The following is a 69,015-nucleotide window of genomic DNA, read 5'->3' on the forward strand; positions in this document are numbered from 1 at the left end:
AAAAGAATTTCGACTCGTTACCATTCAACATTGGCTAATTCAAATACTATGCTGGTGTTTCCGAGAATGGCAAGCGCCACACCGGTCAGGTGTTGAGAAGTGGACTTAGAGGTCGCGGAAAGCAAACTCATCGCACTACGGCTGCGTTGTAGCCCAAAAGCTTTTTCTGAGTGAAAATCAAAGCAAGATGATTGGGAACTCAACGGGGTTCCAAATCCTATATAAATATATGTATTTGTTGATAGGTGTCAATTCCCTATTTTGTTGACACCAGTCTCCATATCGTTATCGGGAATAATTGTTTGATAGGTGTCAATTCTCTATTTTGTTGACACAGTCCCCATACCGTTATCGGGAATAATTGTTTGATAGGTGTCAATTCCCTATTTTGTTGACACAGTCCCCATATCGTTATCGGGAATAATTGTTTGATAGGTGTCATTTCCCTATTTTGTTGACAGTCTCCATATCGTTATCGGGAATAATTGTTTGATAGTGTCAATTCCCTATTTTGTCGACACAGTCTCTATATCGTTATCGGGAATAATTGTTTGATAGGTGTCATTTCCCTATTTTTGTTGACACAGTCTCTATATCGTTATCGGGAAAAATTGTTTGATAGGTGTCAATTCCCTATTTTGTTGACACAGTCCCCCATATCGTTATCGGGAATAATTGTTTGATAGGTGTCAATTTCCTATTTTGTTGACACAGTCCCCATATCGTTATCGGGAATAATTGTTTGGATAGGTGTCATTTCCCTATTTTGTTGACACAGTCTCTATATCGTTATCGGAATAATTGTTTGATAGGTGTCAATTCCCTATTTTGTTGACACAGTCCCCCATATCGTTATCGGGAATAATTGTTTGATAGGTGTCAATTCCCTATTTTGTTGACACAGTCTCTATATCGTTATCGGGAATAATTGTTTGATTGGTGTCAATTCCCTATTTTGTTGACACAGTCTCCATATCGTTATCGAGAATAATTGTTTTGATAGGTGTCAATTCCCTATTTTGTTGACACAGTCCCCATATCGTTATCGGGAATAATTGTTTTGATAGGTGTCATTTCCCTATTTTGTTGACACAGTCTCTATATCGTTATCGGGAATAATTGTTTGATAGGTGTCAATTCCCTATTTTGTTGACCAGTCTCCATATCGTTATCGGGAATAATTGTTTGATAGGTGTCAATTCCCTATTTTGTTGACACAGTCTCCATATCGTTATCGGGAATAATTGTTTGATAGGTGTCAATTCCCTATTTTGTCGACACAGTCTCCATATCGTTATCGGGAATAATTGTTTGATAGGTGTCAATTCCCTATTTTGTTGACACAGTCTCCATATCGTTATCGGGAATAATTGTTTGATAGGTGTCAATTCCCTATTTTGTCGACACAGTCTCCATGTCGTTATCGGGAATAATTGTTTCATGAAGTTGCATATATAATAACAACATGAATTTTATTGATTTTGGTTGCTTTGATTGATATGATTAATTCCACTTATTGATGAGGTGAATGGACGGTTGGATGGATGGTATATTCAAGGGGTGTTTCATATAAAGCTGCAGGCAGTTTATATGTAGGTAAACCTGAGTGCACGGTGAAAACCACCAGCCTTTGGCAAAACACTGAGACGCTTTCTGCGTGTGATCCACTGAGTTTCACGATGTATAAACATGCATGCTATACTATTTGAAGTGGTCTTCAGCAAATTTTTCTGAAGGCCATATAAAAGATTTGTTTTTAATTTTTTTTATTGGAATTCTCAATTACATTTCACTTAATACCACCATCCGCCAACCACCTAAACACCTTACATGTACGAGTGTTGTACCACTTGAGCATCCGGAACACACTGAGATTATATGTAAACACTGTATTTATTTATTTATTTATAGATTTATTATTTATTTATTTATTTTTTGATGGATGGTACTTTACGGCGTACTACAGAGTATTCACATATATGACGGCGGCCAGCATTATTGTGAAGGGAACCGAACAGAGGCCGGGGGAAACCACAGTCATTCTCAGGTCACTGGTAGACCTTCCCACGTATCTGACAAACCTTGACATCAAGCTATACACGAGTCAAGCTCACGATTTCGTTGACTCAGGGCCTAATAGTGGTACCGACCACAATACTATAACAACCTGAGCCATCGATGCCCTTTCTTCTCCTAGAAGTGAGAATGTCGTTTATAAATAGGTGATATGGGATTTGGATGTCACAAACGTTTCTGCAAAGTGGCCATCGTTTTAACTTTTCTCTGCTGCATTGCAATACAGGATTAACTATAATTCACACTGAAAATGACAATAAAAACACCTTAAACCCCAAAACTACTGCGACGTAACTTTCAGATTTTAATGACATGATTATACACGTGACGGAGAACATGTCATGCGCTTGGATTACTCACTGTTGTTTTCTTTTTATTTAGACAAAATGTCGGTTTTCCTGGTTTTGATTTATATGATCGCTACAGCAGGAGGTAGGTTGTCAAGCTAGCATTTACTTCTACCAACATTTTAGATGTCATAATAATATATTTGTATGTACATGTAACATTTGGGTTGTGAAAGGCAAATGTTCTCCCCAAGTATTGTCAATAGTCCAGAACCTCGCTTATTGTTTAAATAGACCATATTTACACTAAAAAATCACATTCTAGCCGTTACTGAAATGCATTAAGCATTAAGATATTTATTTATTCGTTTAATATTTTTTTTGGAATTATTTAAATGATGTTTACACTCTACCCAATAATACCGTATTCACAGGAAAAACGACCAGTACAGAAAACCCCGGAAACACACGACCGTCCACAAGTTTGCTTTAAGTATGGCGATGAAATAAATAGTATAAAAGTATCATTATAGTCATATCAATGGGAAACGTATGCTCTAGCACATAACATAGCAATGACAAATGTTTTCTTATTTGTACCATTGTAGACTTGTATGAAGGTGTCTTGGCTGCCTCAATTTCCAATGCCGCCCTTCGTGCAGTGTTGCAGGAATCAACCGAAATGCTTTTGACTTTAGAAACGACAGAACCTGTCCTGTCATCTGATAGGTTAAGTTTTACTGCTGGTTCAGCGCCCTCTGTTTTTCCATCGTTTTCCATTAACCCCTACGAGGGGCTAAACCCCACATCTTCAAGCCCTTACGTATTCGCTTACAAATCCTTAACGGCTGCTGAAGAATGGACGCTGACAACCAAAGAGACAAACGTAGAAATTACAGCTTCGTTGACGTCGATACATGCACATGGCACGACTACAACAGGTAGTCAGCTTGCAGCCACAGAGGCGATTTTGACGTCAACTCTCAGCAATGTACTAATCACTACTGGTCGAATATCGAACCCATTTACCCTGGCTCAAAAGAGGTTAACACCGATTGTGACTGATATACAGAGCTTAACCAGTAAAACACTGAGTCCATTTAGAGCTGTCCAAGAGACGCTGATGCCGACTGTGACCCATATACCGAACAGTAGGAGTCAGTCATTGGGTCAATTTGCTGTTGAACAAGGAACGTCGACACCGATTGTAGCCCATTTACATAACAATGCGAGTCAAACAAACGAAACAAACAACCAGTCATTGGCCACAGATCACATGACAACGATACTACCTTCAAGCCAGATGTCTAATATTACCAGCGAAGTAAACAACCAGTCATTGGTCCCAGAGCTCATGACGGCACTACCTTCTATCCAGATGTCTATAATTACCAGCGAAGAAAACAAACAGTCATTGGTCACAGAGCTCATGACGACGCTACCTTCAAGCCAGATGTCTAATATTGCTAGCGAAGTGAACAACCAGTCATTGGTCCCAGAGCTCATGCCGACGCTGCCTTCAAGCCAGATGTCTAATATTACCAGCGAAGTGAACAACCAGTCATTGGTCACAGAGCTCATGACGACGGTACCTTCAAGCCAGATGTCTAATATTACTAGCGAACTGAACAACCAGTCATTGGTCACAGAGCCCATGACGACGCTACCTTCTATCCAGATGTCTATAATTACCAGCGAAGTGAACAACCAGTCATTGGTCACAGAGCTCATGACGACGTTACTTTCAAGCCAGATGTCTAATATTACCAGCGAAGTGAACAACCAGTCATTGGTCACAGAGCTCATGACGACGCTGCCTTCAAGCCAGATGTCTAATATTACTAGTGAAATAAACAGCAAGATATTGGCCACAGAGTCCATGACGACACTTCCTTCTAGCCAGATGTCTAATATTACCAGCGAATTAAACAGCCAGTCATTGGTAACAGAGCCCATGATGACACTACCGTCTAGGCAGATGTCTAACATTACCACCGACATAAACAGCCAGATATTGGTCACAGAACCCCTACCGACCACGTCTTTTGCAGATCCCATGACGACTCAGCCCTACAACCAAATATCTAATACTGCCAACCAAACAGAATCAGAAGAAATGGTGACATCACATGTCAAACATATGTCAAAACTCTCCATAGAAACGCCATACAGTCTACAGCCTACCTGGAATTCACACCAAGCAGCATCTGCACCACTGACAGTGTGGACCACCAATGGACAGCATATGACGGACACGGTTTTAACTACTTATACAGGCAAGTTCAATATGTATAATGTTAATTTGGAAGAAATGCTGTTACCGATCTAACAAAGGCAATCATGTTAAGGGAATATATAGTTTCAAAGTGTAATAAGTATCAACAGATACAGTCAATTATATCATACAGTGCTTAACTAAATATTTTAAGAGTTTGAAAAACTGGAATTGAATACAGTTTTATAAATGGGCTTTCTGCACGATACTACCTATGCCAACGTACTATGTCCGCCACATTGCATTTTTTTATATTTACCTACATGTAAAATTTTGTCTGCGAAAAGCCAATACAATTGCGAATTCGTTGACAGTTTCAGTGCCAAATGCGAGAACTTTCATCCAGTCAACGACATCATTACATGAAGTCTCAACTCCTCTTGGGACACTGTATACGCTGACCACATCGCCTCCCTCACCGACACCAGCTTACCCAAGACTTTCAACTAGTACTCTGGGTTAAGTTCAAAATCAAGTACACTTGGCTGTAAAATGACTGTGTGGTGTGCTAACATACGTGAATCAACTGACAGCCTTTCAAAACTAACCTTCAGTCGCCAAACTTTGCCTTGGTTATGAAACGAAATCCATGTAATGTTGTACATGTGTCCATTGAAACACGTCGTATTGTTTAAGTTGATGTTTTTGAAGTTCCAAAATAGCGTGATTTATCTTCATTTTGGGAGGGGATGGGGGGTCGATTATTCCCTAGCAAAGAACGAAAACGATCCAAAACCACATGCACCCAATTTCCTTGCTTTGTGTCTCAGAATCGGACCGCTGAATAAAACGTTCGATTTAGAATCGCTTTTCATAAAAGTACCAAAAAGAAATATATTATTGGAACGGAAGTTGTTGAATGGCTATAATGCTTCATGTGGCTATATTTGGTTAGTTATTTGTTTTTTTCTGACTGTTTTGCTATTCAAAACCACAAGTAATCAGTTTCTCTGCTTTGTGCCCCTTTCAGAAAATGCGTGCCCTTGGAAACCTTCAATTCCACGTTAGAGTTGTTTATTATAAAGGTAGCATAATAATATTGTGAGAGGTGGGGAGGGGAGCAAATTTTAATATGGTAAACGCATTTACCAACGCTTTTCTGGACATTGTGGGATATTTAGTAAATTTTTTTGTTTACATATTTAATTATTGGTTTATGTAATTGAGGAAACTAGGCAGAAGCCGGGGGAAGCTCACGACAGCCCGCAGGTTGCTGCAGGAACGGTCACGCCGGTGGTTTACGCCGGTCGCTCCGGTTTCTTCCACCTCATCGTACAAGTAAGAAATCATTCATTTGTAAGGATATATTCATTGGAATGTATTTATCTTGACAGTGCCAAACCTGAATACATCGTTTATCACCAAACTGCACACATTCGCCCAAAACGACTCGACACCCGTTCATGCGTTGACGTCGCCCTCCACGGATACACCAGCTACCACCAGGCCATCAACTACCACAACGGGTGAGTTCAGAACCTAGTATCGTCGACACTTGGCTTTAAAATGGCTGAATATCGTGAAACAAAGCATGAGTATAGTGTGCTGTCATTGGTAACAAGAATATATGCCATTTATGCTCCAAAAAAAAATTAATAATATTAACACTGATAACTGTTTTTCTGCCTTGATCGCTTCTGATAAGGCACGAAAATTCAAATATTCAAAATTTATAAACGTTTTATAAAACCTAGCCTGCCAGGTGCAACAGGTGCTGAACTTGATGTAAACAACAGAGGAACGTTATAAAATATAGTTACATAATACTCTGATCTATCCATTCATTTTCCTTCGTGGAAAAAATGATAAAAGTCATAAATATTAAATTACTGGCTGTTATAAGACAAAACTGATAGTGTTTATGCATGCACTAAAAAGAACAATTTAAGTCCGCTTTCAATAAAATGCATAACTTATAACAATCTTAAACAATCAGAATTGCTTGGAAAATAATCAGAATAAAATCATCGCGATTTCACGCGCATTTTGGGCACATCAACGCAAAAAACAAGCTAAGAAGAAGAGGAGGAGGAGTTTAGGAGGACAAAACCTGGAGGAGGAAGAGGGACAGACGCGTGAATTCAGATCCCGAATCCGGATGAAAAAAACCAACAACTGTTGCTATGAAAGGTAACTGTATGTGTGTCATTGCTCATGTGTGAGTTGGTCAAGATCTGGAGGTCTTGGCGCTCAACTTTTTTATTTTTATAAATGCTGAAAGTTAATGGATTTCTACACATTGTTTCTTCACAGGGAGTTTTAAAGTCTGATTTGTTATTCATGGAAACACAGAAACTTCAGCTTTTTTTCCTTCCTAGAGAGCTTGAACTACAATACTAAATTTGGACAAGGGAGGTAACACAGCTCTTGTCGGATTGTTGTCTTTGGATGTGAGTTCTGTCTTGACACTGCTTGTGGGGTCCAGACTTGCCTATCATGGTATACTGGTGTGAGTGAGTTCCTAGCCTAAAACTCACAAATTTGTCATAACCTTAAGTTATGCAGTGTTGACTTTGTGATATTGTTCATGGGAAATAGCATGAATATAATTTTACTTAAGATAGGTCACAAATAAAGCGGAGCTAACAGATAATAAATCCAGGCATTCTGTTGACACGGTGAAAACTTAATACCTTAATCTATTCTTATTCTCAACACTCATTAATAGTGTGTATACCGATATAATCTGTATGCGTTTATTTTATTTAAACATATTTAAATAAGTTTAAAATAGGTTTATGAACTATTTATTTAATTTTTTTAGAATTTTGAGTACGACGTACTCAAGAATATTTCACTTATACCACGGCACCCGGTATTATGGTGAGAGGAAATCGGCCAGAGCCCTGGAGAAACCCATGACCACCCGCAGGTTGGCATCAGACATACCCACGTACGGAGAGAGAGGAACCCAGGATGAGCTGGATTTGAACGCATAACGACCAGTTTACGAAATACTACTTTTACATGTACATGTATCTGCTACTTTCGAAGCTGTCCTTAGGTGCGCTTCATGTTACTGTAGGCGCAATTCTCGTGAATTTTTCTACTTTCTTAAAACAGAAAACTTTCCATTTAACATACGCTAAAATCAAAACATATCGTGTCGCTGCTTACGTTAGTTACCCTACAAAATACTTTTATGACTTCAAATTTCTGCAAACTGTGTTACTGTTTATTTTTACGTTTTCTTTTAAGAAAACTTTATGCACGTAAGTATTCACGCATGCCTTTTTATTATGGGATTTAATTGACCTCAAGTGTGTACGGGTGACAACTTTGTTGGCCAATTTTGAAGCATATATGTTTTACCTTTACAAACATAAAAGGATCCAGACATAAACGAGCATTACCAATTAATTATATTTTTTTTATTTATTTATTGTTTACTGTTGATTTATGGAATTATTATTATTGTTCATATTTTTGTTTTTTAGTTGTTATCCTTATTATGATTATTATGATGTTGTGATTTATTGATTTATCCATTGATTTATTGATTTGTTGATTTTTTTCTGGCGTACATTAATTGGTAATTTTTACATTTTTTTTCACATATTGTATCACAGCGAACGCATTTTTTAGAGGCTCCTTGGTCATCGCGCATTATAATAGTTGATGGTGTAACTGTGTTTAATGTAGATAAATGTCGTTACACGATACTACCCGAGTAGATTAGCCAGTTTTCAGCCGTGCCAAGCGCAATCTTGACGACGTAGGTAGTCACGTTCTGACCCCTCCCCATTCCTCATACGAGAAGTGACGGAAATCACCGAATGCAAGGGAGTGTCCGTAAAGCTCACAGCGCGGACCCTCACCACATCGGTATGTTCCCTCACGGAAATTGTCGATGTCGCAAGGCGTAGAATGTATCAAAGTTGTCTACACCTTCGCCGTGTACTTTGGTCGGATAGTCGATACACAACTTCATATTCAAGGTCGAGTGTCGTCTAAGGTGTAATTCACAAAGCGATTTCAGGATTTAGTATAAATGTTAGCAGGCCTTGTGCTTTACCGACTGGAATGCTATGTTAGTGCACAATGTATTGCATAAATGCGTTATGCATGTGTTATATTTTAATTACTATAGTCTTTTTCTGTTAGCCAGTCATACTCGCTACCTAAAATACCTTTAATCAGTGACACATAACAACCCAAGCTCTCCACATTGATATGTTTGAAGGTCTGTCAGCAACCTGCGGATGGGCGTGGGTTTCACCCCGGCTCTGCCTGATTTCCTCCCACCATAATGCTGGCCGCCGTCGTATAAGTGAAATATTCTTGAGTACGGCGTAAAACCAAGTACCAATCAAATAAATAAATCAATCAAATAAGCATTCGATGTCACCTAAGTAGCCTTGTCCACAGTTCAACGCCCGCCAATGACCATTTGTCTTCTACCAATTAATCCAACGTATTCCTACATAGGTAATTTGCAACCGGCACACCGGTTCCTCGGTCTGTAGAACTAACTGTTTCAGCGTACAGCAAACCTGCAGTTCTTTAGCATGACCTTAACAACACGTCGGTGGATTAATCCAATGCTCTTACCAATGTGTCAAATAAACTCGTTGAACAAATGCTGAAATCGATCAGAATAGTGGTCTAATTTATAACAATGCTAAATGTCAAACAAACTGAAATGTTTACGTTTATATGTGCAAAAAAGGCAAAGGTAAGGGACTCATATTCGTAGTGTAAAGATATAACGCTGCGTTCAATATATGTTGCATTCAAAGTGCATCTAAGATACGTATTTTTATTGTTGACAAATTATTAACTATGACATGTTATGATTTGAAAGTCATTTCATTTATTTCATTATAATATTCATGACGTCTTTCCACCATCACTTTGTATCAATCCGTCATAATTTCTCACTTTATATACTTTCTTGGATCATCGGATCATTGCGAAATGGCTTTGCGATTATTGGCCTGGAACGTTCACTTCGGTTGAGTTCTATTAGACCAATGTCTGTTTTCACACCTTGGTTCAGTATAAAATGTCAATTGTTTAATACGCGACAGAGATACCCCTTCCCACCGTAATGTTGGCCGTCGTCAAGTAAGTTAAGTATGCTTTAGTACTGCGTAAAGCAATAATCAAGTAAATAAGTAAATAAATATGTTGATACCTGTATTAAGTCAATAATCGCAGGTGCTCCCAGCAAACATCACTGTTTACATAAAATCAAATTTTATTTGCTTGAATAACTACAGCGTAAAATTGTCAAACATTTATATCATTGATCGCTACCGGAGAAGGGTTGAATTGGAAGTTGGGTGAGAGAACTTCAGTTTGGCTTGTACTTGAAGTTACACAAGAATCCGATTTGTCACAAGACAGATGATATGACTAGTTTAAATATGATTGAGACCAGGCTAATGTGCTCATGTCTGAAGCAACACCTTGGTCACAATCGCCTGGACAACGTAAAAATTAAGCTGATACACACCCAAGATATGCCCGGACAACCAGGGAATGCGACACAGAAGTGCAGAGGGTGTGTGTGTTTAAAGTCACAGGTACATGAGATAACGGCCAAACTGTTACTTTCCGCTTTGAATGAGACCCTGTTGTCATTTAACATTGGGAGTGGCAGTGAGTGTAGAAGGATATATTTGGCGTCATCACAGCGGAGTCTTCGTGACGTGTGATTTCGTTATCGTTTGGTTTATAAGCATAATAAGGTGAACATTTGCTTTATGTTCAAGAGACCTTTGCGGATAATCTTGGATTAGGGTCTTTACCAGATCTGGTAAAATATATTTAATCTTTTTGTCCTGTGTGCTTTAATAGGAGGACCTACATGTATTTATAGATATCCGATGAATGTATATAATTCAGTGGATGCAGATATCCAGTGACACAACATTTGATTTCTGTTTGAGTCGTACAGGAAAATCTGCGTAAATTACACCTGCAGTAATTTTGATATACAATAGTTCCGATAACTAAAGATATTACAGAGCCCTTTCCAAATCCAGCGTATATTGTGGGGGGTGATTAAAAGCGGTACAAACCAATCGTTTGTAAGGATTTAAAGCTTGGATTGATGGAGTATAACGTCTTATGATATTGCCACTAAATACTCAAGAGCAGTCGAAAAAACCTCGAACTCTGACATCCCAACAGCATTGCTGTTACATTCGAAGAACAGGTAAGTTACTTTTCTGTAATGTTGGACTGTTTTTATTTCGCCCTGATTCGTATATGTAGAAGATGTTTTCGTTTTTAAAAGCCAACTAATACTGCATACGGCACAATAGAACAGAAGAAATACTCTACTCATTTGCATTTTGCTGGAACCTCGCCGGTATAATATTCAGCAATATAGTTACCTCTATCACACACATTACTGAAAAATATCCAATGTTCAATAGCCATTTCAATACTCAATGGTGACGAAGGTTAGTTAGTTTGCAGTGAGAAACAAAATGTTTTCATTCCTTTTGTAGAATGGTCGTCTCGGTGAAGTTTACTTCCGTTTGGATCATCGTTTTTTTAGCATGCATTGATGAAGGTATGTTCACAGCGCAGTTGTGTCTAATTGAGATATGTTATGACCGTCATTGAAATTGTTATAAAAACACAAAAGCACGAGTAAGAACTGGACTAGAACGTACAGCTACCACATTAGTTTGAGATTCGTGGGTCCTTTCGCCGCGCTGTGTCAGTTGAAGGAATCCAAACTGTACGGTAAACGGTGTGGAGACTGTCAGCTTCTCACAAGAGCGAATTAGTGGTTACCTGGTCCAGCCAGGTTGCCTATGTGGCCCGTTTCACAAAAAGTGAAAAGGCTAAGCTAAGACGGATAACTCCGCTAGCCACGTAAAACTTTTGTCAAGCCCGTTTTGATAAAGAAAATATTGGGCTGTCGTCTAAATTTTTTTACCCTAAATGTTAAAAGTTGGCCCAAAACTCATTAGTCACGTCCAATAGTGGACAGAAGGAAAGAAATATGGCTTTATAGTGCTATCAGTCCCAGTTTTAAAAGGTTATCTTTTGACTGGAGAAAAATAGGAAAGCAACCAGCTTCTGTTAGGAAATGAAAGTCTTCTTAAAGTGTAAGGGTACCACTATCTGAGGGTAAAGGTGGGAAACAACTGGCCTGTTTCAGCGATAGGCATTTCGGATCAGCGATAGGCCTTACACAAGATCAAAGAAACACGAAAACGCTTGACTAAGTCCAATACATATATTTGAACAAAACAGACAAATAACACAACCGATAATAATATACAAAACAATACAAATTTATATAGTATCTTACAGAGTCCAAATCTATAAGGAATATCCCGGCTTCCACAGCCAGTCAGTCCACGTAAATTTAGAATTCACATTTAAGAGGAATTTCTAAATTTACGATGACAGTCTTATAAGTGGTTTATTCCCTAAATTCCTGTGAATGTGTAACTTCTCGTGGGCGGATGGGTTGACAGTCGCGTCCGTGATGCCGAATTGTCGATGTATGTTTCTCTCCTCGGAAATATACACACAGTCACTTTCAAGGTAAACTGGGATGAAACGTACTTAATGGCACAAAGAGACAATGACCTATACACGCTCCAAAATGACGTCTCCAAAAAATAATAAGTGGCGAGTAATAAAGTGCTCTGTACAGAAAATGGAGTACAAATGACTAACGTCGAATGCCGTGAAAGGCGAAATCGCCAAACCCAGACTGTACACGCTATTTACAATAACATTAAACTAATAAACATCGAAGTCTCGAGAACGTTCGATTGAATCACAGTGCAGGCTATAATGTAAACAAAAGAGGCAAATGAAGGTGAGATATATATTTAACTCAGGAAGAATAAAATACATAATACAATGTTTAAAGACGGCGTTCGTAACTAAAGCTCACAAATCACCAAAACGAATGTGTTGTCGTTGTTCTTTGTCTTCCTCTGTATGTTGTGATAGTTAAACCTATTTGCTTACAAACTTTGTCAAAATTGGAAATTGAGAAGAAATTCATTTAATTTGGATTTAATTTGCCTATACTGTGAAGCCAGTTAAGCAGAGTGTTTTAGCAGAGCATTTCAGCAGGGCGTCCTCATAGCCGGCTATGGTAACACTTAGAGAGTTTCTCTTGTGTTAAACGGCCCAGTGTATTTTTTGTCGTAACCTGCTCACCGTAGTCGGCTAGATAATCTGTAATGTATGGACAGACCATAGACGACTAACGAAGTTGTGTAAAACGAGCCTCTAGCTGTATTTCATGAATAATCATCGGAATGGAACACTGAAATCAATGCGCAGTTTTATACCAGTAAGAATTTTCATACACTGTATTGAATATAAATTCAAAAAATTAAAAAAGCACGTTATCTGAGTGATGTTAAAATGTAGGCCTATCCTTTTATTGCAACAGATTATTTTGTTAAATATAACACACATATTCTATTAATTTTACATGACGATCCTATTAGATTTGCAATATATTCTGTTGAATATGATAAAATACTGTGTTGTAATAACAGATTGCATTCTAGCATTACTCAGGCAACGAGCTTTCTGTTAAAATAACTAAAGGTTTAAATATTCATTCAATGTGTTAGTATACATGTCAAAACACGGTATACCTCTTATGGCGTCGTTAAACAAAATGAAATGATCCAGGTCATCTCTGTTGCATACTCATGGCAACGCCGCTTGTGCAAGCTATCCGCTCACGGTACAGGTCGACGGAAGTGTCAAGGCTTAGCATCAAAGCCGCTTATATCCTTGCATCCCATTCACATGTATATTTTATGCTGGCAGGTCACTCATTTATGCGATGCACTTCTGTTTGATTGGTCTGGTATATAGTACATGTATGAAAGCTCAACTAATAAACTGCTGGCTTTGTACGTGTATATATACTGGCTTTTTAGCATATTATTACGCACTGGATGCCACGTGATCGCACATGGTAGTCTTCTGATTCTGATGTATTTTTTGAATGGTGTTTTAGGCCGTACTCAAGAATATTTCACTTATACGACGGCGACGAGCAATATGCCCATTGCTTTTTTCTTATATACATTAACTGAAATGGAATCTGGTCACCGTTATGAATGGTATTCAAAATAGCGACAGCTTTAAGTCTTCCACGTTATATAACTGATCTGATATTTTAAACAGTACTGATTTTTAAACTTTGAAAATATCTTCTACAGTAGTTTGCAGTGGTACAACATCTAATCCACCCTCGACTTCGACAAGCAAATCAGCGTCATCCACAGTTCACCCTAGTACTACAGTCAGTGCAACAACAACAACAACAGAACCTCCTGTACTGCTTGGTCAGAAATGTACGGGTGTTAGAAAATGTGCCGATCCTCGAGCTGTGTGTCGACCACATCGATGTGACGGGATGGTTTGTCAGTGTGATGTCGGATACATAACCAATGCTCAGCTGAACATTTGTGAGAAAGGTTTGTTATTTTTTTTTTTTTTTTTTTTGCTTTTTTTTATTATTGAAGAAATCAATCGAAGTTTCACCAAAGATGTTTTGCGGCTTGGTTTCAGTTTAGCAACAGGTGCTTTGAGCCTGGAGCTTTGTCAGGGAAATGTTGTTTGTTTACTCGCGGGACTGTGGTTTTCTCCTTTCACAAATCAACTATCACTAAGTAATTCAATAAAATATATCATACATTTTGCCATTCTGGACATAATACTGTTCTGACATAGTTAGTGGTATTAGGTATAAGATTAATTGTTTTGTTCTTTTCAGAAATCTAATACATAAAGTATATTTTTAAACGGAAAGCAAATTATTCCCCACAATCTATACAGAAATAGATACATGTTTCTATTCACCTTGTACTTTTGACAATTTTTATGGAAAACAAAAAAAAGCTTCTGTTCAGTAAGAAAAGACAACGTATATATTTTACTCTTTGTCGACATAGTAACGATAATAACTATCAACTTGTTTCTAGCCAATCTTATCGGAGAACCTTGCAACAAAACCAAAGATAAAGATTGTCTGCCAAGGCACTCCGTGTGTAACTCGAAGAACGTGTGCGACTGCGATGCAAATTTCAGAGCCACATCAGACAACTTTTGGTGCATTGGGACCGGTTACAAAGCACTCGGCGACAGTTGTACCACGGGCGATAAGTGTGGGATAGGAGCGGACTGTCAATCCGGCACATGCGCATGCGTCAAATGGCACGCCCCTTGGGGCAAAAAAGAGAAGTGGTTCGCAATTCCGGCGTCAAGGTTCAGTCAGTGTGAAAACACTAATGCTACTCTGAGTAAGTACACAAACAGATGAAATCATTCTTATGCAAAAGTCTTTTCGGAACAGAACATATCGTTGCGTTTTTGACCGCTATTTTGACCGCGCCAAAGACGCGGAACACGCGGGTACAGCTGTACCACGGACGATAGGAGTGTGGGATAGGAGCCGACTGTGGGTCCGGAAAATGCGCTTGTGCCAATTGGCACAAAAAGTGTCATAAAAAGTAATTTGGAGTGAAGGAATGATAGAGAAAATTGATAATCTTAACGTTTTTGAACTTGAAAAATTCCTAAGGGAAAGAAGTGTCATTTGTGCCTCTGGATAAGGGTGAACTGAAGCAGGTGATCAGTAACTTGATGTCAACAAAGGTTGCCTAACATTTTCCATAAGTCACATGAGAGAGTAGAATTGTTCTTACCTTTAACGACAAAAGTGTTCACACTCGAAACTCCCCGTTTGTCATACAGTCGTGTTGGAATTCGACTCGTGGAAGTAGGCAGAAGATTTTTAAATGGCCTGATAAAATGTCTCTCATGTACCTGTTTGAACTTTTCTGGATACAATTTTCATAACAATTTTCATAAATTTGTTTGTGAGCTCGGATAGCAATACGATGTTGGTAATCCCGTTTTTCAGGCATAATTCATGGCCATCCCCACCCCGTAACACACGAAACCAAACGAAATACAAGACTTCCGAGTCCGAAATTACGATCTACGAGGAGAGTTGTGGTCTCGGTCAATGAACTGCCTAATCGTGGAGAGTGACGAACTTTGCAAACTCTCTCTGTAAAAAGTTGGGGCTTTGTCCTGTATCACTGTATCTCGTTCAGATTGGATGCTATGACTCGTGGAAGTAGGCAGAAGATTTTTAAATCGCCTGATAAAATGTCTCTCATGTACCTGTTTGAACTTTTCTGGATTTGAGACTTTCATAAACTAGTTTGTGAGCTGGGATAGCAGTACGCTGTTGGTAATCCCATCCATCAATTCGAATTTAGTTTTAAGCCGAAAGCATACCTTATCAGATTAATGAGATTTCAGGTATTATACTGTATATGTCATGTGCATGTAATGCAGCGCTAACCATATTTGATACTACGTATTTCGCAGTTTGATGGCAAACCAGTAGAGTAGTGCCTAACCCAATAAAGACAACACAGTTTCCTTTCTATGAGATAGTTCTTCTTTTTATGCAAAATAAATCTCATGAAAAGGCCGCTTTTCCGTTTCTCACTGAATGAAACTGGACTTCTGTTACAATTAAATTAGTTATTACAAAATTAACAACTGTGATAGAGAGGTCATAAAAATCAATAAAATATCAACTGCGCCTCGTTTGATATTAACTCTAAAAGGTATATTCTATCTGCTTCCTAAATATCCAATTTTTTTTATATACCTAAAAAATGCTGACATGTTGTAGAATTTCACATAACCAATAATTTCAACTATTGCTTTTTGTTGTTCTGGTTAATCCTTATGTCTTTTAAGACATACACTGTAACAAAAAGATGACTGATTTTGCCAAAGTCCATTTTTTAGGAGATATATTTGATAAATTAAAGATCCTAAACAGTTGTATTTTGACAGTAGTATCAATGTTTTGTTATAAGTTGCTTTAGTTTAACAGATAAAGGCAACTGAATATTAAAATTTTACCTAATACCGTATGTCACCAATCACTATTTGCTAACCATCCCACTCTCGTCGCTACACTGCTGTTTCTTTCCATTTTCCCTAAGATAAAGCCTTCTTGCATTTACAGGTAGATGTTGGGAGTTTTTAAATTAACAAGTATAATCTAAACATGTCTTGGTGAACAGTGTCCAAAATGCGCAACGGTGTGCAGAAATGATCTGTTACACTAAATAAAAAACCATGTGTTAAATTTAACACAGTCTGCTATCTGAGTGATGCTAGAATGTATTCTGGAATTGGAGCAGATTACTCTGTGAAGAAAAACGCACATACTACATGTATATCAATTCAACACAACCATTCTATCGGGTGTTAGTTTAATTAACAACACCGTTAGCTTTTATTGACAAAAGGCGTTTCAAATATGGAACACAAATCTGTTAAACAGAGATCTTTCTAAGGTACATGTATGAATTTGAAATAAGAAAAGCTGAACACCATTTTGTGTAACGGGAGTAAATTTGCCCCTCCTCTGGATACAAGTTCTACTTAAATAAGTTTCTTCCCCACAGGTTTTTCCACAGACCAATCCCACAGCATCATTTGCCGTTTTGCTCTTTTTGTTTCGGTATTTCACCATGCTGACTACATGCTGCCTCATGCACAGATATTTTGGTGAAAAAACCCATAGTATCACATAAAAACCTTCGAAAATACTTCCCGATAGCCAAAAAAAAAATTGAAAGGGAAAATATGGGAGAGTGAGGTAGTCAGGAGATTGAGAAGTACAATATACATGTAGCATCATCCAGTTGTCGTACTAATCCCTCTTAATTTATTTATTAATTTTATTAATGTTTTGCGCCGTACTCCAATAAAAACCCATTTCCCTGTTACAGAAGAGCAAGTAAACCTATTAAAAAGCAAGCGATACCGCGTGCATTAAGTGTTGGCTGTGCTTGTCACGTTTGTACACAGCGTAAGGCACAGTGTAAAGCACAGTGTAAAAACAGTGTATATCTACAGTAAAACTTGAGTCAGGTGGTATGGGCTAGAGTGATTCTATTTATTTTCTATTATTTTTTAATTTATTATTATCAATTTTTTGGCATATACACATCTTTCTTCTTGCTGTAAATATACAGGCAATAGCGCAGCACATAAGCCAGATGGTTTGAACACCATTGACCCATGTGTTTTCGTAGCCAAAGTGATGAGAAAAATGAAAGGCACCAAAAAAATATGCACTATTACCTAATCTAAAATTACAGCTAAAATGTGTATGCAGTACGATGTTAGGTCAATAGTGGAAACCAACAGAAGATACTTACCATTTTCGTACAGTGTTTTTGTGTAGATCCATTTTTATTTTCTCTGACGTAAAATAAGTAATGTTTACATTCATACCAGAACATTATATCTACATGCAGCACTAGCACGTTTAACTGTCATGACGTTCCTTGACATGTTATAGGCCAATTTAAACCACCTTTCTCTGCAATCTCTGAGGCCCATCAGTTACAATGATAAAAGGTAGTTCAAGTATCCGATAAAAAGAAATAGTGAACAAGTATTGTCTTTTTTGCAATGTGCATGTTTGACAAGAACCTGGAACGGTTTAGGTAGGATTCTATCCACTCTATGATACGTGTATTGTATGCTGTCCGCAACTACATAAAGTTGAATATAACAGCCATCGTATAAAACATACTTGAACCTAGCTTTAATTCGTTGTTGTTGCTTGCCAGATACATGTGCTTAGAACAAAAGCCAAACCATCGGTGAAACATCAGTATCCTTTATTTTCTATTTACAGACTCTTGTAACGGCACAACATTTGCGCCTCCAGTGGATACAACATCTACTACATCAATAATGCAGTCTACATCCACATCACAAACTCCAAATTCAATCCAAACAGTTCAAAATATAGCAAATCAGAGCACTACGGAAATCCCAACACCAACATCTGCCTTAACAACCCAACCGGCTAAAAATACGGCAAGTCAGAGCCCTACTGGAATGCCAACACCAACTTCTGACTTAACAACCCAATCGGCTCAAAATACGACAAGTCTGAGCCCTACTGTAATGACAACACCAGCTAATTACTTAACAACCCAATCGGCTCGAAATACAATTCTGAGCACTACTGTGATGCCTGCATCGCTTATCAGTGGTGGACATACGACCAAAATGCCATCGACTCCAACACTCCACTCGACTGTACCAACCCATGGAGGTCCAGGGCACAAGTCAAAAGAGAAGGCATTTCCTTTAGGTGAGTGCAAATCACTAGAGCCTATTCTATTCATTTTGCTCATGAATTTAAACACGGCAGACACAAACTTACCTTCTCCGTCCTATATTAGCTGAAAAAGATGTGAAGGGATAGGGGGTAACAAACACGGAACATGACTGTGGCAAGTTAGTGGGATTTAATGCACAATTTTGCACATCCAAAAACTATTAATCAAATCGTCCATATTCTCCCAATCGTATAGCATAAATTATGTAAAAATACAAGATGAGGGTGGATGTATAAAGTCAGTTATTCTAAGATCAAAGTATACGGTAGCGAGCCGTAATGTATTGTGATAATACGGTGCGAGTTCAAACTGGGGGCGGTGAATTAATAGACTCCTCACGTTCACTGATAGTAGGGCGACACTCGTTTGAGAGTACGATGTGTAAAACTAAAAAAGTGGTAAAGTTTGCTAGTATCTTGCCAAAGGTCGATGGTTACGATGGGTACTCCTGTGTCAGCCATTAGCAAACCCTCGCCTATACTTTATTTTGTGTTTTACTCTGGACTGGTGAAACCCACGACCATGACAGGCAGGTGACAGGCCTTCAATGTTCATGTACGTTCGTTGAGGACGCCAGCATAAGTTGGACTTGAACTCACAGTAATCGCATTGAGAGCCTCCTGTGCCATTCTTCTGTGCTAGCAAGCTATGTACCAGGCCTTGGAGGCTCCGATCCAGGTATAAAACGTCTCTGAAATAGTTTTGAGTATATGGTATTAATCAGCAATGAAATACATGAAATATAAAATCAAATTACAGAAGCCGTCGCAATCCCCAGTGCCATTGGAGGACTGTTCCTTCTGATCATCTGGGTAGTCATCATTGTAGCGATGTGTAGGAGGCGACGAAAGAAGGAAGATCGGAGAGCGTCGTAAGTCCTAAACCATAATATTTATCCGTCCCATGTATTAGTGCACAGGATGAGCACCCCGAATTCTTTTCACGAGTAACGAGTGACGCCACTATTACTTGAGCAATTATACGTCAAGCTTTATAGCTCATGTTTTTTACGAAATATTTACTGTAAGCTTGTTTTTTTTTTTATTCATGGGTCAAATGTGAAGCAATAGGGAAGTTTCGCGTTTAACTCCTTTGCCATTATAGGTAACAACATCCCTGCTGCATCATGCGATTTGTAGTTTCACTCAGATGCCTAGAACATACTGTGCGTCTTTCCAACATCATTGAAAACTGTTGACTGCTTTTCGTTGCATTCTGGGACAATTTCCTTAAACTCCCGGTTAGGGGTTGACCAATTGAAACAGCTGACATAGATCAAACCTACCCAATCAGAAGTCGGTGATCCAGGGTTTTTCACTGCTTTTGCCATGGGTACAACCGCCTCCATTTGGTGAAAAAAAAAACACAAATTCATCCTAGAATCAAACTTTAAAGCCTTAGCTTCGAAATGATAACACTTAACACGCCGGAAAAAGGCAAAAAGAGAGTCCGGAAGAGCAAAATAAGATATGACCTAAAATAACAGGAAGCATCAAAAAAATGATGTGTATCTAGGTGGCGTTAATCGGGTATTCTTCCATTCAATATTCTGGCTGGGGGCCCCCTTTCAAAAGAACAAAAGTTTCTTTTGTTACAAAAGAACAATTACCTCAGAACTATTGTCAGGCATTTAGATTTTTTTATTTTATTTATTTGATTGGTGTTTTACGCCGTACTCAAGAATATTTCACTTATACGACGGCGGCCACCATTATGGTGGGTGGAAACCGGGCAGAGCCCGGGGGAAACCCACAACCATCCGCAGGTTGCTGCCAGACCTTCCCACTTACGGCCGGAGAGGAATCCAGCATGAGCTGGACTTGAACTCACAGCGACCGCATTGGTGAGAGGCTCCTGGGTCATTACGCTGCGCTAGCGCGCTAACCGACTGAGCCACGGAGGCCCCTCATGCATTTAGAATATATCTTCCAAAGGCGGAGCGCGATTAGGACAAATATAAACTTGACATTGTTGGTTATATACTAGTATATGCGCGATATCTTTCATTTAGTGTGATTATCATTCTCTTCTGTAAACATATACCGTCATTTTACCCGGTACGTCCAAATTTCTAAGAAAGCTGTTAAAAATTGTAGCAGATTAATGAAAGCTGTGACCTGTGGTTTAGTTGTTTGTTTTTAACAATATGCCAAATACAAAAAAAAACAAAAAGGGAAGAGCAAATAAATGGTTTTAATAACAGAAGTTCCTTGTGTATAACGTAATAATATTCACGTGAAATCATTTACAAAGGAGGGTTTTTTTGTCTTTGTCTCTGTAGCAAACGTTCCAGGAATGACACTGAGGTCAGTGAGCTTTCCACGGATGATCAACAAGGAAGTTTTCGTCAAGTGCCTATTCCCAGACCACAGCTAACTCTGGACAGTGCGGTAAAGCCGTTGTATAGCGGATTCTTGTCACCCAGTCAACCCAACCCTTACAGCTTTTACGACCCATACAAAAGTGACGGGTATTTTCGAGTCTGATTCGTGTTAATTATCATTTTTCCAGTATCCCCAAATCACGAAGGATGGTTTTTAATAACACTCAGGAGTTTCAGATATTATAACTGATTCACTGGACTTTTCTTCTGTGCTATCCATAAGACGACAAAGAACCAGTAGTTATGAGACGACAAAGAACCGGTGGTCAGTGGCCATTAGGCCTGTTTTTGTACGAGACAAAAACTGTGTATGGATGAAAAGAAAATAAAAAAATTCGGGCATACATAGACTGCATGTAGACAGTTCATTGTAAAAAATGGTTTACAACGCATGTACAAATTTATTTTACGGATGGTTTTTCACGAAATTGAATGGGGTATACGAATTCCACAAATCGATTTCACCGCCCAGGAACTGAGCTTTAAATGTCGACCTGTGTAGTTTAAAGTGATAATTGTCTCGAATTCGCGATTATAGTTGAATTGCCTGCGTAAATGTTAAGGCTAGTATGTTGGTTTGATTACACTATGATTCCTTCGCTCCTCGGTGACCAGTGTCTGATGGTATGAACAAAGTTGTTGAATTTTCTTGAAGGAGAAATAAAAATGGATCAGCGAATTCCTGGTACAATCGCATGGTGTTATAATATATACATGTACCTCATAAAACGTGTGTTCACCACGATATGGCGGAAATATTACTTTTATCATGTTTTCTTTAACTTAGGGAATCTTCGTGGCCGAAGGGGTTAACACGCCAGTGCCACGCAATGAACCATTCGTGTCTCTTCAATGTGGTCGCTATGGGTTCAAGTCCAGCTCATGCTGGTTTCTTCGCTGACCGTGCGTGGGACTGCCTTTCATCACTCTGTCGCTGTGAGTTCAAGACCAGCTTATGCTGGCTTCCTCTCCGGCCGTAAGTGGGAAGGTCCTCCAGTTTCCGCCGGGCTCTGCTCGGTTTCCTCCCACCATATTGCTGGTATAAGTAAAATATTCTTGAGTACAGCGTAAAACACCAATCAAAAAATTAGATAAATAAATTCAACATCCTGTTGATGGTCGTGGGTTTCCTCAGGGAAAACACCAATCAAATAAATAAATACTCTCATTTATGATATCCATATTGAAAACTTGAAAAGAACGTATTTTGTATTTCCGTCTCAAAACGACGGTTATCAGGTGCTTTGTATGGGTTTTTTTGGTAATACATAAGTTACTTCCCTTTTCAAGGAATCACTACTTACATAGGTATCAGTTTAATTACACAGTGTCATGATGGAATGTATGATGATGTTTAAGTAACCACAGTGATTACATGTGACTAATGCGCATGTGAAAATTGCTGGTAAGGTAAACTGCTTTTCAATCAGTGCAATTTGCTCATGCGAATTTGGAAACTGACAAAGAAAACGGCAATATTTCCCATAGTTCGGGTTTGTTTTAGTACTGAAAAAAAACACATATATCTACCGTCGATGAAGGTAATTTCATGAAAAGGGAAGTAGTGAGTGCATTACGAAACGACGGAATAGGGTGCGCTATTTTAAATAAAAAAGAAAAAGTCATGTGACATTGTTCACAAGTGTCATCATTGTTAGTAAATGTCGCGATAATATGTCTACACAGGATGCTTATCAAAGGTCTACATCAGCATGCCAGGCATTGGCAATAATGGGTGACACAAAAACATGTTACTTTTGTTGTCAAGTTTTACAAACAAACGTCAGTTATCAGAATAATGCCAAAGAAAAAAAACTATCAAACAAGCAATAATTATGATGGAAAAAAATCCCTTTCTCTCTGATCTTGGGACCTTCATACTCGTTCTGGTTAGTTCGTAGGAGTAAAGGCAAAGAAAACACTAAAATAAGGTATTAATCAGATGAAAGGCCATTAAATCCTGCCCATGAAAATAGTTTGATTTACTGTGTAAGAATTTCTCTAACCAATCAAAATGCATTTAAAACATAGGATTCTGTGGTGGTTTGTTGGGACCTAGAGGGCATCAGTGACGCCATAGCAATATGTTTGGCTGGAAATAATTCGTGCCAATGTCCGTGTGTTGAATACGTTCATACATGTAGGTCTAAATGAAAATTCCATAGTAAATTTCAAAGTTTTAAATGCATTTTACTAGATCAGAAAACAAATATTCTAAAACAATGAAGCAAAGCCTTTCCTGGACATTATTTAATGGCCTTTCATCCAGCATGTAATTCATGCTAGTGTGATCTTTGCCTTTAAATATTAACATGGCATTGGTGTACTTCTTGTATCAGAAACGGTGGGTTTTATTTTGGTAGAAAATATTGATAGGACTGTAGTATTTTTCTCCAGCACTTGTCTATTTGCTGCTGATGATGGGTGCACTCCTTTAGTCCTCATCCGTCTCACCCAGTTAACAAATGTCACAGAGCCCTTCAGGTGGAGACTTATTTGGTGGAGCGAAGATATAAATGATAAATTCCAGTAACTCGAAAAGCAGAATGTCCTGTTCCTTGCATGACAATGTCGATTCCATCATTGCCTTTCCTTAAATAACTGGTGCTAGACTCCATGGGAAGATACTACCTCTACTTTTTGCCATAGCCGTAACTGTTGGCTACAGCCTAATTGTTCAGCCAAAACTTGATGGTAAATCACCATGTATAACAAAATGGATCATAGTTGGAAACGTGGGTGACTAAGTCTTAGTATTATTGCACTCTTGCATAAACCAGGATTCTGCTGGTGCTCTGGGCATCGCCAAGTTTCAGTGTGATTGTATGTTAAGTGACAACAACAAGACAGCATTTTAAACAATTCTGGACCAGCGACATCTAATAAACTGCAATTAACATAACTGCATTTTTTTATACTAAGTTCCCCTTAAGCTATGGTGCTAGAAGGGCTGTAATTTGCTACTATATACGCATTTACATGAAAATTAAAACTGCAACTGAGGTAAATTGTACAGTTATTTATATTTTTTGTGTAAGACATTAGCGAGGTTTTCACGGATATGTATACTAGTATATTAATGCCTGATGTCCCTTTCTGGTCGAGAGAAACGAAATACATTTTTAAATTGCTCAACTAGGACAGAATCGTCGATTTTATTAGACAAAAACTTAAAAAGAGTCTGTATGGTGGAAATAGGCAGTAAGACTCAGAAATCGTCGTGGAAAACTGTGATTGATTGATTGATTGATTGATTGATTGATTGATTGATAAATTAATTGATCGATCGATCGATTAGTGCAGCCAGTTTTACGGGATAATGACACCAGTGTGCCCGGACTAAACCACCAGCTTTGGCAAGCATATATGGCCAAACCCAGTAGGTAGTCCGCAACTCTTTAGTTTTAAACACGGTAAATTCTATTTTTTTTAAATTATACGCAATACCCTGTTACTCAGCAAGGAAGGGTATAAACTATCTCAGATACGTGTTCATTGCAACTGACTGATTGCACCAAAATTGCGTCGGTAATCACAGTTCATAACACTCAATGCTGAGCGTGCCCGTCGTTAGCATCACGCAGAGCGTGAAATGTGATTACCGACCACACTATTTTCACGCTGCCATAGATCGTGGATCATTGCCGTAAACTATGAAAACCTGGTTGAAATTGAAGTCACAACCAACAATGAGTACTATCCCTAATCGTTGAGTTATCTCGTTATTTAATACTGAGAGAAAACAGTACAAAATTACTTTGTGTGTTTACTTTTTTATTGAGTATATGATTATGTCCCAAATGTATATAGCAATGTTGAATAAAATTAGATACATCCTTACAGATGTTGACACCATAGATATTTTAAGCTATAACTGTAAGTTGTAATCAATGTGATATGTAGAAACGTTATATGAAGAGGTTTGATAGTGTAAAACACAGCCAAAGTGGAGTATGAGCTCATGGGTATATTTCTGGGTATTCCCCTTGTCATATTAGCACACAAGAAATACATATTACACAGAAAACACAATTTTTGAATTGTAAGGCACCATACATGCTCGACGTCTCCTGAAATCTTGTTATGCACCAGTCAATGCATGGTTTTTATCTTCTAGGGTTATACCAGAAGGGTTCGGTTCATGACCTCGATCGAGTACCGTGTTTACATGTGTAGGCAAACATAGGCAAAAATAGGTTCAAGGAAAACTCCCTCGTCTGTGTTAACTAGGACGATTGCTTGCTGTACTTTACAACGGTTATCACAACGTTCGTCTTTAATTTAGAGCTGAATAGATCTGGCCTCGAAATGCCTGAGACGACATTCACCTACACTAGCATTGAATACAGCTCTTTGTGTTTTAACTTCCCGGTTAGCATGACTTTTCTTGGCTTTGTAAACAAGGAGCCGTTCAAATAAGGGCGCTTTTTCTAGACTATGTCTATACAAGGCTGTTAAAGCTCCGTCACTCTAAAGAAAGTTTCGGTGATTTTCTTTGTGAGCACCTCTTCCCTCATCATGACCGCCGTCAGAAAAGTTGCACATTCTCGAGCAACGTCGTTCAACACCATAACAAATAAATAAACAAATAAATAAATAAATAAATAAATAAATTAAATTCAACGCAAGAGAAAAACAATTGCCAGCCTTGGGAGATAACTTTGTCATTAATATAAAAATATAACAGTCTAATCTAAAAAAGTATGCTCCATTTCTTTGCATCTACTCACCCCGACCTCTCAAGGAAAAAAAAGAAACTTAAAATGTCAAAATGTAGAATCTTTTCTTAAAGTACATACAAACGTTTTAAGCGTGTGTCTAATTTGATAACGGAGGACAGTAAACATGTCGCATCAGCGTCTCTCAAAAACTTCTGAATTTCGCCGTCTCTCAAACGTCTCCGATGTGCACACACAATGAAACATATGGTTGAATAACGTAAGTCAATTATCGGTTTTCACTTCTAATATCTGTAGCTGTTTGCACATGTGTTTGCAAGTCTTATTTTGCAACGATTACTGGGATTGTCTTTAAGTTGCCAGTTTATCCAACACTTTGGTTCGATCCCATTCACGAACAAGTATAATTGTTCTTTTTTTTCTACATTATCCAGCCTCTGTTGTTCTCGTTAGCTTGGTGATCAATGAACGGTAGACATCAGTCTTTTGTTTATTCCTGATAAACCAGGGTTCTGCTGGTGGACTAAACATCCCCTATACCTAGCCCCTTTGCGTTGTTTTAAGGTGATTGTATGTTAAATATGATGACAACACAGCAGTTTGAGTAATTCCAGATCAATGACGTCCAATTAACAATTGCATATTTTTTACCTAATTCTGCTGAAGTCATGTTGCTGGGGGATGGGAAGTGGGGGGGGGGGGGGGGGGTTGGTCGTGTCACTGTGAAAAGTGATTGCCATTAGTGAAAAAAAGCTGCGTACTGCACTTAAGGAATGACTCTTAAGTGACTCTTAAATGATATTGCACATTGCATGCCCCCTAATTCATTCTACGGTTGAAAGATTACCCCATTTTATCCCCATAACTGCATGTCAGGTAGTGTCTCAGGTAGACACTTGCTGAACGACACACAGTTGAGTACTAACGTATTGTAGGTCTCACTGGCAAGTAGGTTACATACAACCCTATACACAAACCCCGAACAGAAGAAGTGAGGGGCAGTCATTTTAAACTGCCACGACACATCCACTACTGTGCTCGTGTGACCTTAACTTTTGACGTCTGTATATGACTCTAAGAATGTGAAACAGATTACCGAGGGAGGTACCAGACGTCTGCGACACGGCCATTCGATATGTAAGTACCCCCTCCCCGCTCACTCTCCCAGGTCCCAAGAGAGTTGGCTGCTAAAATACAATCAGCAGTAATGATTCCTAAACAGAGACAAGAGGTATGATTCATTTAGTGGAATATACTAACTTTGGGTCTCATGACGATATGCCTGAAATGCTGCCAAAGTGGCGTTGATACATAATCATTTCATCTTTCAGGAGTGTCTTCCCTTTACACTGTTTTAATGTTAATGTATATTTAATGTGATGACAACACAGAATTTGGCGTAATTTTAGACCACCGACGTCTAATAAATTGCAATTAACATTACTGAATTTGTTTTACTTAATGCTATTATTTATGCATTTACATAAACAGTTAGAATAAAACTGAGGTAAATTGACAAGAGGTCGTATTTCACTTGTTACGTGTGACCATTTGCCATCTATCACACTGTAGTGGCTGCCCTAGGTTTTCTCTCTACGCTATATGTTTTAATTGTATTATACTCAAGTGGTTTTCTCTTTATGCTGAACGTTTTAATTATATTGTATTCAAGTATGGTTTGGTGGATATGTAGCTTGGCTTCTCTCAACGGTATCAAGAAAAAAATAGTCTAAACCGGATTCGCTTTTTAAAAATATTTAATCATTTTATTAAAGAGGACGTGCGGGTTACGCATATTTTCAGGTTAAATAGTTTTTTCAAAGCCATTCACCTAACGTTATTTTACTTTTGTACAATGGACTGAAGTTTAAGAAATATTTAACACGAAAGGTGGTGTCAAGTCCCACTTTCATGAAACGAACGTAGTGTTAAGTACTCCTTAGCTAAGCACACTTCAGTTCTCTAATACATACCTTACATACAAATCAAGGGATTACATAGGCAAGTGCGCTTAATGAAACCGGCCCAGACGTATTTCCCATCAAATAATTGAACAATTTCAAAAATTGTTCTAAAATTTCACATAACTTGTTGCATTTGATCTTTTATACGCAGTACATATAACATGTATAGTTTAACCTCTGGGGTGTGAATAGCAGGCCTCTATAGCATGTCCATGCAATAAAGGACTCCACTAACCCAAGGATATGTCAGGTTCTCTGTAGAGCGCTGAAATTTGAGAAACCATTAACAATGTACACGCACGAGAAAATTCCGCACACAGCCAAACAGGAGATAGCTGTTCACGGGAAGCCATCGAAGTACGCACCGATAGACTCTATGCTTAGTGACATACTTACATGAGAAGTACACGTATACATGTTTTCTGTAACTTCAATAATAACTCAGATAAATAAATAAAAACACAGTACAGGTAATCTTCAGTACTGTAACTATACACATGCGATGTGACCGAGAATACAGAGGTCTTATCATGAAAATTATATTATTTATTGTTCATGGAAACCAATACACACCGTACAGATATATGCATGTAGTCATATACGCATGCATGGTGATTTGCTGGTATGTGCATAGTTGGTTGGGCGCTCTCATCGAAGTTAATGCCACGTAGTGATATGCGGAGAGTATACTGGCTTTTCTCACTAGACTCCACTTTCCACCTACTAAAGATACCCACTGTAGTTTAAGTGAAATATGGCGTAAAACACCATTGAAATAAATAAATAAAAGTACAATAGCTAATCTTCAGTAAGGTGACTATACACATGCGATGTGACTGAGAATACAGATGTCGTGTTCTATGTCTTTGACACGGCGTTTCAGTAAGACAGCATTTGAAATATGTAAGTTTTAGGGCAAGTAACATGTATGTGACCGACGCAATGCTATGAAGATGTATTTAAACACGTTGAAGTACAAAAACGTGTCGGTTTAGTTGCAGTCAGTCAAACGATGTTTTTGGTGCATGTGCACGCGTCGGGCTTATTTGATTGTCTCCCATGGTTTTCCAGTGAATGAATAAATGTATGTATGAATGAACGAATGAATCCTTAGGGATTTACGTCTTACTTAATAGCTTTTCAGTTATATGACGACTTTAGGTGTGCGAACATATATTATAGCTTCTTGTTGCACGATGACTCCAAGCCACCAAAGTGCTTCCGTTACTGAGGTGTCATGTAGCAGACACCAGAGATGACATTCCACTCATTCACATTATCTTGACACCTGGCCAACCAGTCATGTTTCCTTGTTCTAAACTCTCAGCGCTGAGCGCCAAGCGAATCAGCAACAAGTTTTGGTTCTGGTGTCTTCGGGCGTGACACTTTGGCGGTATGGGCTTGCCCTGTTACAAAAATTAACAATGTATATACACTCACATTATGACTCCTCATTGTCAAATGACTGAGAAAGTGTTCATTGCGACCCTAAACCACAAACATACATACATACATACATACATACATACATACATACATACATACATACATACATACATACATACATACCTAACTACACACACACACACACACGCGCGCGCGCGCACGCACGCACGCACGCACGCACACACGCACGCACACACGCACACACGCACACACACATACACACACACATACATACATACATACATACATACATACATACATATGCGATGAGGAAGGGAACAGTTTTAGCGTGCAAATTTGTGCGGATAATAAGCGACACACATTTACTAAAGTACACATCCAGGCATGATTCCTAGGACAGTCACAATAACTGGACAACATGCAAAACGATTGGCCCACACTTTCTATACCTGACCTTTCACCTTGTGCTGTCAAAGCCATCAACCAGGAAGTAAACTTCAAAAGTTCACTTAGCCCAAGCTGACATTATTTTTTGGCTTTATGTAGCGCTCCTGTCTCTCATTGGTCAGTCATGAGTAAAACATTTAGACCAGTGTCTTTCTTTCTTCCTGGTTGACAATCAATGAAAAGGTTTCAAAACGCGTACTGGCGACAACTGATCGTTCCTCTACCATTGACCTCATGTGGACAGGGGGTATGTCAAGGAGTTATTTTTGTCCTTCCTCTCTATTTAGATATACTGACCAACGTCAAATAAGTAGTACGATGTTAATTTCCTAATCAAATAAATCATTTTGAAAAACAAATAAGGCTGTAATCTCTGTACACAAATTTTAACTCGTCGGCTGAATATTCATTGGTAGGCTATCGTGAATCTACTGTGCGCAGATGTAAGACTGCACTAAATACTTAACAAAATCGACCAGTAAACAAAAGACTAATTTTATGTGTAATTTGAGACGATAATACACAGTACTATGAAAAGTATAGTGTATTGTTCTGACAGGAGCGCAAATGTAGACAATAATAAAATAGTCTGCCCAGATCATATAATATCCATTTCCTCTCTGGCCATACGTGGTAAGGTCTTCCAGCAAACTGTCCATAGTCGTGGGTTTCCCCCCGGGCTCTGCCGGATTTCCTTTCACTATACAGTTGGCGGTTGTCTTAAAAGTGAAATATTCTTGGGTACGGCGTAAAACACCAATCAAATAAACAAATAAATAAATATTCATTTAATATACAAAAGACGTGCACTGTAAAAACGTGTTTGACCTTTTTGAGGATTTTGTGTAATTTAGACCAGATGCTGTTTGACGCAATACAATTAGTCTGTCACCACGTGACGTACATTCACCTAACATCCTACAGCGTTGCAATATAGGTACACTTACATGACTTCGCGTGGGACTGAAGTCGAGTGCACCTGCGAGTGCTGGCATGTACGAAGTTATAGCTGATATACGAGGATTGCACTGGGTGCACAGCGTACAGACTCGGCTGTCATTTCTTCAGTATTACTAGTAAAGAAGTCTGTGGAACTTGGTTAGAAAGTCTCATGGTTAGAAATCAGGTATAGGTACTGGTCTTTACTAACTCATTGTTGTTGTCAGTTTTAATGATAATATTGACTTTTGTGTTGTTGTCATCGTTGGCATTGAAATTTTCCTATTTGCCTTCATGTTTATCTTTTGGCCACGTATTGGCTAAAATGTTCCCAGCGTTGCGCTAACCAGTAATAATACATTAATGTATTCAGTCAATCATTCATTAATTCGTTCATTCACTCATATTTAGGCCCATCTCTTCTTTAATGTGCAATGCTATACTGTTACAATTATTATTGTTATACCAGTTATTGCTATACCAGTTATTCAAACTGGTATAGGTCTGTGCTTAAATTGCCGTCAGATTTCTAACTTGAATTTTCCTTTATCTCCAGGGACATGTGTGCATCGAAATGGCTGATGATGATAATACAAAGTATTCTTATCTCTTCAGGTTTGTATTTAATGTTATTTACTATGGTTAAAAAAGCAAATTATGAAACTAACTGATTCATTACCAAGTAAATGTAACTAAATAACATCTCCATAAAAGCTTGGACTGTAAAGGTATCCTCGATAAGCACCACAGCCGCAGCACATCCGACGGCAGCACTGTTTGCTTGTAACATCAGCATGCCAAAGAGTTCTCGTAAAACAGAAATCAAAGCTATTGTTCTATTTTATGAGTGCGTCATAAAACAGCGATGAGTCACTAGCTGTGTGTACGTACGGTGTGTCATAGGACGGAGGGGATCCATTAGCTGTGTGTAGGTAGAGTGGGTCATAGGACGGAGGGGAGCCATTAGGTGTATGTACGTAGAGTGGGTCATATGACGGAGGGGAGCCATTAGGTGTGTGTAGGTAGAGTGCGTCATAGGACGGCGAGAGGCCATTAGGTGTGTACACGTAGAGTGCGTCTTCTTGTGGCATGTCACCAAACACCTCATTTCTGGTTCTGTGCATTAACCGGCACTAAGACAGATACACGTGAAGTGTGTGAAAATAGGTGAACATTTTGAGAAAAAATATCCAAAAGAAAAGTCCGAAAATATATAATTGACGACAGAAAAAAAGTCGAAATTGCAAAAAAAAAAAAAAAAAAAAATCTTAAAACTTCGACTCTCCCGATCAACACCTCGTTTCTTTTTTTTTTTTTGTTTATCTTTCTTTCATTGCAAGCATTCATATTTCTTCAGTGTCTACATATTATGGAACTCACTGACGGTATAGCTAAGTAAACTTTACCAGTGGACGGTATTTACCAGCCACACGTAAACCAGCCATTGGTAGACAAATAGCCGAGCCGTTACACAGTAGTTGTCATTATCTGATTCTTACCACACCCTCATGGAGGTAACCTTTCATCAACCCATCGTAAAATTTGGCCGCCTGGGCACGCCTTGACGTTTGGAGGGCAGGACTGAGGGCTGGCAATCCAGACGTGTCTAGTACGAACGTGACATAAAAACCAGAGCCAAGTTGAGATACCGAATGGGGGAGTTATGACTGGTTACTTAAAACTTCTCAGCTTTGCCTGCATGCCCAAAACTTTATTTACTTTTTAAAAAGTTTACTTTATTTATTGATTCCGTCAAACGCAAGAATTTTTTTTACACTGTGGTGGTCATTTATATGTGTGGAGAAGACAAGAGTGCCCGGGTTAAACCATCGACCTGTGGCAAGTTACTGACGAACTTCTTCACATCCGAGGTGCAGATATGCACACCACGCCGATGAAAGAGTAGCTCCATGCGGTGTGTGAATTGTTTGCTGGGGATTTTTTGTAAAATTCGTCAAACTCTCTTTAGTATTACGCTCGTAAAGCAGCGACGTAATTGACATGCTAGCACCTTGGGTTACCAACATACTATTACCTGCATGTACGCTGCTTGGAACCGACTTGAGTAGGCAAGAAATGTTGGATTTATAACGCCAAATATGCGAACTTTCTAGCTTTACGTCATCAATATTATGGTTTAGGAAGGTTCAAAAATGTATTTTTTTCTATTCTATTCTATTTAGGTTTCTATGTATTTAATCCTTTATTTATTTCATTTCTTTTTCTTTATTTTTTTTTCTATTTAACGACGAACTCGAGAAATTTTGCACCTGTACAGGCACCTGTCAGTAAGGTGTATGGGTGGAGGACCCCTTGCTCCTTACAGCGCATGTGCCGGCGCTCTATGCTCACTTTACATCACTGCCACCACTAGACAAGCTTGACCGTTGCAAGCTTTGCCACGATCGTAAGCTTAGCGTTACCACCGGTGTCCTTGCGTGGAAGTAATTATCAATAAAATTATTTCATCTGTTGATTAGAATAATGTTGTGTTTACCTCAGATAAGGATAATCTATGTGTATCAATAAAAATAGAAAGAATGGTAGAGACAGATCTTATGTGCTTTCTGACATCACTTCCTGCCTCATCACAATAACCCCAGTACTAGTACATGTAGTATGAACGGAACCGCCTAATAAACCATGGATTTACGACAGGTACATGTCAATCCACATTAGTTAAATGCCACGACCGAATTGTCTGGAGCTGGACAGATTCAACTAGGGGATTGACGTCAGTTTCAACAATATATACTAACACAGAATTTGAATGTCACGCCATGATTGCCCAGTTTTGAAATCACAGTTTTTTTGTTTTTTTTTTGACTCGACACTACCCTTCCCTGCGTACCCAAAACATACCTGATTCGGGTGAAGTCGATTGAATCAGTGGTTGAATCCTTTCTTTATGGCTGGATAAATGTACTGAGGGCCAGGGGAAGAATAACCAACGTTTGAGAGCTTAAACTGTCCATATTCATTGAAATTCACTCAGCCGTGACAACAATATTGTGATCTTAAGTTACAGTTTGAAATGCCTAACTATATCATCACACTGAGCAGTCCTCCAAAGGCACATCGTGTTTTTCGTTGGCAGAACACTAGCTTTGTATGCCTGGATTTAATTTCTAGCGGTTTCCTACAAAAAATCCCATTAAATTCACGCCTTTAGAAATATATGTCATATGCACTTCACCTCAATATATAGGCCTACTGACTACTGGACTATGTCCGCGGTTAGGCTTTGGTCTGCCTGTTACGAAAATGCGACTAAGATGGTTATTAGTTTGCGTCTGTCTTGGAGCTCAAGATGAAGTTTTGATCTTCTTGAATAGTCGTTTGTCTTTGTAGATAATCAGTTTAATTCGATCTGGATGTATCTGACAGGCTAAATAAAATAAATCTCAGGCACCGAAAAGTGACGTATTTCGTGATGCATTGTCGTGCAAAAGTCTTCTAAAGAGAGCAATAAACAGCACTTGTGTTTCAGCTGCAACTGGTAATAAATGGAGCACAAACATAACAATAATCAACATGTGACCGAAATTTGTCGTCAAACCTAAATCAATCATTTAAACATTATAACACAGTGACAATGAAGTTTTGGGGGGGGGGGGGGGTTGTTGTTATTTTATAATTAGGGTTACTGGTTGCCCAAATCGCATCCACGAGTTTGATTTTCTTTCGATGATTTCCTAATCGTAATGATTCATAAATGGTGCGAGTAAGTATATACACTCTCCCGAATGCTCTTAACGCCTCAGGCCAGTTCAGTGTTGCGCTTCAGTCGGTTGTTTTATTTGTATGAAAGCACTCCATAAATCGTTCAACCAATCAGCATTGAGCCTACATCAATTTGAGTGAGAGATACAGGCATGTTGGTTTCTATGTAGAAATACTCCATCTTATCGTTCTATAGTAGTTCTATTGTTTCTTAACTATACAGTACTGTTTCACTTCAATGGATAGCGCGTAGTTGTCTTCATTGAACGTCATGAATAATTTTGCTGTGAATTTTGAAATCCCACATTAATTTTCCGTTACATGTGAAACTTTGACAACTTTTGAAGGAGGTGTAGATGCAGTTACCACAACAATACAATGGACTGTAACTACAACGAGTGTTGAAACCACAACGACAAGACCATCAACAACGGTTGTTGATCTAACAACAACAGCAGGGTTCACAACGGTATTTCCGACGACTTTCAGTTCTGACATTACCACCGATACATCCGAAACGCTGTCACCATCAACAATAACGGTGAATCCGGTAATTACCACGATGGAAAGTACAAGTACAACTGAGGATGCAACAACTGACCCTATTTACCCGGCTACAACGTTCCCAGCCAACTCAAGAGCGACAACTAATGAGTTTGAATCAACTTCCACCGTCGAAACAGGTATGTAAAGTGAACAAAAATACATGTATTGCCGTGAACTTAGCCGTGAATCAGAATTCATAGTCAAGCAATTAACTAATGCGTATGAACGAAAATGTCATCACAATGCAGTGAGGTAAGTTTAATCGGTGAATGAGTAAATGGATTCGATTTTTTTTTTTTTTTTTTTTTTTTTTTTTTTTTTGATTGGTGTTTTACGCCGTACTCAAGAATATTTCACTTATACTACGGCGGCCAGCATTATGGTGGGTGGAAACCGGGCACAGCCCGGGGGAAACCCACGACCATCCGCAGGTTGCTGGCAGACCTTCCCACTTACGGTCGGAGAGGAAGCCAGCATGAGCTGGACTTGAACTCACAGCGACCGCATTGGTGAGAGGCTCCTGGGTCATTACGCTGCGCTAGCGCGCTAACCGACTGAGCCACGGAGGCCCCTAAATGGATTCGAAGTGTGATTATTATTTTGATTAGTGTCGTATACGTACCCAGGAATTTTTCAATTCTACATGTAGGACGCTGGACATTGATTTGGTTGGGGTTTTACGCCCTACCCATGAATTTTTTACTTATTCGATGCATGACGGGAAGCGTTATGGTGAGAGGAAACCGGACAGAACCCGGACAAAACCCATGACAACCTACAAGTTGCTGGTAGACCTCCCCACGTAGGGCCGGGGAGTAAGCCAACAAGAGCTGGACTTGAACTCACAACGACCACACTGGTGGGAAGCTCCTCGGTCATTGCGCTGAGCTAACACGCTACCCACAGCTCACTGAGGCACCTATGTGTGTTAGAAGATAATAATACAACACAGTGTGCTAAGTCCAGTCATTCAGTGAATGAATAATTAGATGAAGCTTGTATCATTAATATTTTGATTAGTGTTTAGAGGTATTCTGAAGATGTTATCATTGATTTTATGCCGGTCATGTTTTAGTATGAATTTATGCATTTCACTGAGCTTTTCGCCGAACTCAAGAATATGTCATATTCCATATTGACTTTACGCGTGGATGGACGCAATTCAGTTGCATTGTGTTCATATGCAAATACATACCGCTTCCACGAGTACATTGTGACGAGTTACCGGCAACTCTTGTCATTATGAATCTCTAAAAATACGTCTATATCTCCATTCGAATATTTTAAAAGAAAAAAAACCGACATTAGGAAGAAGGCCACCAATTTCAGCGTTCGGATTGTTGTCAAGAGTTGCTTCCCCTGATCTGCAATCATAAGCCGAGATATACAATATCGGACTGAATACTTTGAGCCTTCCAGGTGGAGTAAATGAGACAAAACCTGATCAAATGGATGTACATAAAACCATTTCACATCTTGCGATACTGGTCATAGTGCTTTCAACAGAGAAAAACGTTTTATATGCTACAGCATTTAATTTAATCTTTACTCACTGTTAGTCTGAATATATTTTTCGTCTATAACTGTTTTGTTTCTTTTTCTGTTAAAAACACTGTGGGAACTATTACAACAATCCGATGATGTTTAGTGGAACACAATGTACTTTTAACGCCGCCTGGCTGATGAAGTGTAAACATCGAGGTTTTCTTGAATGTATTAATATAAAAATAAAACATATCCTTGACCGAATGGCCGAACGGTGAACTCGATGCCACTGTCAGATCTTTGGTCCCTGGGGTCGCGTTTTCGAACCCAGCTCTTGCTTCCTCGGCTGCCCGGAGGTTTCTCTGGTACCCGACCAAGGGCGGTGGTTTACAGTGGATATGTTGTTATATTTATTTAATTGATATTTATCTTTTTTACTGGTGTTTTACTCCGTACCCCGGAATATTTTAGTTACATGACGGCGGTCAGCATTATGGTGGGAGGAAACGGAGCAGAACCCGAGGGAAACCCACGACTATCCGCAGTTATATGGATGAAAGATTGTGTGTATGTGGCGTTTAACACCAGTCGAATTAAATAAACTCATTTAATTCAGCTCAGGCCTTGTAGCCTACATGTACTGAGAATTCTTTCGGCTCCGTAGCTGTTATCTAAGCATACCATACATGCATGTTTAGGTTTTCTCGTCGTACTTAAAAAGTTTTTCAGTCAAAAAAACAGTTTTAGCTTTAAGTATGGTCTTGGGTTTCCCCTGGGCTCTTCCGGATTTCCTCTCACCATAATGCAGGCCGTCTTCGCATAAGTGAAGTACTTTTGAGTACGGCGTAAAAAGACCAATCAGATTAATAAACAAAGAAATTGATACGAAGGTCTTTGTTTGCAGGCCGAGACAACTCAACAGTTACGACCTGTGAACAAAGCACTCAAATAGAAGACCTTGAAGGAAGACTTGTGGCCGTCACAGCCTTGGCGGCGGGGTTTGGTGTGACGTCAGCAATACTGTTAGTACTACTCATCTTTCTGCACAGAGGAACAATTGCGTTCAAACTGAGACAATTGTGTAACATGAAACAAAGACCATCAGAGCTCCGCAACAGAAATCAGGTAAGTTGTAACAAATCACCGTGGAAAAAAAAACTTTACAAAAAGTAAGAATGATCAGATGGACAGCTGGAAATATTCGTAAAAATGATTGCATTATTTTCTTAGATTGCTTATGAGAGATAAATGCCTTCAGATTTTTGCATTATATGACGTCATCAACCATGTAGCTGTTTTTTATGAACTCCGACATTACGGGAAATTTGTTTTTAACTTTAAACAAAGCTTTATTGCTCGAGTAGCTCCTGTTAAACACGAGAGGTTTAGTTTGATAATCTCCTGAAAACATTCGCCTGAAGTGAGTAGGAAGAGGAAAAGGTGGTATGACGTCCGAGTACATTCCTACTGGCACTGTTGTCATCACAGTGTGTTGCACAGGCCAGTTATGTGTGTATAGCCCAAATTACTTCAGAGGACGTTCATTTCATTGTGTTAGGCCTATACAGTCTTTCAGTGGAAGGCCGGGATGGTGTAGAGCTTTAAGTAAAACTACGTTCGGACGCAGGCGTCTACACTGAACAACGCTGTTTGGCTGTGTACGCTATAATTTTGCTTTACATTTTTTTTTTTACCTATACACATGAAAAGTGTTCTGTTGTTGAAAGTTGCAGATGGACCACAGGTTTGGTACGAACAGCCACATCTACACCGATTTGCGGAGAGAATTACAAGGCGAGAATCTGGAGTCTACCGTTAACGATGCTCCGGTCTATGTGAATTCCGCGCAAGTGCCCGGGGATGCAATATACGTCAATACTGGAACACGGACGGGCACGTTCACGCCATAGCAAGACGAGTGTGTACTAAATATTATATATCTGCAGGTTTTCAGAAACAAATGATAAAACGCATATGTGTATTTTTATATATATTTCTTTACTTGATTGGAGTTCTACACCGTACTCAAGAATATTTCGCTTAATTTTTTTTTGATTGCTGTTTTACGCCGTACTAAAAAATATTTCACTTCTACGACGGCGGCCAGCATTATGATGGGAGGAAACCGGGCAGAGCCCGGGGGGAACCCACGACCATCCGCAGGTTGCTGCAAGACCTTCCCACGTACGGCCGGAGAGGAAGCCAGCATGGGCTGGACTTGAACTCACTGCGACCACTCCTGGGTCATTACGCTGCGCTAGCTCGCTAACCAACTGAACCACGGAGGCTGCCATTTTCATGTAACAAATCTGTCTCATTCAAAAGGTAATTAGTTTATGGGCTGTTATTTTCGACCAAGTTGCACACAGTAAAATGTCAGGATGTGAGTAACCACGAAACATTCCACAGAAACTAATCCAGCGATGACACCAGGGGTCCCGTTCTACAAAGCTGTCGAGAACAAAATTTTCAATTCAAACCATACAAGCAGTGAAAGGCGCTTGGGGCAGCGGTGCAACAGCTTTGTAGAATGGACCTCAGCTGCTGAAAAAAATTACCTCCGTCTCAGAATGGGGTTCAACATCATACTGTGCCAACTAACATAACGGTCAACAGAAGACTCTGTACAAAATATTGTGTGAATTTCACAACAATCTGATATATAAACTAATTGTCAGTCACCTCGTAAACATTTTTCATTCGCCATTGATTTATGCATGCCTTTAACCATAAGAGGTTTTGTCACGTGACAAATGTCGGCGGTTCTACCCGGGTAAGCTGGTTACCTCCAGCAATTTACCAGGCCGCGACCATGTAAATAAAACATGATTGAACACGGTGTTAAATAAATATATTTAATTAATCAGTTGATTGGTGTGGTCGAATCCATGTCCTTTATCTTCAGCTCCGGCTTGTGGTCGGAAGATTTGTTAGGCTTCTAACCAAGAGCCATGGGTTCATTCATCCAATTATCTATCGACAGACTTCTAACCAAGAGCCATGGGTTCATTGATCCGAACATCTGTCGACAGACTTCTAACCAAGAACCATGGGTTCATTCATCTAATCATCTATCGACAGACTTCTAACCAAGAGCCATGGGTTCATTCATCCAATCATCTATCGACAGACTTCTAACCAAGAGCCATGGGATCATTCATCCAATCATCTATCGACAGACTTCTAACCAAGAGCCATGGGCTCATTCATCCAATCATCTATCGACAGACTTCTAACCAAGAGCCATGGGCTGATTCATCCAATCATCTATCGACAGACTTCTAACCAAGAGCCATGGGTTCATTCATCCGAACATCTATCGACAGACTTCTAACCGAGAGCCATGGGTTCATTCATCCAATCATCTATCGACAGACTTCCAACCAAGAGCCATGGGCCCATTCATCCAATCATCTATCGACAGACTTCTAACCAAGAACCATGGGTTCATTCATCTAATCATCTATCGACAGACTTCTAACCAAGAGCTATGGGCTCGTCTGTCCAATCATCTATATGCAGTCTTTTTACTTTCAAATAAATTCATTAGACATACATCACATCCTTATTTCGAACATTACATTGCAACAAGGACAAATACCAATAGGTGGTCCTAAATACTTACTAGATAATAAACATATTTGTATTTCACAGTAAGTCTACAAATTTATAGCCCCCGTTATTCACTCTTTGCAAATGTAATGGTCTCTTGTACCTCATTTAAATAAAGGAGTGGTTTTATATCATCACTACTGTAGCTATTACAATCTGTGATCAAGATTACGTGTTGTACACAAGTGCACTGTTCTGTTTCAACTGCTTGCTGTTATTTTTAAGTCAGTTGTTGTTGTATATATATATATGACTGACTCGGTGATATTTTGCCCATTGTTTGTCCTTTGTGTTCCAACTTCTGAAATACATGCTCAGCAAAATTAATGTTATTTTGACGTCAGTTGTTGTTGTATTCATATATGACTGACTCGGTGATATTTTTGCCCATTGTTTGTCCTTTCTGTTCCAACTTCTGAAATACATGCTCAGCAAATTAATGTTATTTTGAAGTCAGTTGTTGTTGTATTCATATATGACTGACTCGGTGATATTTTGCCCATTGTTTGTACTTTCTGTTCCAACTTCTGAAATACATGCTCAGTAAAATTAAAGAATGTGTAGTATATAGTTCTTTATAGTGTCTTAAAATCATGCACCGTATGTAGCAATTTTACGTTGGCCAATTTTACATTAACTAGCTCAAATTGCCTGATGGGTATCTTCTTAGTAGTGCTGGCTTACCTCTCTGTCTGATACCTGATAATACTATTCCCTAATGTCTATCTGCAAAGGTGTGGTGAGTTTACTCTTTGTCTAATACTTGGTCCATATATTACCTGAGGTGTATCTTCTCAGGTGTGCTGGTTTAATCTCAGTCTGATACCTGGTGCACATATAACTAATGTGCAACTTCTCAAGTGCGGTGGGTTTTATCTCTGTCCACATATTACTTTATGTGTAGCTTCTCAGCTGTGATTTGTTTCCTCTCTCTCTGATACCTTGCCCATCTACAACCTGATGTGTATTTTCTCAGTTGTAGTGTGGTTTCCTCCCTGTCTAATACCTCGTCCACATATTGCCTGATGTGTAACTTTTCAGGTTTGGTGTGTTTCCCCTCTGTCCTCATACCTGGTATGATTATTCTCACATGGTATCTCAGGTTTGGTGGGTTTCCTCTGTCTAATACTTAGTACACATATTCTGTAATGTGTAATTTCTGAGGTGTGCTGTGTCTGATACCTTGTCCATCTATTAACTGATGTGTATCTTCTCAGCTGTTTTGGGTTTCCTCTGTGTCTTATACCTTGTGCGAATATTCTCGGATGTGTATCTCAGACCTATAGTGTGTTTTCTGTCTGATACCTGGCATGAATAATGTGTATCTCTATTGTGTATCTTCTCAGGTATGATGTGTTTTTCACTGTGTCTGATACGTGAACGAGTGTTACCTAATGTGTAACTTCTTTGTTCCCTCTCTATGAGAAAACTTGTCCATATATAACCTGATGTGTATCTTCTCACCTGTGGTGGGTTTCCTCTCTGTCTGACACTTGGTCCTCATATTACCTAATGTGTAACTTCTCAGGGAAACTGGTTTTCTCTCTGTCTCATACAGGGTCCACACATCACATGACGTGTAACTTCTCGGAGAGCTTTTTTTCCTCTCTGGCTGACACCTGATCCACACATTACATGGTATCCATCTTCTATGGTGTGGTGCATATCCGCTCTGTCTGATACCTCGTCTCTTATTACCTGATTGTATCTTCTTAGATGGGGACAGTTTTTTTCAGTCTATCTTCGGACCGAGATATTATCAGATGTGTATCTTATCAGGAATGCTTTGTTTCCATTCAGTTCAGTTCCTCACATATTACCTTGTACATTTTCTCACGTGTGTGCTGGGTTTCCTCTCTGCCCAAGGCGTGGTCCACATATTAACTGATGTGTACACTTCTGGCGTGTGATAAATTTCCTCTCTGCCTGAGGCCGATCCACATTTTACCTCATGTATTTTCTCAGGTGTTTCTCCTGTGTTTAATACCTGAACCAGACAGTACCTGATGTGTATAATCTTAGGTGTGGTGGGGTTTTCTCTCTGATTCCTGCTCTAGTTAGTACCTGATGTGTATCATCTTAGGTGTGGTGGGTTTTCTCTCTGATTCCTGCTCTAGATAGTACCTGATGTGTATCATCTTAGGTGTGGTGGGTTTTCTCTCTGATTCCTGCCCCAGATAGTACCTAATGTGTATCATCCTTGGGTGTGGTGGATTTTCTCTCTGATTCCTGCCCCAGATAGTACCTGATGTGTATCATCCTAGGTGTGGTGGGTTTTCTCTCTGATTCCTGCTCTAGATAGTACCTGATGTGTATTATCTTAGTGTGGTGGGTTTTCTCTCTGATTCCTGCTCTAGATAGTACCTGATGTGTATTATCTTAGGTGTGGTGGGTTTTCTCTCTGATTCCTGCCCAGATAGTACCTGATGTGTATCATCTTAGGTGTGGTGGGTTTTCTCTCTGATTCCTGTACCAGTTAGTACCTGATGTGTATCATCTTAGGTGTGCGTGGGGTTTTCTCTCTGATTCCTGCTCTAGATAGTACCTGATGTGTATCATCTTAGGTGTGGTGGGTTTTCTCTCTGATCCTGCCCCAGATAGTACCTGATGTGTATCATCTTAGTTGTGGTGGGTTTTCTCTCTGATTCCTGCCCCAGGTAGTACCTGATGTGTATCATCTTAGGTGTGGTGGGTTTTCTCTCTGATTCCTGCCCCAGACCAGTACCTGATGTGTATCTTCTCAGGTATGGCGGGTTTTCTCTCTGATTCCTGCTCTAGTTAGTACCTGATGTGTATAATCTTAGGTGTGGTGGGTTTTCTCCTGATTCCTGCTCTAAAAAGTACCTGATGTGTATCATCTTAGGTGTGGTGGGTTTTCTCCTGATTCCTGTCCCAGATAGTACCGGATGTGTATCATCTTGGGTGTGGTGGGTTTTCTCTCTGATTCCTGCCCCAGATAGTACCTGATGTGTATCATCTTAGGTGTGGTGGGTTTTCTCTCTGATTCCTGCTCTAGATAGTACCTGATGTGTATAATCTTAGATGTGGTGGGTTTTCTCTCTGATTCCTGCCCCAGATAGTACCTGATGTGTATCATCTTAGGTGTGATAGGATTTCTCTCTGATTCCTGCTCTGTATAGTACCTGATGTGTATCATCTTAGGTGTGATGGTTTTTCTCTCTGATTCCTGCTCTAGATAGTACCTGATGTGTATCATCTTAGGTGTGGTGGGTTTTCTCTCTGATTCCTGCTCTAGATAGTACCTGATGTGTATCATCTTGGGTGTGGTGGGTTTTCTCTCTGATTACTGCTCTAGATAGTACCTGATGTGTATCATCTTAGGTGTGGTGGGTTTTCTCTCTGATTCCTGTACCAGTTAGTACCTGATGTGTATCATCTTGGGCGTGATAGGATTTCTCTCTGATTCCTGCTCTAGATAGTACCTGATGTGTATCATCTTAGGTGTGGTGGGTTTTCTCTCTGATTCCTGCTCTAGATAGTACCTGATGTGTATCATCTTAGGCGTGGTGGGTTTTCTCTCTGATTCCTGCTCTAGATAGTACCTGATGTGTATTATCTTAGGTGTGGTGGGTTTTCTCTCTGATTCCTGCCCCAGATAGTACCTGATGTGTATCATCTTAGGTGTGGTGGGTTTTCTCTCTGATTCCTGCTGTGTATAGTACCTGATGTGTATCATCTTGGGTGTGGTGGGTTTTCTCTCTGATTCCTGCCCCAGATAGTACCTGATGTGTATCGTCTTAGGCGTGGTGGGTTTTCTCTCTGATTCCTGCTCTAGATAGTACCTGATGTGTATCGTCTTAGGCGTGGTTGGTTTTTTCTCTGATTCCTGCTCTAGACAGTACCTGATGTGTATTATCTTAGGTGTGGTGGGTTTTCTCTCTGATTCCTGCTCTAGATAGTACCTGATGTGTATCATCTTATATGCGGTGGGTTTACTCTCTGATTCCTGCCCCAGTTAGTACCTAATGTGTATCATCTTAGATGTGGTGGGTTTTCTCTCTGATTCCTGCTCTAGATAGTACCTGATGTGTATCATCTTAGGTGTGGTGGGTTTTCTCTCTGATTCCTGCTCTAGGTAGTACCTGTTGTGTATCATGTTAGGTGTGGTGGGTTTTCTCTCTGATTCCTGCCCCAGTTAGTACCTGATGTGAATCATCTTAGGTGTGGTGGGTTTTCTCTCTGATTCCTGCTCTAGTTAGTACCTGATGTGTATCATCTTAGGTGTGGTGGGTTTTCTCTCTGATTCCTGCTTTAGATAGTACCTGATGTGTATCATCTTAGGTGTGGTGGGTTTTCTCTCTGATTCCTGCCCCAGAAAGTACCTGATGTGTATCATCTTAGGTGTGGTGGGTTTTCTCTCTGATTCCTGCCCCAGATAGTACCTGATGTGTATCATCTTAGGTGTGGTGGGTTTTCTCTCTGATTCCTGCCCCAGATAGTACCTGATGTGTATCATCTTAGGTGTGGTGGGTTTTCTCTCTGATTCCTGTACCAGTTAGTACCTGATGTGTATCATCTTAGGTGTGGTGGGTTTTCTCTCTGATTCCTGCTCTAGATACTACCTGATGTGTATCATCTTAGGTGTGGTGGGTTTTCTCTCTGATTCCTGCCCCAGATAGTACCTGATGTGTATCATCTTAGTTGTGGTGGGTTTTCTCTCTGATTCCTGCCCCAGGTAGTACCTGATGTGTATCATCTTAGGTGTGGTGGGTTTTCTCTCTGATTCCTGCCCCAGACAGTACCTGATGTGTATCTTCTCAGGTATGGCGGGTTTTCTCTCTGATTCCTGCTCTAGTTAGTACCTGATGTGTATAATCTTAGGTGTGGTGGTTTTCTCCCTGATTCCTGCTCTAAAAAGTACCTGATGTGTATCATCTTAGGTGTGGTGGGTTTTCTCCCTGATTCCTGTCCCAGATAGTACCGGATGTGTATCATCTTGGGTGTGGTGGGTTTTCTCTCTGATTCCTGCCCCAGATAGTACCTGATGTGTATCATCTTAGGTGTGGTGGGTTTTCTCTCTGATTCCTGCTCTAGATAGTACCTGATGTGTATCATCTTAGGTGTGGTGGGTTTTCTCTCTGATTCCTGCCCCAGAAAGTACCTGATGTGTATCATCTTAGGTGTGGTGGGTTTTCTCTCTGATTCCTGCCCCAGATAGTACCTGATGTGTATCATCTTAGGTGTGGTGGGTTTTCTCTCTGATTCCTGCCCCAGATAGTACCTGATGTGTATCATCTTAGGTGTGGTGGGTTTTCTCTCTGATTCCTGTACCAGTTAGTACCTGATGTGTATCATCTTAGGTGTGGTGGGTTTTCTCTCTGATTCCTGCTCTAGATACTACCTGATGTGTATCATCTTAGGTGTGGTGGGTTTTCTCTCTGATTCCTGCCCCAGATAGTACCTGATGTGTATCATCTTAGTTGTGGTGGGTTTTCTCTCTGATTCCTGCCCCAGGTAGTACCTGATGTGTATCATCTTAGGCGTGGTGGGTTTTCTCTCTGATTCCTGCTCTAGTTAGTACCTGATGTGTATAATCTTAGGTGTGGTGGGTTTTCTCCCTGATTCCTGCTCTAAAAAGTACCTGATGTGTATCATCTTAGGTGTGGTGGGTTTTCTCCCTGATTCCTGTCCCAGATAGTACCGGATGTGTATCATCTTGGGTGTGGTGGGTTTTCTCTCTGATTCCTGCCCCAGATAGTACCTGATGTGTATCATCTTAGGTGTGGTGGGTTTTCTCTCTGATTCCTGCTCTAGATAGTACCTGATGTGTATAATCTTAGATGTGGTGGGTTTTCTCTCTGATTCCTGCCCCAGATAGTACCTGATGTGTATCATCTTAGGTGTGATAGGATTTCTCTCTGATTCCTGCTCTGTATAGTACCTGATGTGTATCATCTTAGGTGTGATGGTTTTTCTCTCTGATTCCTGCTCTAGATAGTACCTGATGTGTATCATCTTAGATGTGGTGGGTTTTCTCTCTGATTCCTGCCCCAGATAGTACCTGATGTGTATCGTCTTAGGCGTGGTGGGTTTTCTCTCTGATTCCTGCTCTAGATAGTACCTGATGTGTATCGTCTTAGGCGTGGTTGGTTTTTTCTCTGATTCCTGCTCTAGACAGCACCTGATGTGTATTATCTTAGGTGTGGTGGGTTTTCTCTCTGATTCCTGCTCTAGATAGTACCTGATGTGTATCATCTTATATGCGGTGGGTTTACTCTCTGATTCCTGCCCCAGTTAGTACCTAATGTGTATCATCTTAGATGTGGTGGGTTTTCTCTCTGATTCCTGCTCTAGATAGTACCTGATGTGTATCATCTTAGGTGTGGTGGGTTTTCTCTCTGATTCCTGCTCTAGGTAGTACCTGTTGTGTATCATGTTAGGTGTGGTGGGTTTTCTCCCTGATTCCTGCCCCAGTTAGTACCTGATGTGAATCATCTTAGGTGTGGTGGGTTTTCTCTCTGATTCCTGCTCTAGTTAGTACCTGATGTGTATCATCTTAGGTGTGGTGGGTTTTCTCTCTGATTCCTGCTTTAGATAGTACCTGATGTGTATCATCTTAGGTGTGGTGGGTTTTCTCTCTGATTCCTGCCCCAGAAAGTACCTGATGTGTATCATCTTAGGTGTGGTGGGTTTTCTCTCTGATTCCTGCCCCAGATAGTACCTGATGTGTATCATCTTAGGTGTGGTGGGTTTTCTCTCTGATTCCTGCTCTAGTTAGTACCTGATGTGTATTATCTTAGGTGTGGTGGGTTTTCTTTCTGATTCCTGCTCTAGATAGTACCTGATGTGTATCATCTTAGATGTGGTGGGTTTTCTCTCTGATTCCTGCCCCAGTTAGTACCTGATGTGTATCATCTTAGGTGTGGTGGGTTTTCTCTCTGATTCCTGCCCCAGTTAGTACCTGATGTGTATCATCTTAGGTGTGGTGGGTTTTCTCTCTGATTCCTGCTCTAGACAGTACTTGATGTGTATCATCTTAGGTGTGGTGCGTTTTCTCTCTGATTCCTGCTCTAGTTAGTACCTGATGTGTATCATCTTAGGTGTGGTGGGTTTTCTCTCTGATTCCTGCTCTAGATAGTACCTGATGTGTATCATCTTAGATGTGGTGGGTTTTCTCTCTGATTCCTGCCCCAGTTAGTACCTGATGTGTATCATCTTAGGTGTGGTGGGTTTTCTCTCTGATTCCTGCTCTAGACAGTACTTGATGTGTATCATCTTAGGTGTGGTGCGTTTTCTCTCTGACTCCTGCCCCAGTTAGTACCTGATGTGTATCATCTTAGGTGTGGTGGGTTTTCTCTCTGATTCCTGCTCTAGATATTACCTGATGTGTATCATCTTAGGTGTGGTGGGTTTTCTCTCTGATTCCTGCCGCAGTTAGTACCTGATGTGTATCATCTTAGGTGTGGTGGGTTTTTCTCTCTGATTCCTGCTCTAGATAGTACCTGATGTGTATCATCTTAGGTGTGGTGGGTTTTCTCTCTGATTCCTTCTCTAGATAGTACCTGATGTGTATCATCTTAGGTGTGTTGGCTTTTCTCTCTGATTCCTGCTCTAGATAGTACCTGATGTGTATTATCTTAGGTGTGGTGGGTTTCCTCTCTGATACCTGCTCAAGATAGTAACTTCCCAGGTGCGATATCGGCCCGGATAGTGCAGTTTGTAGAGCGTCCGCTACGGGAGCGGTAAATCCAGGGTCAATCCTCGGTCGAGTCACGCCTAAGTTTTTAAAAGAGGAAGCTGTAACTTCCACGCTTGGCGTTCAGCATGAAGGGGGTAGTGCACCAACTGGTTGACCCGTATCAGTATAATAGCTCGAGCGGTGCAGCTTACTTACTTTCGGTAAGTCGTCCCAGTGAAGCAGCAGTAAATCAAAGAACGGTGGAAATCCGTCTGGCAAACAAGAAGGTACATTACATACACCCTACGGATTCCTTCGTCGTCATATGACTGAAAAATTGTTGAGAACGACGTTAAACTCCAAGCACTCACTCACTTACTCCAGGGTGCCGTGGGTTTCCTCTCTGATACCTGGTTAGATAGTTACTAATGTGTATCTTCTCAAATTTGACAAGAACACAGTCACTTTCGATTTCAATCACAACATCTATAGCTGTCTCATATAAATTTACACAGTTCCGTGATATGAACACGACGGAAGTTAGTTTCAATGGTGTTTAATGTCCCATTGGAGGGGGAATCTGACGAGATTCGAGCCTGTGACACGAGGCCTATGTCGTTTAAATTAAAAAAAACAACATACGGTTTCGCTGCCAATTGCCGCCAGTGATAATGTTCACTACAAGAACATGTCAAAAAGTAGAGTTTAGACCTCAACACAGATTGGTATAAAGCTAGTAAAACAAATCAGATCCCTTAATATGGAAAGCCTTTAATATTGTCATTGTGTACTAAATGTGATGGCCTTGTTGTAGGCCTTTTAACGTCATGTTTGAAAAAACGTTCTGTCAGTAAGAGCACCTCGTGATCTAATTAGTAATCGACAATCCTTTAGCTCAACTGCGTGCAGCATATACCGTCCTTTGTGGCATCACGACAGTCGTTGTCGTGTCAGCGTATGCATGTGAGTTTCTTTCAGATTTGTCAACGTCTTAGGAGTAGTCCGTCCTCTGCTGTTGAAATGTTGAAATAATATTATTTGGTATTACCGAAGGACAGTCTCCTGATCTGAGATTTGTTGTCTGCCTCTTTGGTCCAGCACAACCCTCAGTACTTAAAGCAAAGGCTTTGATTTTAGACGCCGTTTTTCCTTTGTTTGTATTGTTTGTTTTTTTTTGTTCTTTTTTTTTGTAGAGATAATCAAAAAAACGGGGCAAATAAACAAATCTTTATTTATCCGTATCTTAGTAGCAAGAGAATATGTTGGCTGAGAGGAGCCACCATTATTTTACACCACATTACGGAGGCCAGCTACGGTGAACCCCTACTCCGAGTAAGCAGCAGAAAAAGAAAGGAGAATTCCACGCATCCTCGAGAAGATGGTTTCATGGCTTACACTCCGACATGCCAAATTTAAACAGTAAGAAATAACCTACTTGACAGAACCTAGAGCCACAAGTCGGCATCTTGCTAGAAACACCAAATACGGAAAGTATATATCACGGTGATATATACCAAAGTTGATGCACGGACATCTGGTCGGGCGTGACCTGCCGATTGATCGAAGCGGGCCATTCGAACTCTCGTCTGCCAAGATGTCAGGGCCAAAGTGCAGTGTCGGGCTTACAGGTCTCTTAAGGCCAACCAGCCATCGGCTCCCACTGAAAACCTCTTTAAAGTGTGCTTTGTTTCTGAACTATTTTTGGAACATTCTGTTCCAGAAGTATTTCTACAATTCTATTCCAGTTCGTCGACCACTGTTTGACAATCTAGGCCAACATTCGACAAAGACGGTGAGAGAGAAGCTCGTCACCGACTGGCTGACTTTCTCACTATAAGAGAGGAATTCTGTAAACTACTTATTTCTGTGCAGAGTTATACTCCCTTTACACTGGTCTGAGAGCCGTCCAATGTTCAGATGCTGTTATAACTTAGACTAGTAACATTTTCGTGAAACTATAGAATATTGCTTAGAACTATGCCTTCTATGTTCGCAACGCTTTAAGCAGTCCACTTTTCCCCTTGTTCAAGAAATTTGGAGTGAGTAAGTGAGTAAATGCTTGGGGTTTAACATCGTTCTCAACAATTTTTCAGTCATATGACGACAAAGGAGTCCTTAGAGTGCATGTAATGTACCTCCTTGAAGCCCTGACAGATTTGCACTGCTCTTTTATCTAGTGCTGCGTCACTGAGACACCTTACCGAAGGCAAGTAATGCGCCCCGCCCGAGCCATTATACTGATACGGGTCAACCAGTCGAAAACTGTTGGTCATCAACAACAAGCAGATCGCCGTGTAAACCAGCTTAGAACAGAGATTGAGACGTTTTCAGCGTGGGTCTCAAGGAAGCAATTTTAAATTACTTCCACTTTCAGTATCGTTCAATAACACACAGTGCTCAGACACATAAAAATATTTAGGGTGTGTGCAGACGGGCGATTTTCACCATCAAGTTAATGTCAAGTTTTGGGAGATTACTCACTTTCAAAAACTAGCACAACCTTTAATGGATTGCAAAAGAATGTATATCGTTTGTAGAAGATACTTAAGTTGGAAAATGTTACAAAGTAACTGAACAAATTTACATGCCCTGAAACAGCTGTTTCTTGAAGAAAAGTGTATTGTAACACCACGATACTGTGTCATCATTTGAAAGGTGGTTTTGTGGCAGAGAAAAAAAACCCAATTATATGGGTGAACAAATACAAATTAATTAAGTCTAAGAGTGAACTTAAATGTTAAAAATGCTTAAAAAGGAATATAGTTTTCTTGTTTGTGAGTTATTTAAAGACTTTTTGTGATTAGATCATAACATTAAATACAAAATTATATTGGCTGGCCAAAGGCTGTACTGGAGTATTTGAACGCGTAAGGCCCTTTGGCCACAGATATTACATGATCACCTTTACATAAATGACTATGTGGCTTGTTTATTTGTTACAATATTAATAAGCTGTAAAACAATAAACAATAGTATTTATCTTGTATTCCCTTTGTGTTTCTTGTACATGTAAGTTGGATGTGTTTTGTGTTCACAGTTGGTTTTCTTGTACATACATCTTAAACATTTTTTTAGCTTTTAGTACGTAGGCCTGCATAACGTTGTCGCGAACGGTGGCCGCCCTCGTCCCCTCGCCCCGCGACCCTGGTGCTAAGACGGAAATAATCGCGCGTGAATGGTACCGTTTTCATGCCGCGACTCACGCCGGAGGAGGACGAGGGCCACCGTTTGCGACCAGGTCCAGATAGTAGTTATCTGGAGCCCAGTCCACTGACAGAAATTGACGTGTTCCCCTAGGTCATTATTAAACATATACATTAGACTTGGGCAAATGGACAAACTTGTAGAGTCAAGCCAAAAAAATTATACATGAACAGAGTTCTTAAATGTCGTCTGAGCAGAAAACGCTTAGAAATTATGTATTAATGTTTTATTACATCACCTATGGAATGTGCACACATAACTTGGGACAATATTGCTGAAGGTCAGATAAACACCATAGAAAATATCCTAAAGGACGATGTGCGTGGTATCACCGATTTAGATAACACGTTGTCTTTAAGCTGCTGTAAGAAAAATCAGGCTTCATATAAATGCTAACAGTGCCACCAGTATGGTGTAATTTTGGTATCCAAAGTTCAAAAATCTTCTGAAGAGTAAGATGTAGCTCGCTGAAAACAATTTATTTGATATTATTCCATCATTTACTCTCCCAAATGTATCAGTTTGTTGAGAGGCCAATTATTTATACCAAAGATTCTCGTTCATGTCCATTTTCTTTGTATTTTCCATTTTCTCTCAGATTTTATTTTCATGATATATTACTATAGTTCTCGATGAGACAAGCAGAGTAATCGGCGTGCCAGCGTGGTACAATGACCAATGAAGGCGGGGATATAGTTCATGTGGTGCGATACCCTGCTTCTCGGTGTGAATTTGATTCAAAATGATAGGGTTGATTCCGTGAACACAAGTCTATCCTTTAACCTGCAAATCGTGCTCCAAAGCGTGATTTCGACTTACAAGAAGAACATGACTGATACATCCTAGACCTATGGCATAGCTGTGAGTTTAATTCCAGCCCATGCTGGCGTTCTCTCAAGACGTACGCGAGAAGATCTACCATCAACCCGCGGATGGCCCTTCGTTTCTTCCGGCCTCTACCTGTTTTTCTCCCACCATAACGCTGGACGCCTTCGTATAATATTGAAACATTTTTAAGTACTGCGTAAAATACCGTGAAATCAAAATAAATCAATAAAAGCATACACGCAAACACGTATATTTTGCATGTGCGCATTTATAACGGTGAATGTGTGTACACTGTGTGTGCCATCCCAGTCAGGTCAGCTTGGTCGAGACCAACCTCAGGTCCGAGACTCATGGTATTAACTTAGCTAACTTAATCAGTATAACAACTGTTTTGTTATACTGATTTTAATCCCATGTAGGTTGTGTTGATTTGTGTGTGACAGATGTAAGTTACACAAGATTTGCCGAGTCTCTATGTATCAGCCTAAATTAGACTTGTTTATTTTGCGTATAGCTCGGAAGTGGGCCTGTGATGTACACTGTAGGCTTACATTCTTAGGACAATGAAATGAACACAATGAAGTGATCATACTTAATTCCACATTAGAGAATAACGAGAGAAAACACCTTACCATTTGTTTGCAGACATCATAATTCTGGGTTTGTCTCATTATTAACATACATTGTAGGTGCGGGTGGGAAGATATCACATTGATTCATAGACATGGATGGACAGATGGTACATAAATAGAGGAGGATATAGAAAGTTGCAGGAAAAGCACATTGTCACATCCGACATTGTCACATCGATATATTATATATTTATCTATTTTACGCCGTACTCAAGAATATTTCACTTATACGACGGTGGTCATCATTATGATGGGAGAAAACCGGGTAGAGCACGGGGGAAACCCACAACCATCCGCAGGTTTCTGACATATCTACCCACGTATATACAACGGGAGAGGTAAGTTGTCCATTCATGAGTGTAGCTCGAGTGGTACCGTTCTCGTGCGGGCCGCGGGCGAGATGTCTTCATCCGGCTTTCATATCAATTCTTTACTCATCTTGTGTACTTTCTTTGTCCGTATTAGTTTGCTGTACATTTAATGCCACTTGAATTCTGTGTGCAGCTGATGTAACTGTAGCATTATAATCTCATTATACTGGTGTCAGAGAATCCATATTAGGTTCCCGCCAAAAATATAAAGTATATTTCGACAGTATTGAGTTTGAAAGCAAATGTGATAACAAATATAAATGGCTCCCTCGCTTGCCACTCGGCACTTGAAGTATAGAGCAAGGAAACAGGGGCTGTTTGGCCCAGTGTCAGTATAAGGTGACTGGGTGGCGTATAATGGGACGTGTCATGTCTGCTGTCCTCGGCAGGATGTATCCGTGGCGACACCCTTTTGGTGGCATGGACACGCCCTGCCACAAGACAACACCATGTATGCATACCCACCTAATGACTCTCCGTCGTTATATGGCAGAAAAATTGTTCAGTTCGACGTAAAACCCCAAGCATGCGTGGCACAGACATATACAAACTAATATAAATGATTTGAACCCAACTGCTAAAGTAATTTTATGGAAACTTGTATATTACTTGAAATACGGGATTCGCACATAACCTAGAGTTGGAAGGGAGCTAACCATTGTAGAGCATAAATGTGTGAAAGCATATTGAGGGATCTATCTCCCCTTCTCAGATCACGTGCATTTCTCAGAACTAAGTATTTTCTATTTCAGACTGCGCAATTTTGTGACGTTGCGAAGCACGGTGGGATTTGGTGTCGACAACTAACTCCTGTAAGATCGAGTAGGTCTATTTTGCGGCGGGATGTTTATCGGGTGAAGGAATTGCCTTTACTCAAACGCCTCAGACAGTATTTAATTGGTCTGGTCGTCCTCAAATCGACACAAAGTAAGATATACGACTGGGGCGTGTCTTTATATAGACTCTACTCTCAACCTATGGGTGAACCTCTAACACTGTCGATACGCGCAGTCAGAATATTTCCATCTCACGGAAAACGACAAATTTTGGTTCATGCTATTAATTGTGTTCATTTTGTCACTATATATACAGGGCGATGGTAGGTAAATTATTACTGTGAGATTCTGAAGCTTTGACCTTGAAAGGAATTATGCAGACTTTTGCTGAAGGTCGTTTATTGGCGGTGACGTGTCGCCTGTTCTACACAAAGCCGGAACAACCCAACCAGGGATCGCTATTTTTTTGCTTCCTTACTTGTTTACTTTGTTTACAACGCTTCCTTGCCTGACTGAACCAAATATAAACACTTGTGTTTAAGCGACATCGTCTTCATCATATCTATTTTATAAAGTCCCAGATGTATATGTAAGCATGAAGTGACTACGTGTAGTATTGACGCCCACTCACAGCCTCGCCTACTGATCCGGATAATGGAGGGTGTAGCCTGACACAGCGTCGCCCGTCAGGACGGTCCTATGCCCACATGCAGGCCAATTATAGATTAGCCCTGTATCTGTCTAGACATGTGTGTCACACTTCTGGTGTGCAGCAGTCAAAACTTTTGACATTCGCCGCAATTATCATATAATGTCCATTTTTCTTCACTACTATTGCAGAGCAGATGTTTGACTCCATTATCATGTAGAGATAAGTTCCTTTGCGTGTCGCTGCCGTCCAGATGTTTGACCCGATTATCATATAGGGTAATGCCCCCCCCCCCCCCCCCCACTACCACCATAGTTCAGATGTTTGACCCAATTATCTTATACCTGAAGTCCAACCATTTCTGTTAATCGTATTTGCTGTTTGGCTGGTCTTACCTTTAAATCAGCAGACTCTCGTTTTCACACGACAACCTGCTGTTCATGGATGGAGATTTTATAAAGGTGTCATCACCTGCAACATGTCTGGCCAAACTGGCTTGACCAGATGTTTGTCAAAAAAATGTGCGTTACACGATAAATGCTAGAATCGCCAAATGTCTAACTAAGCAGTTATTTCTACTCAGGGAAGCGAGGTGCAAAGACGTCCAAAGATGTAAAGTATATTTTGAAAGTATAGTGTTTGAAAGCAAATGTGATAATAAATAGAAATGGCTCCCTCGCTTCCCACTGAGCCCTGGAAGTACACGCCCTGCCACAAGAAAACACCATGTATGTACACACACCTAATGATTCTTCTTCGTCATATGGCTGAAAAATTTTTTCGGTTCGACGTAAAACCCCAGGTATGCATTGTACAGAGATATAGAAACTAATATAAATGATTTGAACCCAACTGCTGAAGTAATTTTATGCAAACTGGTACATATCTTAAAATACGTCATTTGCATTATAGCCTAGAGTTAAAAGGGAACTGTGCTAAACATTTGTAGAGTGTAAATGTGTAAAAGCAAATTAACGGATTTACCTCCCCTCCTCAGATCACGTGCATTTCTCATTACTAAGTATTTTCCATTTCAGACTGCACCGTTTTGTGAAGTTGTGAAGCACGGAGGGATTTGTGTTGACAGGTAAGTCCTGTAAGATCGACTACGTTTATTCCGTGATGTTTCTGTTAGATGAGAAAATTGTCTTTACTCGGTCGTGATACCGACAGTATTTAGTTGGTGTGGTCATCCTCAAATCGACACAGACTAGACATACGACTTGGACGTTTCTTATATAAACTCTACCCTCAGCCTGTGGGTAAACCTCTAACATTGTCGATACGCAGTCAGAATATTTCCATCTCACTCGAAACGGCTAATTTTGGTTCGTGTTGTTAACTGTGTCCATCTTGTCACCATACATACAAGACGATGGTAGGTAAATTATTATTGTGAGTTTCTGAAGCTTTCACCTTGAAAGGCATTATGCAGACTTGTGCTTAAGGTCGATTACTAGCGGTGACGTGTCGCCTGTGGTACACAAAGTTTATAGAGTACATTTGTTGACTAGATTTCTTGTTTACTTTATTAACAACGCTTGCCTGACTGAATATATATGACTTGTATATAAGCGACCTTCTCTTCATCAATTTTATTTTATACAGTCCCAGATGTATATGTAATCATGAAGTGACTACATGTAGTATTGACGCTACACACAATAGACATCACAACCTGGCCTACTGATCGATAATGGGCGACACCTGACACAGTGTCGCCGGTCAGGACGGTCGTATGCCCACATGCATGCAGGTTATAGATTAGCTAGGGTTGTCTGTGTGAAGTTTTAACACACGCTAACATACTTCTACGGCCTATAGCTTGCATATCTCCTGTCCAGGCTGACAGGGTGTTCAACTATTCTTAGACACAGAATTAACAGCCAATGAACAGCCAGTTAAATAAACAGAGCATTGAACAAGGTGCTTTCCGCCAGGTCCGCGATGTACATATATAACAGGGCCTGTTATGCTTATAACATATAGGCCACGATATCCGCCAGGAAAGTGGCCCTAAAACCAGTAAATAATTATAACATATAACACAAAGGTCCGCAGACTAACAGTACATGAAAAACGTTAAATAGTCATACATAACACACTGTAGACCAGTTGTGTGACTCGATTACCATATAGCGTCATGTCTCCTTTACTACCACTGTAGACCAGATGTTTGACCCAATTATCTTATACCTCAAGTTCCACCATTTCTGTTGAAGGTGTTTGCTAAATGGCTATAAATGGATTTAGCTGTATAATGCCGTCCTCACTGGCAAGCACGTCTGGCCAAATTGGCTTGATCAGATGTTTGTCAAAAAATGTCTGGTACATGATAAATGCTGGAATCGTCAAATATCTAACTAAACAGTTATTTCACTCAGGGAATCGAGGTGCTCGAACTCTCATATTCCATATGTATAGTAATGCTTCTTCAGCAATAGCGACAAAAAATACTGTACCCCATATGTTGTTGGAAGAGAGGAACAGGCACTGAACCGCAGATGGAGACTGTGTACTGTGTTGAAATATTATATTTTCGTAAATGGGAGAACCTGTATTGGTACCAGTGTAAGTAATTAGTTGGTTTTATTTCAGTGAAAAACCGAGCGTGTAATGGCTGAAAGTAAGAAAAAACGTGAAGCGGTTCTTACATGTCCGATATGTGTGGAGACATTCTGAAAACCAGTAACTTTACATTGTCAGCATAGTTTTTGTAGAGAGTGTATTGGTGTGTATGCTGACAAGTGTAACCCGGAACAGACAGATGAGGCCTCCTGCAGTAGGGGAGTGAGGGTGTTCACCAGCTGATATCATGCCCTGTATGTCGGACGCCAACCAGTCTGGGGAGAGAAGGTGTAGCTGGGTCTGCCTACCAACTTTCATCTGACAGAAATAGTGGAGTGGTTCTCTTCTGCTTTGAAGGTTGAGGATGACACCCCATATTGTTCTCTGTGTGATGATGATAATCAGGCTAAAGCTGTCAAGTTTTGTACCCACTGTTGTTTACTGTATTGTAAGGACTGTCTGGCCACTTTTCATCCCATGAGGGGGGCTGTTAAACGTCACCGGTTGATTTCGTCCTGGAGTACCTCTCTCATAAAACCTCACAGCGACAGACCAGCAGGGATGAACAATCAACTCAGCAAGCAGTCATGTGCGAGACATGTTCAACCATTGTGCTTGTACTGTGTACCGTGCCGGATGATGATCTGTATAGGGTGTGTAGATGACCATCCAAAACACGCTATGCAAGGTAATACCATCTGCAGCTGAGAATGACAAGGTAATGCGAAAAAGACATTTGTATGTCAGACAACATCCAAAATGGATGTTCTGAGTCATTAATCGTACGGTCAATTCCAATACAACAATTAACGCGAACGAAAAACTAAGAAATTGTGTAAGTTCCAAATTACTTTGGAATCATGCAAAGAGAAGTAATAAACAGTTTTCAGTATCTAAGTGATAAATCAAAATAAATATGTCATGATTTGTAACTATATATTGACCCAAAGTTTGTAATCTATAGTAAAGAATGGGGCTGTTTGTCCTGTATCCTAGTGAGTCGTTTGCAATGTGGATTTTTTTATGTAACTTTTTTCCATTGCAGCTAGCTGTTTTGAACAAGACTGGTGAACTGGAGAAAGTACTACAAGAAACAAATAAATCATTGTCTGGAGTGATGAGGCTGCATAATAAGATACAAGTTGGTATTTTTTATGACACTTAGTCAAGTTGTGATTACTTGCATACTTGGTAATGTAAATTTTTGCTATGATTCACAAATCCAGGAAACATACAGCTGTCAATTATCTAATATTGATAAATCTCTTTTTTTGTCACACATTATAGATGTGTAGTTACAGTTAAAGAGTTAAACCGAACAGAGGCGACCTTTTACAAGAACTTAATAGGGTAAGGACATGGACTGATGCAGGGATTCATTTGCATGACGGACAAGTCTATTTACTTATTTCTGATTTATCCAATCAAACTATCATATCATTATTATGACTTTTTCTCAGTGGGGGCCTCCGTGGCTCAGTCGGTTAAAGCGCTAGCGCACCGTAATGACCCAGGAGCCTCTCACCAATGCGGTCGCTGTGAGTTCAAGTCCAGCTCATGCTGGCCTCCTCTCCGGCCGTACGTGAGAAGGTCTGTCAGCAACCTGCGGATGGTCGTGGGTTCCCCCCGGGCTCTGCCCGGTTTCCACCCACCATAATGCTGGCCGCCGTCGCATAAGTGAAATATTCTTGAGTACGGCGTAAAACACCAATCAAAACAAAAAAATCTTCTCCGTGACACCGGCGCGGTATGCCCACCTCAGGCAACTCCAGTACATACATCATCGCCGATCATACCTTGTCATAATATCTATATTTTATATACGTACTCCACATATGTGATGAGGCGACCCTGTTAGTGTTTGAACCAACCACTGATGGTCTCCACAGCATAAAGGCTGCAGCATCTCACCCAGCTCGGAGTACCAGTTGTGATGTTGAACCAACAACGTTTCTGAGTCGACACCTCTATGTATATGTACGCCACTAGACTAAAGGGAAATCCCCTCCAGCCAGTACGTACATTGTGGACACAATTATGTTTGCTTATATTCCACCATGTTACATATACATACACAATTTCTTAGACACACCTACGATGGTCTGGATGAGATAATAAACTTTCTTTTTTGTCTGGCAGGAAAACAAGGAACTTCACACTCAAGAGGTAGAAAGGGCTTATTGTGCAGCCTTTGAAGCCTTACAAACCTGGAGGCTACACTCCTTAGACGTCATAAAAACGCGTTATTCACAATGGAGTGTGGAGTGTAGCGCCATACTCAAATATTTCCAAATACAGGTCAGGGAAATGGAGAGGATGGTACAGGCTTCCAAAGGTTTGTTAGCCTCGATGGTCGTGGAATTTTCACAAGTAAGTCAAATGTGCACAGTCTCTGACATTGGTTCAGCTGCCTCAACTCCAGTTAAATACCTCCAGTAACCACGCAGGACAAACTCTCAATAATTTGTCAGCTTCAGAGAAAGTACTAGGTTTTCTTACTTGTATGGGTTGTAGATATCTTGGTTCTGACAGCTCACGTGTAAACAGATGTGACGTGTATGTTGTACAAACGCCAGGCGTAGATTGCTCTTGCGACTGGATGCGACTTGGTTTTAGGCAGCTGGAAGCAACAGGGATTAACTGGGTGTAACTGGGAACATGCGATCCGACGCTGGTTTTAGTCGATCTTGCGATCACCGACAACTGCTGAGTCAGCAGTTGCTCGGAGTTCAACATGTTCTACTTTTCTGCGATTCGAAGCTTCCAGTTGTACCTGGTTCCGTCGATCCACGTGTGCTTGCGTCCAGTTTGTCACAGGTGCTCTCAGTGATGCATCACGTGGTGCATCACATGCATGTTACACGATGAAAATAACGACCACCAAGAAGATGGATGAGGGGGGAATAATCTCACCGATATTTAGAGGCTTAGCCCGTGCTTGTGCGACATCTTCTGCAAGGAACAGACAAAGCATATGATGTACATGGGGAGTTTAACGAGGGGGTGGGAGAACTGTAATTACCATTACCGTTCAACAATTTAGGGAATATAGTTAAATGTGAAAAAAGGTCGAGAAAATCTTTAAAGAAACTATATTTTTGGAAAGAAAAGACAACTTAACGGTATCTTCGACATGATATCAATTACATCCACGCATCATGTACTCTCATTTTGCTAAGTATCTGCTCAGTTGCTGCCATTCGTAGTTGACTTACTCGCACGTCATATAAGAGAAATATTTTTGAGCACGACGTAAAACCCCACCCAAACATTATGTTGTCCCAATTTTCAATCGTCCGGATGATAACGGCTATTTCATGTATTGAGTTTTTCAGCCAAAAGAGTTGATCTACCTGGAACAGAAAGTTTCAGGCCCGTTAGCGATAAGCCATTAACACAATGGATACTTTCACAAGCTTGTAACACACAAAATTTTATAGCGTTTACTGTGTTTGTTGTATGTGTTTGTTAGCGAATTTAAACATCATCCTTGTTTTATGCACAAGTATATTTCATTTGAGGTCAATTTTACTATAGGCTATCATTTTCATGAACGTGCCGTAAAATAAACATAAATCAGACGTAGAAAGGGACTGCTAACAGGAAGGCCAAAATTAAGCCAATTTTTCATTATCCTGACATCACTATTTTATACCCCTCTCTTTAGAAGAATTCTACCCTGATCTCTGACTTATTGCCCATGGTTAATACGACTGTGTACCATCTTCCCACAGCTGTTACGAGAAGGGGAGATAACTCTGTGTATTTCACTATTATTAAACTTCCTGTCACAAAACTTGTGAAATTGATTGCTTCTCTGACAGCAAAGAATTACATCCATATGACAATGTAGGATTTGTACGACCACTAAAATCAAGTTGGTTACTGTTTTACTTGTACTCGGTTGAACACATCGTTTCATTTTAAACTAAAATTAGGTGATCAGGAAATCTTTGGGGGAAAATTGCACTGTAAAAAGCTCTATAGAATTTCTTACACTTGAATTTAGAGCTGATCTTGACTATGTGATTGACTAGGGAGTGGTCTAATTGTTTAAGGGAAGAGCTAAGTGCCCCTGTGTACTATAGGGGAGGTAAAACATTTCAATTATAACTGTATTCTTTGTTACATGTTGTGGTGAAAGTATACCCTAATTCTTCTAAAATTTGGGACCGATATTAGTATTATTGAAAGTAGAATATTACATTTTTACCAGAGTTTTGGAACGGTAACGGTATGAGCATGTTGTTCATTAGATGGTCTAACCATGTGAGAATAAAGAAAATTCAATATTCCTGCCAGAATTACACATATTTTGACTAAAATGAGCAGACCAGGTGACCCACAATTTAGAAGGAATAGGGTAGGTAAAGAATCATAGTTTCAGTTATGATGTTTACATGATTTTATATGTATGATCATTTCTGTTTGTTGACAGGGTTTGACGGACTTCACCAAAACGTATGTATAAATGTTTTATAAATCTCTAGGTATGTTATACATGCACATGGCTATTATTAGTAGATGTGTTTCTGTAACACTGAGTAACAGCACTGTAGTTGTTCAAAACATGACCCAAGTGTAAAATATATCTAGTGTTCAAACATACATTTCTTCAGACAAATCAGACCTGACCTGCTAGGTACATCATGACATTTTCATAACTGTGCGATACACAGGATTACCACACAACTGTGTTTCTTTGTTTTCTGTCCTCTGTTCACAGAATTGATGACCAACTGAATGAGATAAGAGCCGATCTGGAGAAACATGAGGTCAGCAGACAAAAGCTTCTAGATTCTCTACAACATGACCAAGTTGTTCCTAGACAGGTGACTGTAAAAGAAACAGTGCAAGAACGTCAGGACTTTGAAGCAGCAGTCGGTGGACCAATGTCACCCCTATGTGTTACAAGTAGGTTCTTTTATGTATAAAAGATGTACAATAGGGTGTGCTCAGAGGACATAAACGACTTTAGGGTTTACACTAGGATGTGCATCAAAGACACAAACATAAAGTGGAGAAGGGGCACAGTTGTGCGTGTGCAAAACACATGGCAGACTGTGTTAAGAAGAAAACAAACCAAAATGAGCTGTAATACAGCAGGGGGCACCCCAAAAATGAACAGTATACTAAGAGTAACAAAGGTGAGAAGAGTTTACGAAAATCATATATAGTTTGAGGTCTACATTAGTGTGTGAACAAAACACAAACTGATGTCAGACTTACAATAGGGTGTGGGCAAAAGACACAAGCTAATGCGGTGTAGAATAAGGTGTACACAGACGACACAAACTAATGTGAGGCATGCATTAGGGTGTGCAAAAAAGATACAAACTAATGTGAGGCATGTATTAGGGTGTCCAAAAAGGATACAAACTCATGTGAGGCATACATTAGGGTGTGCAAAAAATATACAAACTCATGTGAAGCATGCATTAGGGTGTGCACAAATATAAATTTATGTCCAGCATTAATTAAGGTGTCTACAACAGACACAAACTAATATGAGGTATACAGTAAGTGATGCCCCAAAAGTGATATTAACATATTTGCTGACGACACGTCACTATTGGAAGGGATCAATAATTTAAGTGACTCACAGGCTAAACTAAATCGAGATCTTGATCGTTTGTCAAAATGGGCAAGTCAATGGGTTATTAATTTTAAAGCTCTTAAATCTGTTTACTTGTTTATATCTTTAAAATGTAACCCTTGCAACCCTAATTTAATGTAAAGTGCGTTCGGTCCCACAAACACCTCGGCATCATTCTGCAATATAATGGTAAGTAAAACAAACACATTCGAGCTGTAGTAAAGAAATCAAACAGGACATTAAGCATTTTCTACAGAGCAAAGAAAACTCTCTCCAGAAAATGTCTCGTCACTCTCTCCCAAAGCTTATTAAGGTGGTCAATCAAATATGGCAATGTTCTGTACGACAACTGTAGCCTTAAATCGTCAAACTCTCTTGAAGCTATCCAAAGACGCCTGGCATTTCTCTGTACTGGAGGATAACGTCAGACATCATACAATAGTTTATTAAATGAACTCGAATGGGAATCTTTACATAATGGATGTCGATGCCATAGAATTCTTCCATAAAATTGTAAGTGGACTCTCCCTTATCTAAAAAGGATATTAGATGGCAGAAATATGACTGATACAAACACATACAACCTTCGAAACAGGGACAATGTTCGACTTTTTAAAATTTGCATTCAATTATTTTCCTCTTCTTTCTTCCCCAAAACTCTCAAAGATTGGAACATTTTTACTGTCTCATATCCACAATGCCTCAGTTGGAATAATAAAGCAATTTCTGTTTTTCAAGAAAAATAAAGAACTCACTCAACTGTACAACATGTTCGATTAGTACCACTCTGTTATTCAATGCCGAATGAGAATGGGACTTAGCGCTCTGAATGCTGATTTTTTAAGTACAATTTAAGCAATGTTTGCATGTGCCCAAATTGTAATCATTTATACGAAAATTTAGTTCATTATTTCTTTGAATGCCCCTAATGTACCACTTAAAGACTGCATATGCTCGAACAAATTACATCAACAATATCTCCAAGCGTAAACTACTCAATATTGATTCTTTCCTGTTTAAAATATGTGGGTAATATAGTATTATTTGGATCCGATGATCTAAAACCTGACGAAAACAAAATTGTCTTAAAAACTATGCATAAATTTATTGCAGAATCAAAGAGATTTTAAATCGATGGGTAGGTAACATGGAAATTTGTGTCTTATATTAAATGATAATGATAAATATTATTTCAGTAAGTAGTCATTATGTCCTTGTATTATAGCCTCATTTTATTACATATGGTATGATTCATTCTTTTGTAGTGTACATACTTTTGTTGCTACATATATTACATACATATGTGTATAGTCTATTCGGTCTATTATCTGTCTATATCATTACTTTTATTTACGTTTGTAACCAATTCCGTGTTGTGTCCTATATTTATGTTATATGTTGTCGAGGAGACCCCCGAGTGGCATTACACTGCAAAGACACAAATTAATGTGGGGTATACAATAGGGTGTGTACAGAGGGCACAAACTATTGTGAGGCATACAGTAGGGTGTGCCCAAAAGACACAAACTGATGTGAGGTATACAATAGGGTGTGCACAGAAAACACAAACTGATGTGAGGTATACAATAGGGTGTGCACAGAAAACAGAAACTAATGTGAGGCATATGTAAGGCAGTGTTGTAGTGCCTCCCATGTATACAATTTTCTTTTTCTTAAATATACACATACACTGAATATATTATTATATTTAGTAGTCCGATTCCGCTAACTCTCTGTTGTGTAAGTTACGAATTTGCAACAATTGTCGGCGCACTCGCCGGACGTTGATTTCTGAAGGAACAACGTGGCTTTGCCATCTCTGTCTCTTTACTGGAAATATTGCTGTTGCAGGTATGTTTATCATTGTACTATGTGCCAAATATGAGATTTAATGGTTCCCGAACGAACTGTAACGTGATTTTGGTTGTTTCATTGAGTAAACTGTAGTGTTTTGACATAACAGAAGTTACAGGCGATTCGCGATCGTTACCATGGTAGCGCCATTGTAAAAATTTTATGTTGTCTAGATTTGATAAACTATCGCTTTTTGTTTGCTTATTGTATTGAGAGTTGCTTTAAATAATGTTTCTTGATACTGATAATTAACCACTGTGACATTGAAAGAACTAAATGGATAAGATTTATGTAGATTTTGACTGTACACAAAATACCAAGTCACAAAGTATAGAAGCCCTTTATGCTCTTACTGTGTCACTACTTTGATTAAAATGTAAGTTTGAACTGTAATAAATATTTTCGGCACTCGACGGACGTTGATTTCTAAAGGAACAACGTGGCGTTGCCATCTCTGTTTCTTTACTGGAAATATTGCTGTTGCAGGTATTTCCAGAGGGAGTCCTTATATGATGTCCTGTACATCTAGTGGCTTGTGTATGAGCTGCCTCATTCCCTCATATTTATATATATATATATATATATATATATATATATATATATATATATATATATATATATATATATATATATATATATCCGGTGTTACATATACAATAGGGTGTGCACAGAAAACAGAAACTAATGTGAGGTATACAGTAGAGTGTGCACAGAAAACACAAACTAATGTGAGGGATACAGTAGGGTGTGCACAGAAAACACAAACTGATGTGAGGTATACAGTAGGGTGTGCACAGAAAACAGAAACTAATGTGAGGTATACAGTAGGGTGTGCACAGAAAACACAAACTAATGTGAGGAATACAGTAGGGTGTGCACAGAAAACACAAACTGATGTGAGGTATACAGTAGGGTGTGCACAGAAAACAGAAACTAATGTGAGGTATACAGTAGGGTGTGCACAGAAAACACAAACTGATGTGAGGTATACAGTAGGGTGTGCACAGAAAACAGAAACTAATGTGAGGTATACAGTAGGGTGTCCACAGAAAACAAAAACTAATGTGAGGTATACAATAGGGTGTGCACAGAAAACAAAAACTAATGTGAGGTATACAGTAGGGTGTGCACAGAAAACAGAAACTAATGTGAGGTATACAGTAGGGTGTGCACAGAAAACAGAAACTAATGTAAAGAATATAGCAGGGTGTGCACAGAAAACAGAAACTAATGTGAGGTATACAGTAGGGTGTGCACAGAAAACAGGAACTAATGTGAAGTATATAGCAGGGTGGATACAGTTAGAACAGGGCAGTAGGTAGTGTACCCCTCGGTGTCTGCGCGATGTTTACCTCATGCTTACAAATCAGTAGGTGCACTGTTAGAACAGGACACATGGCAGGGTACCTCTCACTCTCTGGATGATATATACATCATGTGTACAAATCAGCAAGTGCACTGTTAGAACAGGACACATGGCAGGGTACCTCTCACTGTCTGGGCGATATATACATCATGTGTACAAATCAGCAAGTGCACTGTTAGAACAGGACACAAGGCAGGGTACCTCTCACTGTCTGGGTGATATATACATCATGTGTACAAATCAACAAGTGCACTGTTAGAACAGGACACATGGCAAGGTACCTCTCACTGTCTGGGTGATATATACATCATGCGTACAAATCAGCAAGTGCACTGTTAGAACAGGACACATGGCAGGATACCTCTCACTGTCTGGGTGATATTATCCTTGTGTACAAATCAGCAAGTGCACTGTTAGAACAGGACACATGGCAGGGTACCTCTCACTGTCTGGGTGATATATACATCATGTGTACAAATCAGCAAGTGCACTGTTAGAACAGGACACATGGCAGGGTACATCTCACTGTCTGGGTGATATTATCCTCGTGTAAAAATTAGCAAGTGCACTGTTAGAACAGGACACATGGCAGGGTACCTCTCACTGTTTGGGTGATATATACATCATGTGTACAAATCAGCAAGTGCACTGTTAGAACAGGACACATGGCAGGGTACCTCTCACTGTCTGGGTGATATATACATCATGTGTACAAATCAGCAAATGCACTGTTAGAACAGGACACAAGGCAAGGTACCTCTCACTGTCTGGGTGATATATACATCATGTGTACAAATCAGCAAGTGCACTGTTAGAACAGGATACATGGCAGCGTACCTCTCACTGTCTGGGTAATATATACATCATGTGTACAAATCAGCAAGTGAACTGTTAGAACGTGACACATGCCAGGGTACCTCTCACTGTCTGGGTAATATATACATCATGTGTACAAATCAGCAAGTGAACTGTTAGAACGTGACACATGCCAGGGTACCTCTCACTGTCTGGGTGATATTATCCTCGTGTACAAATCAGCAAGTGTACTGTTAGAACAGGGCACATGGCAGGGTACCTCTCACTGTCTGGGTGATATATACATCATGTGTACAAATCAGCAAGTGCACTGTTAGAACAGGATACATGGCAGCGTACCTCTCACTGTCTGGGTAATATATACATCATGTGTACAAATCAGCAAGTGAACTGTTAGAACGTGACACATGCCAGGGTACCTCTCACTGTCTGGGTGATATTATCCTCGTGTACAAATCAGCAAGTGCACTGTTAGAACAGGACACATGGCAGGATACCGCTCACTGACTGGGTGATATATACATCGTGTGTACATATCAGCAAGTGCACTGTTAGAACAGGACACATGGCAGGATACCGCTCACTGTCTGGGAGATATTATCCTCGTGTACAAATCAGCAAGTGCACTGTTAGAACAGGACAAATGGCAGGATACCTCTCACTGTCTGGGTGATATATACATCATGTGTACAAATCAGCAAGTGCACTGTTAGAACGTGACACATGGCAGGGTACCTCTCACTCTCTGGGTGATATTTACCTTATGCATACAAATCAGCAAGTGCACTGTTAGAACAGGACACATGGGAGGGTACCTCTCACTGTCTGGGTGATATATACATCATGTGTACAAATCAGCAAGTGCACTGTTAAAACAGGACACATGGCAGGGTACATCTCACTGTCTGGGTGATATATACATCATGTGTACAAATCAGCAAGTGCACTGTTAAAACAGGACACATGGCAGGGTACATCTCACTGTCTGGGTGATATATACATCATGTGTACAAATCAGCAAGTGCACTGTTAGAACAGGACACATGGCAGGGTACCTCTCACTGTCTGGGTGGAATATACATCATGTGTACAAATCAGCAAGTGCACTGTTAGAACAGGACACATGGCAGGGTACCTCTCACTGTCTGGGTGATATATACATCATGTGTTCAAATCAGCAAGTGCGCTGTTAGAACAGGACACATGGCAGGGTACCTCTCACTGTTTGGGTGATATTTACATCATGTGTACAAATCAGTAAGTGCGCTGTTAGAACAGGACACATGGCAGTGTACCTCTCACTGTCTGGGTGATATATACATCATGTGTACTAATCAGCAAGTGCACTGTTAGAACGTGACACATGGCAGTGTACCTCTCACTGTCTGGGTGATATATACATCATGTGTACATATCAGCAAGTGCAATGTTAGAACAGGACACATGGCAGGGTACCTCTCACTGTCTGGGTGATATTATCCTCGTGTACAAATCAGCACTTGCACTGTTAGAACAGGACACATGGCAGTGTACCTCTCACTGTCTGGGTGATATTTACCTTATGCGTACAAATCAGCAAGTGCACTGTTAGAACAGGACACATGGCAGGGTACCTCTCACTGTCTGGGTGATATATACATCATGCGTACAAATCAGCAAGTGCACTGTTAGAACAGGACACATGGCAGGGTACCTCTCACTGTCTGGGTGATATTTACCTTATGCATACAAATCAGCAAGTGCACTGTTAGAACAGGACACATGGCAGGGTACCTCTGACTGTCTGGGTGATATATACATCATGTGTACAAATCAGCAAGTGCACTGTTAGAACAGGACACGTGGCAGGGTACATCTCACTGTCTGGGTGATATATACATCATGTCTACAAATCAGCAAGTGCACTGTTAGAACAGGACACATGGCAGGGTACCTCTCACTGTCTGGGTGATATATACATCATGTGTACAAATCAGCAAGTGCACTGTTAGAACAGGACACATGGCAGGATACCTCTCACTGTCTGGGTGATATTTACCTTATGTGTACAAATCAGCAAGTGCACTGTTAGAACAGGACACATGGCAGGGTACTGCATGTTTGCAAATCAGCAGGTGTACTGTTAATACGGATAACATATTGTTCCCTTGAGTGCAGGGCAAAAAAGATACAAACTTATGTGAGGCATTCAACAGGGTGTGCAAAAAGGATACAAACTAATGTGAAGTATGCAATAGGGTGAGTTAAACAGATAAAAATTAATTTGAGGCATACAGTACGATGTGCACATAGGATATAAACTAATGTGAGGTATACAGTACGATGTGCACAGAAGACACAAACTAATATGAGACAGATGGAAGTCTTCCCATCAGTGTCTGGGTGATATTTGCCTCGTGTACAAATCAACAAGTGCAATGTTTGAACAGAACACATGGCAGGGCACCCTCAATGTCTGGATGATATTTACCTCATGTTTGCAAATCAGCAGGTGTAGTGTTAATACAGAACAGATAACATATTGTACCCTTGAGTGAGATTTACCTCATGAGTGTGGATGTACTGTTAGAAGAGGATAGATAACACAGTGTACCCCTCTGTAAAATAAAAAGAAAGTAACTCCGAATATTGAAGTGATAATATAAGTCTGTGTTTCTATCACTATGTTTGTGCCATCATCAGGAAATGTATATGGTAAAGAATA

The 69,015-nt window shown here is 39.9% G+C and overlaps 4 protein-coding genes and 1 long non-coding RNA gene across 7 annotated transcripts; all 5 read left to right on the forward strand.

Moving 5' to 3' along the window:
- The first annotated feature begins 2,462 nt into the window (after nt 1-2,462).
- LOC135462464 (mucin-17-like) lies at nt 2,463-6,908 on the forward strand. Its single transcript, XM_064739690.1, has 4 exons — nt 2,463-2,508; nt 2,972-4,639; nt 5,973-6,104; nt 6,892-6,908. Exons 1-4 carry the CDS (start codon nt 2,463-2,465, stop codon nt 6,906-6,908), a joined length of 1,863 nt encoding a protein of 620 aa, XP_064595760.1.
- A 3,580-nt stretch (nt 6,909-10,488) lies between these two features.
- LOC135463213 (uncharacterized) lies at nt 10,489-13,872 on the forward strand. The gene is made up of 3 exons (XR_010443543.1): nt 10,489-10,801; nt 11,100-11,164; nt 13,809-13,872. It is a non-coding gene; the product is annotated as an uncharacterized LOC135463213 (long non-coding RNA).
- Nucleotides 13,873-14,576: 704 nt separating this feature from the next.
- On the forward strand, nt 14,577-21,901 carry LOC135462774 (uncharacterized). The gene is made up of 4 exons (XM_064740019.1): nt 14,577-14,891; nt 18,335-18,799; nt 19,587-19,698; nt 21,109-21,901. Exons 2-4 carry the CDS (start codon nt 18,394-18,396, stop codon nt 21,311-21,313), a joined length of 723 nt encoding a protein of 240 aa, XP_064596089.1. The 5' UTR covers nt 14,577-14,891; nt 18,335-18,393; the 3' UTR covers nt 21,314-21,901.
- An 8,920-nt stretch (nt 21,902-30,821) lies between these two features.
- Nucleotides 30,822-39,696, forward strand: LOC135462779 (uncharacterized). The gene is made up of 5 exons (XM_064740034.1): nt 30,822-30,839; nt 31,203-31,261; nt 34,717-35,052; nt 37,305-37,525; nt 38,128-39,696. The coding sequence occupies exons 2-5, from the start codon at nt 31,207-31,209 to the stop codon at nt 38,308-38,310; spliced, it is 795 nt and encodes a 264-aa protein (XP_064596104.1). The 5' UTR covers nt 30,822-30,839; nt 31,203-31,206; the 3' UTR covers nt 38,311-39,696.
- A 13,763-nt stretch (nt 39,697-53,459) lies between these two features.
- LOC135462876 (uncharacterized) lies at nt 53,460-61,913 on the forward strand. Of its 3 annotated transcripts, none has more exons than XM_064740170.1 (7): nt 53,460-53,613; nt 55,149-55,489; nt 56,710-57,397; nt 57,725-57,820; nt 58,819-59,049; nt 61,118-61,140; nt 61,406-61,913. In XM_064740170.1, the coding sequence occupies exons 3-7, from the start codon at nt 57,341-57,343 to the stop codon at nt 61,611-61,613; spliced, it is 615 nt and encodes a 204-aa protein (XP_064596240.1). In that variant the 5' UTR covers nt 53,460-53,613; nt 55,149-55,489; nt 56,710-57,340; the 3' UTR covers nt 61,614-61,913. The 3 variants fall into 3 exon arrangements, with proteins under 3 accessions (XP_064596240.1, XP_064596242.1, XP_064596243.1); XM_064740172.1 differs by having other exon boundaries at nt 55,149-55,198; XM_064740173.1 differs by lacking the exon at nt 55,149-55,489.
- The last annotated feature ends 7,102 nt before the right edge of the window (nt 61,914-69,015 follow it).

The sequence above is a fragment of the Liolophura sinensis genome, chromosome 2, assembly GCF_032854445.1.
Source record: "Liolophura sinensis isolate JHLJ2023 chromosome 2, CUHK_Ljap_v2, whole genome shotgun sequence".
Classification (NCBI taxonomy): Eukaryota; Metazoa; Mollusca; class Polyplacophora; order Chitonida; family Chitonidae; genus Liolophura; species Liolophura sinensis.

Bases quoted from the DNA above. Each gene is read 5' to 3' on its own strand.
- LOC135462464 (XM_064739690.1), top strand. From the start codon at position 2,463: ATGTCGGTTTTCCTGGTTTTGATTTATATGATCGCTACAGCAGGAG. The intron at 2,509-2,971 runs GTAGGTTGTCAA...GTACCATTGTAG, and splicing joins TATGATCGCTACAGCAGGAG to ACTTGTATGAAGGTGTCTTG. The intron at 4,640-5,972 runs GCAAGTTCAATA...TTATCTTGACAG, and splicing joins GGTTTTAACTACTTATACAG to TGCCAAACCTGAATACATCG.
- LOC135462774 (XM_064740019.1), top strand. From the start codon at position 18,394: ATGCAGTCTACATCCACATCACAAACTCCAAATTCAATCCAAACAGTT. The intron at 18,800-19,586 runs GTGAGTGCAAAT...ATCAAATTACAG, and splicing joins AGAGAAGGCATTTCCTTTAG to AAGCCGTCGCAATCCCCAGT. The intron at 19,699-21,108 runs GTAAGTCCTAAA...TTGTCTCTGTAG, and splicing joins AAGGAAGATCGGAGAGCGTC to CAAACGTTCCAGGAATGACA.
- LOC135462779 (XM_064740034.1), top strand. From the start codon at position 31,207: ATGTGTGCATCGAAATGGCTGATGATGATAATACAAAGTATTCTTATC. The intron at 31,262-34,716 runs GTTTGTATTTAA...CAACTTTTGAAG, and splicing joins AAGTATTCTTATCTCTTCAG to GAGGTGTAGATGCAGTTACC. The intron at 37,526-38,127 runs GTAAGTTGTAAC...TGTTGTTGAAAG, and splicing joins AGCTCCGCAACAGAAATCAG to TTGCAGATGGACCACAGGTT.
- LOC135462876 (XM_064740170.1), top strand. From the start codon at position 57,341: ATGACCATCCAAAACACGCTATGCAAGGTAATACCATCTGCAGCTGAG. The intron at 57,821-58,818 runs GTTGGTATTTTT...TTTGTCTGGCAG, and splicing joins GGCTGCATAATAAGATACAA to GAAAACAAGGAACTTCACAC. The intron at 61,141-61,405 runs GTATGTATAAAT...CTCTGTTCACAG, and splicing joins TTGACGGACTTCACCAAAAC to AATTGATGACCAACTGAATG.